We start from the raw sequence: 60,948 nt of genomic DNA on the forward strand, positions 1-60,948 counted from the left end.
AGATATCTGGAACTTTTTCTATTGAAATCAATCAAAATCAGCGAATTTAACCCATACACGAATATCAATTTTTTTCCGGTTTTATTAACGAATGGTTAGAAAAGGTTTTAAATATCCCAAAATTGGCTAAAATAGACGATTTTTAAAGATTTGGTTTTAACTTATAAAATTCGTAAAGGTTTGATATTTTATTGGAATTAACCCTAATTTTAAACAGTTATAAATTTAAAAAAATTAAAAGAAATATAACCTTTTTAATAATTTTAAATATAATAAGATGTCATCTTGTTTATAGATCGCTTATAAAATAAAATTAAAATTATAAGACTGTTTTAACATAATAGAAAATAAATTTTTAATTTATTATTAGAAAACTCGTCAATCCTTGACCGATAATTTTTTCATAGAAAAATAACATACAAAACTTTCATAAAAAAAGACGGTCACCATAATAAAACCGATAGATCTTTTAAATAATTCCATCTTAAATTTTGAAATATCTTGATCTATCTTTAATTTTTAATTCACATATAAATTGAAATTGATATGTATTTCATCGGTCAATTTTTAACCAACTAAATAAAAAGATAAAAAAACAATTAAATATTTGTTTTATTCTATTGAAAATAAAACAATATAAAAATGAAATGCTTATCGTCAACGGTAAGAATAATACATTGACGGCAATTAAAAAAAATAATTCTAAATGGCTAGGATTTTTTTATTTGAAAGGAAAAGAGATAATTATTTTATTTTTTATTTTTTGTTGACCATACTTAACAAGTATTGTTTTGTAAAGAATCAGAATCAATTTGCAAAGTAATTAGTCACTCTGAATACGAATCAAAACACTCCCCTTATCGGTAACACTTAATGCTTTGTGTTCTAACTTTCATCCGACTGTTACGATGTTAGAAAGATTTTTAAATATATTCAATCTATCACGTTATCCGTGAACTAACCTATCACATTATGACACGTCATTAAATAATACTCGCTCCGTTTTTTTAGTTGTCCATTTAACAAAATATATTTGTCTCTAATTAGTTGTCCATTTAGAATTTCAATGTGATTTTAGCTATTATCTTCCAAATTTACCCATCCCTAATAAATGACTTCATGTTTTCATTTGAAAGCATTTATTAATTAATAAGGGTATAATAGTATTTTTCTTCATAATTTAAGACAAAAGGAGCATTATCTTGATATGTGTAATATTGACTAAATGGACAACTAAAAAAGAACGGAGGGAGTAGCATTATTATAATTTTGATTATTACTTTTTTATACTTAGAATAGTCTTTACAACTATGTAATTATTAGGTGCATTTTCTTTTAAACCACACAGTTGTTTCCTTTTTCTATGGAAGAGATTCAAAAGGCCTAGCTAAATGATATTAGATTGATGATTAATTTTATCATCCACATATCCAAACCAGATTAATATTCAGATAAATGGTTGGACTATTGAATCTTGAATTGCCATGTTCTTATTTTCTTTTTTGATGCAAAGTTCTAATTTAATCTACTACTCTTATAATATAGTGCCTCCATTTTTAAATATATGATGTTTTGGATCAAAACACTCATATTAAGAATGTAATTAGTACATAAAAAATTTCTCAAACTATCCGTTCTTAATCCACATGTTCTCTATATAAAAAGTATAAAAAGGATTATCTCAATCATTCCTAATTTAGTGCTTTTTGATAATGATAATCGTTAGAACTTAGGCTATGTTTAGTTTATGGGAAAATATGATAACTATTCCGATTAAATAGCTATTCTTCACTTTGTTTTATGAAAAGGCGACTCCATGAAATTGCTATTCGATGATTTTATGGATAAATACATCTCTCAAAAAGTAAATAATAGTTGTCCCATTTCTCATGAAATAGCTATTCCATAATTCTTGCTATTTTATTTTTTGAACCAAACATCGGCTTAGAATGACAATTAGAATGACAAAGTTATTTTAGATAAGAATAAATTTTAAAGCTAGTAAGATCATATGTTGTGAAATCTTTTAGATATTACCAAAACAATTTTTGTTTAAAATTGGACGTAGTATTAATTCATAAGAAAAAACTAAAAAAAATTGTTACATAGTTATTCACTAAATCATCCATAGACAGGTCGATCGATGATAATATAACATATTAATAAATATATAATTTTGAATTAATTTAATTTCATTATAATTTTATTTTAGCAATATGCTATAACTTTGTCCACAAATATTGGCGAAGTAAATAAAGTCTATGCAACTGCAAGTAATAGCAAACTAATCTAAATTAAGAGAAATTTTTAGGTACACTCAGTCCACCACGTCATCCGTGAACTAATCCTATCACATAATGACACGTCATTAAAATGATGACAATTTTATAATATTATTATTCAAATGTGTAAATAAGTAATAAACGAATTTACAAGATTGCCATTATTTAAATGACGTGTTATTTTGTGATAGGTTTAGTCCACAGATGACGTATATGTGGAACTAACTGTAATTAATATATGTTTTCTGTTAATGATGAAATCTTAGGTATATGGATGGAAACAAATGAAGAATTGCTTTCTCCATTTAAAAGGAAAAAGGCAAAAGGAGGGAGAATGCCAAAACCAAAACTGTTCGTGGCAGTATTAATATCCAATTTCCTAATTCACAAAATGTGGACTGTATTTGCTGCTGCCAACAAAATAGCTTTATGTTTTTTTGTTGCTCATCAATCACAGACACATGTTGCTTATTATATTTTGATATATCTAGTAATTTTACGCATTCATTTAGAGCAATCAAACCGTTGGTCTAATTAAAAATCAATTTATTTCACTAGAACTAAATTAATTAATTTTTTTAATTTTTTAATCGGTTCAATCAAATAATTAAGTTTTACCAAAACCAATTTAATATTAATAATTAAAATATTAAAATTTTAAATTCAAACCGATCAAATTAATCGGTAAATTCCATCAAGCTGATAAAATATAAAAAAGTAATTTTTTTAAAATAAAATATTTGATTAATTTTGTCTTAAACATGACCAAAATGGATCTTTTATTGACCCAAGTAAATTAACTGAACTAATCAAATTAATTGAAATATTCAATTAAAGTTAACCGAAAATAATCAACTGTTAAGTTTAATCGAGTCTTTTATCGGCACTAGTTGATAATAAATATATATCAAAATATAAAACCCTATTTACATCCTCGGTATTTCCATTTTTAACATATTTTGTTTTTAATATATTTTAATGATAGGACATAATTTTAGTATCTCTTGAAGCTGAAACATGAACAATAATAAACACTAAATAATCTTTGATCGAACTAAAGTTGACTCCAATAATACAAATTAAAATCATTCTTGATTATGTTATAATTATTTTATTTATATAATTATGGGAGGAAAAGCGTTTGTGAAAAGAGTTGAATCCACAATCTTAGCAGTTTTTAGTATGGTTCGATTTAATGTAAGTTGATAAGTTATTTATTGGCTTAATGGCGTAAAAAATCATAAACTTTAGCGTGTTTTGCAAATTTAACATAAACTTTCAATTTTGACAAATTAAAGCACAAACTTTTGATTTTTTGCAATTTTAGCACCGATCAATTTTCCTTCAAAAAAATAGAGAAAAATGCTGATGTGGACGCCGGAATAGTGGTTATTCCGGTGTACACATCAGCATTTTTTTCACGAAAAACTGATCGGTGCTAAAATTGCCAAAAATCAAAAGTTTGTGTATTAATTTGCCAAAATTGAAAGTTTATGTTAAATTTGCAAAACACGCTAAAATTTGTGATTTTTTACGCAATTAAGCCTTATTTATTTTCCAATATTAATTTTTAGCAGTTTTTAGTATAATTTTTTCTTTAATGTAAGTTGATAAGTTGTTCGATTTATATTGTTTTTAGTATAATTTATAAATTTATTTTTGAAACTTCATCTGCAATTACCTTTTTATGCAATAACCTTTTGTGCAAATTGGGCATGAAAAGGAAAGGCACTTGACTTTTGCCAAATAAATTCAAGTTTATCTACTTATTCAAAAAGGTTTATAAAGGAATTTTCATATTACTTGGTATTGGTCATTTTCTCAACTTTAGCCCCTTATGGGATGGGGGCCATCACCATTATTCAGTAATTGCAAATGACTTTTCCTGCCTTTGGCATCTTATTTTGCATCATCTTCTTGTAGAAACACTACACGTTTACACATTTTGTTTGCTCCTTCTTTTTGTCAATTAAATTGGAATATAAATGCTTTATTGTTTATTAATTGTACATGGATCAGCCAGCAAAATGGAGCAAATTATTGAAAAAAGGATTAAAATTATGGATTGTTTTTTCAACCCTTGTTCAGTATTTCACATATATTTACATGAATTTAAACTTACTGCAAACCAAGTAAAATTGACTATCTTAAAATTAAATTTCGTCACACTAATCGTAACCCTAAATCCTGAAATTTTCCCCGTCTTCTAGGTTTGTCTTGGTCAGTTTACTTGCTGAGAAAGCTAACCTAAACTCGACCTTGGTCTACATGTCAGCAATTCAAGAACTCTCATGAAAGTTCATCGATCGAGACAAAGCAGCAGGATTTGCTCTCAAGAAATTAGATGTCTGATCAGGAACATGTTTCTTTTCATTAATCTTAGGTTGTAATGCCTTAATCAACCCTGATCCTCCATTGAAAGACTCATTCTTGATTCCTAACGTTGCCCATATAGAACTTTTTGCAGAGTCATTTGGATCATCAACTCTTAAGGTTTTAGGAACTAAAACACATCTTCTTTTACTCTTTGATTCGTCTTCTTCGTCCCTCGAATGCTTGCCTAGTGTAGTAGAATTAGGGTTTAATAATGGAGCTCCGATTGATTGAGGAGACAATAGAGGTATGTAGTTCCAAAAGTGAGGGTAAAACGGCGTCGGATTGACAGAATTACATGGATAATGCCAGGGAACACCAGGAAGACATTGAACTGGAGATGCAAATGCATTAACACCATTTACTCCATCTTCCATTTGATTCGAAACGGTAACAGAAGAACCACTTGAACATTCATCACGAACATTTTCTCTGCCTTGATCAGCAAGATTCAACTTAGAATTAGCCATTGAATCATATGTAGGTGCATGTGCATCCATACTAAACCTAAGTACTCGACTATTAGGAGGTTGATCGATACGAGCAGCTTGATCAAGCGCCTCGGAAATAGTTATGTGGCGATATTGAGAGGCGGAGTTTTTATTCTTACGACGGCCAGCTCCTACCGGAACATTCCTCATAGTACCACCAGAAGTCCAGTATCTTTGACAGGCTTTGCAGAAATGTCGCGGTTGATTAACATTGTAATTGTTGTAGTAACAGAATTTAGTATCCATGCTTTTGCATCGAGGACAGGGAATTATTTTGTCTGGTTTCTTGAGGGTTTCTTCTTTATCATTCTGTTCTTTCTCTGTTTTGAAATTGTTTGATTTTGCAGATTCTTCAGTAATAGATGGTGTTTTAGGGTTTTCATCAGTCTCTGCTAATGTTTCTTGATCTGCAGATTCTTCTGCATCCTTAACAGAACCATTATCATAGTCATCTTCTTGATTAATATCAGTGAATTTTCCTGATGAAGATTCCTGAAATATAACATTGTTTTTTAGTTTCTTAATCTACAATTAAATTTCTTGTAATAAAAGTCATCTCAACTGTAAATTTAAAAGAAATTAATTAAATTATAACACTTTATAGGCTAGCAAAATGAAAATTGAAATTAACTGTGGAAGGCATAGCTAATAAATAAATAAACAAATAAAAGAACAAATTTAACAGTTTCCATTTGAAATCTTGATCAAAACCTTTTTTTCCTACCTTTTCTCAGCTTCCAAACACTGAAACTATAAACATAGAAAAGTCAAGTAAAAACTTTTTGAAGTCAAAAACACTTTAAACAGAGTAAAAATCCAATCAAAACAAAATTCAACATGTTTGTTTAAACTACCAAAATGGAACAAAATCTACCACCTACAGACAGCTTACCATGTTAAGTAAACAAAAAAAACATATCAAATCAAAAAGCTAATTGCCAAAAAGAAAACTAAAATACGTTAAATTCATTTACTATTCTAACGAGTTGTTATAGATCAGTATACCTTCTCTGCTTTCACTTCTTCTTCTACTCTCTCCAAGGAAGACAACCGCTCGCCGTAGTTCACCGGCGGATTAACGTCGACGGTGAGAGGTATTTTCATGCCGAAGAGTTTGATAGCCGTATTTTCTTGCATTTTCATATTTTCTTGGTACGCAAACAGAGGAGAGAAAAAAAAACGCGCGATGGAAATGTTTGTTTGCGAACTTGGCATTGAAGGTAGTTTGGTGTCTTAGATTTTGATCGCGTTAAAACTACAAGTGGATGCCAGGTCAGCTTTTTAGTTTGTTTCTCAGCCACAAGTTTTTGTGGCTTTAGAGATTTTCTTTTTTGCTTTTCTTTTCCTTCACTTTACAAACAGTTTCTGATTTTGATTCCTATTTTCTCCCTTTAGTGATAGTTAATTTGGATAATGGATAATAGACTGATTATCAACACTTTATTATAATAAATTTATATAATTATTTAATTAAGTATATAAACTAGGTTTCTATTACAAAAAAATGACATTTTAAGTGTATATATATATATATATACTATATATAAAAGCACGGATGGGGGGGCAAATTTACTGAATAATCCTTTTCAGTTTACTACTTAATAAAGATTTTATAGTCATTAACTAATTAGTTATTTAATTAATCACTATTGTAATTAAAGTCCTAATTAGAATAGGTAGCTAAATTATCTCTATTTAATTTTTAGTATGTAAAAAATAACTAAATTGTCTCTAAATTAGTAGGAATACCTATTTTTTAGTTTGATTGAACTATAAAACTAAAATACTGTATTTGATCAATATATTATTATTGAAATTTCTATCTTATTATTTTTAAAAATATTATTAATAAAATTAAATTAATTGTTTAATTATGGTTATTATAAAACCAAAAAAAGAATAAATTCAGTATGAAAATTTAATAACCGAATATATTATATTTACTTTTACAAAAATTCTTAACTAATTTAATATTAATTATAAATAAAAAAATTGATATAATTATAATAAATTTACTAATATATTTATTGAAGAGTTACGTTACGAGCCACGTGCATAGCACGTAATGCGAAACTAGTATATATATATATATATATATATATATATATATATATATATATATATATATATATATATATATATATATATATATCATGTGAAAATATAGGTATATAATGATTTATTTTACATAAATAAATCAGCTAAACTATAAGATTTATCTGTATAAAAATAGTGTATGCCTAACATGAATGAGGAACAAAAAATATCGAGTTGTATAGAGTTTTGGTACACTTGCGTGTTTTTTCCAGTCAGCAGAGATTTGGCTTTTAGCGAGAAATTCTCTTCGTGAACTTAATTCGCCACGTAGGATTATAAACAATCCATTAAATACATGACACATGACATAATTAAATATTATAGCCAATTAATAAATACTCTTTCCGTCCCACAAAGATAGGCCACCTTTTTATTTTTGGCGTCCCAAATTATAGGTCATCTTCTATATTTGGTAAACAACTTAACAACTCAAAGTCTTATATATTCCTCATAAATATGTCTAATTATCCTCAAATGAATTAATGATTTCATGTTCTAATACAAGACTCACCAATAAACAAGTTAGTCATTAATATATTATTTACATATCTAATGATTATAGAAGGATAAAATTAGAAAGTTGAATAAAAAAAATTAATTTTAACAAACTTAATTATATTTTTCTTAAATTCTGTGTTTGTCTAAATGGCCTATCTTTGAGGGACGGAGGGAGTAGCATTTAATTCTAATTAGAGCATCTCCACTCTAGTGCTAAAATACCTCACAATGCTATAATTTAGCATTTAGTATAAAAAGCACATCTCCATTGCACTTCTATTTCATGTGCTAAATTTAGCATATGCTAAACTTTGTGCCAAATTTGTTAGAAAGTTTAGCATATGCTAAATTTTATTATATCTAAATTATTTACAGATTTGCCATCAATAATGATAATCACTTATAAAACTATAAATTTAGCATTTAGTTTAGCATTTTGCAATGGAGCAAATTTTAATAATATGTGCTATATGTAGCATTTTATCTTATTTTATGCTAAAAATAGCATAAAAAATACAACATGCAATGGAGATGCTCTTACAAATCACTAATTAATGTTATATTTATTAATTGACTATGACATTTAATTATGTCATGTGTCATACATTTAATGGATGATTTATAATATTACGTGAGGAATTAGGTTCACACAAGTATTTCTTGCTTTTAGGAGTGTTAAATTTGCTATGTGTATAACGTGGCAATGGACTATTGGCAATTAGATGGTCCAGGTATTGCATTTTCTGAAAACTTCTCTAACAGTCTTTGTAAAAGTTTTAAATTAATGTCGGCCGGCCGTTTGATAAGGCATATGGATGAAATTTTGTTTTTCTCTTATGCAAAAGATTTTTTTTTCTCTTCATTTGTTTATACGTGGAAAATTTGGAATTAGTATATTCTAATATCTGGAAGTTATTATACAATTTGTTATTATGAAATATTCTATAGCTTTTAAACTTTTAAAAATAAATGTTTAATTCCGTGACACCGATTTTAGAATCTGATATAAAATCAAGTCATGATAAAAAAAAATTCTAACTGAACTTCGGTGAATTCAATTGATATTTTTAGGATTAGGAATCTCTCTACTCTACTTTAACTTAGAGAGATTATATTATAATCAATATTATTTACAAAATGAACGATGTTAGTTAATTTAATTAAAATTGAATTTTATTAATCTATATCATTTATTTTGTATAAATGGTGTAAATTTGTTAAAAATAACTCCTAAAGTTCACTGTGAGAAAATTGTAATCCATATTCTTATTATAGGTTTAATTACTATTATCTTAATAGCTAGTTTAGATATAAATTATCAATTTCATCAATTTACAAACATATTGTTCTTCTAATCACATGTTATATTTTTCTTGAACTACTTTTTTATAAAAGGATTTTAGTTATATAAAATATAAATGTAAAAAGATAGTAATTTTAAAAAATTAAAAAAAAAACAATAATTTAATATAAATTCATAAGAGTATAACTCTATCTGTCTTGTTTTATTAGTTATTTTTCATATTTTATAATGTTTAAAAAATGTTATTTTTATATTATTAGCATATATACTTTTTGCTTTTAATATGTGAGTTTGATATATTGATGGGTTTGTTTATATCCTATTACACACTCTCCTTACCGCTGTTTTGTCATCAAAACATTGGCTGTATACATAGTTTGATCCCTGAACTTGTACCATTTTACCCATCTAACCCCTAAACATAACGTCTCCTCTATCGAACCTCTGAACTTGTCAAATAATCCGATTTGACCCATGAACTTGATAAAAACGTAAACATTGAACCCCTCCGTACACAATTTATTCTAGAATGTTTCAAGTGACAGGTGGCACAGAGGGGTTCAATATTTACGTATTTATCAAGTTTAGGGGTTAAATCGGATTATTTAACAAGTTCAGATGTTCGATAGGTGGGACGTTAAGTTTAGAGGTTAGATGGGTTAAATGGTACAAGTTCAGGGGTCAAACTATGTATTAAGCCTCAAAACATTTGTTACTATGTCATCGGCATGCTTCCCTCATGTTGATCTATATCATCCTCGTGACACAAGATAAATCGACATGCTTCCCTCATGTAAGCAGATCATAATCTGTGTGCTCTAGTTTGATTGGTCAATTTTATAGTATAAATACAACTCAAAGAGCATTTCTCATTGGCATCTGCAACAATTAGACATTAACAATGTCTTCTTACTTGAAGATCTTAATGAGGAAGTCTTTATGAATTTGCCACCTGGTTTTGATAACCCTACTGGCAAAGTTTGCAAGGTACAAGAATTTCTCGATGCCTCAAACAGGCTACTAGACAATAGAATTTTAAATTTACTTTAGCTTTACATGCTTCTAGATTTAAACAAGCTTCTTGTGATCCACAACCCTTCATCAAGCACACCAAATTCTTCTTTCTTGCTCTAGTCATCTATGTAGATGATGTCATTATTGCTGGTGACTCTCTCTCTGAAATTGCAATTATTAAGAATTATTTTCACAAAGAGTTTAGCATAAAGGATTTAGGAACTCTAAAATACTTTTTGGGGCTCGAGGTTGCACGATCCAATTTTGAAAGTCATCTCTCTCAATGAAAATATGCACTTGACTTATTGATAGATAGTGGATTTTTGGAATCCAAACACATCCCTACTCCTATGTTGGCCTCTGGCATATTAGTCAAGAATGATCAGGATTTACTACTTGATAATTCGAAGTATAAAAAACTCATTAGGAAGCTTCTTTATTTGTACGCTACAAGATCTGATATCTCTTTGCCATACAACAGTTTCCCTAATTTCTTAATTGTCCTACTCATGCTCATCTATTTGCTACACATAGAGTATTCTGATGTATAAAGGGTACTTCTGGGTTTATTCTTTTCCGCTTCTGATATATAATTCTCGTATCACAACATTTACTGATGCTGATTGGGCAACATATCTAGACACACGCATATCAGTCTCAGATTTTGTGTTTTTCTAGGTACTTCATTGATTTCCTGGCGTTCTAAGAAGCAAAATACAATCTATAGATCTAGTTCTGAAGCAAAATATCGTGCCTTTGCTGCTCTTACATGCGAAGTTCAATGGATTACATATTTACTTCAAAATCTTAATATCTCTATGGAGTCACCTGTTCAAATCTATTGTGATAGTAATTCTGCAATTTAGCTTGCCTAGAATCCTGTTTTCCATGAACTATGCAGGATTGATTCATGTCTTGCCAGTTCCTACAACCTCTCAAGTAGATGATTGTCTCACCAAAACTCTTCCTTCTGCTGCTTTTCACTCTGCTATTCCCAAGTTGAACATTTCTAATATATATATTCAGCTTGAGAGGGGGGGGGGGGGGGGGGTAATACACACTCTCCTTATTGTTGTTTTGTCATATAAATAGTTTCTGCACATGTCATCAGCATGCTTCCCTCGTGTTTAACAACATCAACATGCTTCTTTCATGTTGATCTACATCATTCTTGTAGCACAAGATAAATGGTCAAGATATAAGTAGATCATAATCTGTGTACTCTAGTTTGATTAGTCAATTCTAAATTAGTTTATACAGCTAAAGGAGCATTTCTCATTTGGAATCAAAATTTCTCATTTGATCAATAAAACTCTCTCTTCTTCTTTAACTTCTTGTTAAAATTCAACATAAGAATGAGGAATATAAAATATACATATGCTAAATTTTGTTTTTATTCACTTTTTTTTATCTATTTTGTCAAAGTTAAATAAGATTATGTTTAAAACCAAAATCAAGAACATTATTTGTAGTTTTACTACAAAATGCTTATTTATTTTTATTATCTGCCTAGTATTTATTTTAAATAGGATTGGAACCCTTTATGGTTAGCAGTATTGCTACTTCAAAAGGTAGTCTTTTCGAAATATATGTCCCAAATATAACATCCTAAAAATCACCTCATTTACCTAATTAAGATTTTTATAAGGGGCCGTTTGGTTCGCTATTAAAAGGGGAGAATGGAAATGGGAATGGGTATGGAAATTTTGAACCAAACAAAAAATGAAAACAATCATTCCCATTCTTATTCCTTCTCATTTCAATTTCCATTCCGATTCTCATTTCCAACCTTAAACCAAACGGCCCCTAAGTTAATTAAGAACTTATTTCATTGATGTATTTAAGTTGAATAATTGTTTGATGTCACCTAATCTCTCTATCTTGTCGTTGATTAAGTTCTAATTCTTCTGTCCAACTATAAAAAGGTTATCTAATAATACCTAGTACTAGTCCAAAAAATAAATTAATAAAATGGCTGATTTGATTTTCGAAATTAAAATAATATAGATGATTCATGATTTATTCGGCTCTCTCGTATACTTATAAATAAAATATTGAAAAAAAAAACAAAAATTATCCAGCTCATGCTTCAAGAAAGTCATGCTCCTATCTATCTAACGTGGTAGCCCTACATAACAATTTTGATAAATAGTTACAACTTCAAACCTCATATTTTATTGCAGGTTATATTTTAATCATTTAGACTATCTTTCTAATTTAACATTTTCAAATAATTATTCTATTAACACTTTATCATAAATAAAAAACTAATTAATAAAATTTAACTAGTATATCATTTTTTATTCAAAAAAAGAAGAATTCATATGCTATTAGCAGAATTTAAGTTATATTATATTTTAGTAATTTAAAATTATTATTGTAACAAACACATAAAAAAACTGATTTAGCTCTAAATACGCATGACATCATTATATAAAATAAAAACATATGAAATTTAAATTTATTTAAACTCATATACCTTTTTGTAAAACTTTATATTAATAAAAATTGAAAATATCGTCAATTATAAGAATTTACATTTAATTAACTAATTGAATAATATATATATTTAATTTGATTTAATTGACTCTTCATTATATATGGGCTAAATTTAATTAATTAGCTAAAATATAGCTAAATAAAATTTCATTTCTTAGAAAAAATGAAATGAAATGAAATGCAAGGTCCTCAAAAACTAACGTAAAAACAATAACGTATATCTTTGTTAAAAACTAAGGGGTAATATTGTAGAAATACATAAACTGTACATGTTTTTTCAATTTAATCACGAACTTTAAAACGTCTCAATTATATGCATGAACTTTTATTTTTTTCTCAATTCAATACACGTGGTCATAATATGATGATATGGCTGCCGAAAATGATGTCCACCTCAACAAAATTACACCAATGAATGAGTGTCACGTCATCATATGCATCAAATTAAAAAAATAATGAAAGTTCATGCATACAATTGAAACGTTTTAAAGTTCGTGGTTAAATTAAAAAAACATATATAATTTATGATTTATTTAACATTACCTTAAAAATTAAATACCAATAAATCACTTTTGAAATCAAATCATGTGCGTTTTCCTCACCTTCATATATCATTGCATGGTGGATAGGAATCTTACTATTGTATTCTTCTTCTGAATTTTATATTCATCAAGCCTAAAAATTTATTGTCCAATAACAAATAAAATTAAATAGTGGATACACGATCAGAAATATAGTATTTGGCAAGAATAATTTTGTAGCTATTTCTTTTTTGCTGTTAAAAAATATTTGGCACAATAATTTTAAAAATTACTGCCATTAATTACTTAAAGCAGTATTTTACAGCAAATTTTATTACTAATTAGTTAAGATAACGTTTTATTAGCAATAACATGCCACAATTTATTTTTTATTGCTATATATTAATAGTAACAAATTTAGCACTATCAGCATCGAAAAAAATTGATACTAATTTTAATATTTTTTATAGTGATAGCTAGCCTACTGACATATGCAACCTGAAAAAAAAGAAAAGAAATTGCAGATAAATTTGACAAATACATAAATCGTTTGATTGCTTAAGCTAACCCAAAACTCTAATCACAGACACTACCCAGGAGGAAATAAACCAAAAGAGAATATTTTTAGAAAGATAACCATGTAGAAAGATAATGTATGTCCAAAATAGTTAGCTCTAGTTAATTTAGTAATTGAATCACAAACATTATAAACCACACAATAATTCTCACATTTTTAATATGAAAAATTACATTTACTTCTCTTTAAATTTGTGACGTTCTCGACGTAACTAACCTCAAATCTCGTCTTAGTTTGTATTCGAGGATTGTAGTTCATCAACACCCCTTCTTTTCTAGATCCGGCATATTGGCTCTGATATGAATTGTAACGCTCGAGTTTAATTAATCCAAATTGATTTTATCTTTAATTAACTGGTCCAAAATAATTAATTCAAATTAATTTAATAGTTATATTTTAAATATTATTAGTCATTTAATTGTCCTCATAATTTTTATATGGAATGTTACATGGAAGACAGTAGAAAAAGAAAGATAATTTTATGTTTAAAAGCAATATTCTTTTTAATATTGGTAATGTCCGTATTCTTGTAAATCAAAAGGAATACTTTCATATTAGAAAAATTGTACTCCCTCCGCCCTATAATAATAGTCCACTTTTTCATTTTCACGCAGTTAAAAAAACACAATTAATGCTCTAAATTTTCGCAACTTTATCTTCATTTTTCCTATCATAACCTTATTAAATGGTGTGTCTAATTTACTTTTTAGGCTAATAGTAATAAATGATAAACTTTAAATAAGGACAATATGGAAATATTGACACTTTAAATTGTTTACGAGAAACATGGATGATTATTTGGGATAAAAAAAATAAAGTGGATTATTGTTTTGGGACGTAGGGAGTACAATATAACCGTTGTGTTATGTCATTCGTGCAATAAACCAATATTGCGTTAGCTGAATGATAAAAAAATAAGTAATAATTAAAAAATTTCCTATTATTGATTTCTTATAAAAATAATATAGCAACGGTTGTATGGGATAAACACTATTCATATTATTATGAAAAAGAGAAGTTAAAAATATAAAACAAAAACTTAACATAATTTTGTTTTGTAATTGTAGTTTGTGCTTCTGTTGTTTGAGGTGTAATTTGTTCTTAAAAGAGATTGTGTTTATTGGGCTGCAGAAAGCCCACAATCTTCACCAAAGAAAATCAATTTTTCGGACCTTAATGAGTGCCTTGTCTCTCTCTGTCAGTACTACAAGTTCAACTTTTTTAGGCCCTTAAATCTCTGACAAAAGGCTTTCAAGTACTATGTAAGAAGCCTTTAAAAGTTTTCTGGACCGGGCCCATCAAAATTTTGACTCTATTCGGTAAAGAACAAAATCTTGAGAAAATTAGAGAAAATTACAAAAGTGAGCTAAACACGCTCAATTATTACAATAGTGCTAACCCTTCTAATTATTTACATCAATGCTAATTTTAACTTTACAATTAATGTGTCAGTTTTCATATTTATTTCACCTAATGCTAATTCTCTCTCAAACTAACATGTGTCCTTCTCTATTCCAACTTTACAATTAACTTTACCATTTTCTTTTTTTTTTACTGTCCTTCTCTATTTCAAATCCAACGTGGCAATGCATATATAGTTTACGAGACTTCATTCTATACTCACCATTTCATTTATCTCCTTATAAATTAATCTCTTAAAATAACAAATTTTATATTAAAAAAATATTTAAAGCTACATTATATTCCCTTTTTTATAAATAAAATTTCATTAATTTAATAGACTTCAAACTAGATACAGTCGACCCTCTTATAATTAATATACATGGCGGATCAAAAATTTATTAATTATTAAAATTATTAATTTAATAATTATTAAAATTATTAATTTATTAAATTTGTATCTAAAAAATAAAAAAAATATAGTTTAAGTCATTTAATTTGCAAAAACCTAATATTTATATTATATTACAAAAACATCAACTAATAGAGTGTTTATCCCATGCAATAGTTGTTCCATGTCATATGTACAACAAGCCAATTAGTATTTGCGATAGAAATTTTTTCAATTATTATTTGAATTTTTAATCATTACAAATTTTACATGGCTTGATTTGTTGCATGAATAACATGGCACAACGGTTGTATTGGATAATTTTCCAACTAAAAACACTTCACAATTTGGCTATTGATAAGAATTAAGCTCACCTTGACCTTTTTAAAAGGCCAATAATACCTGATTAGCCAACTAGCTTGGTAATTAGGTTTGTTGATTTAATCTAAATTTTACTGCTTACTTAGCTGGAGATTCCTACTGCATACTTAGAAACCTTGCCTAAATTATGTTTTGTGTTAATTTGTTTAATTAAATAGAGTTTGTGAATGATTACATAATTTATTTGTAAGGATATCTTAGTTTTTTTCTCTTGCTGTGATAAAACTAGCCTTTGAGAGGTTTAGATTTGCAGTACCCTGCTTGAAATGCTTATGCCACCTGCTCTTATTTTTCACAAAACTTTCTTAAGAATAACCAAACATATGAAAAAGTATTTAGATATTAGGTAAAGGATACATTTTAACTTTCTTTGTAAAAAAAAGATAGAAAAGTCCAGTATCTAATTGTAAGTGTTTGTTGAATAGTATTGAGTCCAACTCTAATTTTTTAAATTTATGCTTTTTTTTATTTATGTTATACATATGTTATACATAGCAGATACATATGTTATACATATCAGATACATATTAGAAACAGTTTAAATATATTTATTTTTAAATATATATTATTTCATCAAACGTGTTTGATATGTTTCTTAAATGTATTTATTAGGTAAATTTTTAATATATAATTACATGATAAATATATCCTTGATATGCGACTTCTCGTCAATGGTGGTACCTCAATGCCTTCGAGATACATTTTTGGTACATCTCCTATACATTTCCGATACATCTTGCATACGTCATTAATACATATCAGAAACACAAAGAATATTTAAATATATATTATATAAATATATATGTCTTTCAGATGTATTTTTAGATACATCTTTCATATAGAATTAAAACATGACAAATATATCCTTAATACGTATCATTGATAAATAATTTACACAATTTACAGAGCATATGACATGTTTTTATTTTAATATATGTTATAGGTAAATTTCAACTACTCGTAAGTTATATATTCAATACGTTAAATATATAACTCAAATACAAATACTATACATATTTGACACATCATTTATACATATCAGAAATAGTTTAGACCTATAATTTTTATTTTAATATATGTATTATGTGTGTATTTTGAAATGTAGTATTATCGATAGATCTCTAATACATTGTATATAATAGTGGTTATAATTCAAGTGAGGATGTTTATATTGATCAAAGTTGAGTTAAAAAAATCACAACTTATTATTTTTATATTTCAATTTATAGTGAATACTAACATATCAATAATATATATAATTTGATGCGTGAATTTTATTAAAGCACGTGATATATATATATATATATATATATATATATATATATATATATATATATATATATATATATATATATATATATATATCTTTTAATTTAAAATATATTATACATACACCTTAGAGACACATAAATAGTACATATTAATAATATATTTATTTATTTATTTTTATTTTAGAAATATGAAAAAATAATAATCAGATACATCCTTGATACATAACATATACATAAATGATACATGTTTGAATAGTTTGACAAAATGACGCGTGACTGATGCACGCAATCTGACGCGCATGTCAGACGCATGTCAGACGCGTTTCTGACGTGTTTTTGACTTATTCTGACGCGTTTTTGACCATTTTTTATTTCTTTTTTGTGTGCCATGTGTTGCATTCTCATTGGGAAGGTAATACATGTAAAGTTTCAATTTTTTGAGGTGCTCATGTAATATTTCAGCAAATTTAGCATTGTTGTTATTTTCTTCCTCTTTTTGTATAGTTTTGTAATTTTCTCAGAAAATTAGCCCAGGTACGGTCTTTGGCCAAATTAATGTGAATACTACGGGAGCAAAAGTCCAAATTGACTTTTACTGTTTCCATTTTTATAATTTGAATTTTATATTTTTGATTTGCAAAAGGATACTTTTATATCAAAAAAATACTGTCAACCAAAATGGTAACCTCCCTCATCATTTACATGTTGCCATTTCAAATAGATTCTTCAGAGAATATCGCCGGAAATAACTCCCCAATTTTTCTTACCAAATCTTTCCCAATTTACTTTGATTTTAGGTTGACATAAAATTGAAATGGCAAAAACTAGGTCTTCCACAAATTGAAATGAAGAGTAAAGAAGAAGGGAAATCTGGACAAATTATTAAGGTTGTTTTCATTTCATTTCATTTACTTTTTCTTGAATTAGCTCTTATTCATGGTCGAATTCTTATACTATCATATTTTTCATTTTAATTTGATTTTAGGTTGAAACAAATTTCGAATGGCGAAAATTAAATCTTCTACAAATCATTCTCCTATGAAAAAATCTCCACCAAAGACAAACCCAATGGCAAAATCGAAAATGGTTGCTAGCAAACAGAAGGTTGCTTTCATTGATGCTCCTTCTTCGTTTAAATTAACTTTTTTTGATCTTTAGTTGATTTTGTTACTGAACTTTGTATCAGTTATGGGTGTTTATGTGTGTGTAATTTGTTTCCTCTGATTATTGTATGTGTTTATGTATGTGTGTTATTTGTTTTTGCTGCGATTGAATTTTTATGTTAGGGATGTATCAACACTATATGTAGTCTACTGGTTAATTGATAGTCATTGTCCTAAATTTTTTAATTGTTTTTTGTATGGATAAATTATGTGTCAAATATGTTATTTTGGTTGTTTTTATGTATGTTATTTGTTTGTTTGTGATTGAATTTTTATGTCAGGGATGTCATTTTCTTTTTTTTAACTAAACATGGAATAATATGTATAATTATATGTAATCTACTGGTTAACTGATAGTTGTTGTGGTAACTTTTTTGTGTGGATCAATCATGTATCGATTACAGATACTATATGTTGGTTGATGGTTAACTAATAGTTAACTTGGAATAATTAAAGATTATATGTTGTCTGATGGTTAACTAATGTTAACTTGGAATAATTAAGGGATACTAGATACTGTTTGATGGTTAACCAATCATTAACTTGTTTTATTGCAATATTAAATCATTTTTTAAATTAATGGTGTATTGTTAAATGTTTGTATATATTCTTGTTAGATTTATCTAAAATTACTTTATAATGTTAATAACATTTTTTATTAGATGTAGTTTATCAATAGTTAACTATGTGTAAACTGATAGTACACTAGTGTTTTTTTTACAGCGATGAAAAGGTGGAACCGAAACCAAAGCTGAAAGGGATGCAATAGGATTAGAATTGTTTACAGATTGGAAGATTTAGGTTTTGATTTTATTTTTAAACGAAAACAGTTGTAACTGCCTTGTTTATGAAAACATTTGTTATTGTCGAACATATAATACATTTTGGTTACCAGTTAGGCAATTTTCTCATGTTATATTTTCATTTGATTTAAATAAATGTGTTTGTGTGTAAATTGTATTTACTATAGGTGTGCTAACAATAAACAATTAGTTAATTAAAAATATCCTACTAGTTAACGGCATGTTATGTTAACTGCATAATGTTATTTTACATGGTTTGGTTGTTTTTATTTTTCCAACAAAATATCAAGTTATAAAAAGACAAATTGATGTTTATAAGGAGTAATATTAAACTATTAGTTAATTGAAAGTTAACTGTTAGTCCATATAAAAAACCCGTTAAATTAGCAAATTTATATATAACATGGAAAGGGATTACGTACGTTAATAAAAAATAATAACAAAATTTAGCATTAAAAAATTAATTAAAACCATTTTAAAAAAATTATTATTCATAAATTAATAAGATAACAAAATTATATATGAGAATTTAATTTAAACAAATAGTTGCTATAGTTGATGATTGTTAAAAAAATTTAATTTTGGTTTCTATATATGTTAGTTTGAGATTTTGTAGGAGATTTTTATTTCTATAACTGCCGTTATACATGGAAATTAAATATTAAATACAATATTATTATAATCAATGATGCTTAAAGATTCTTTTAAATATTTTCGGTTATGGTAGTTTGAGATTTTGTAGGAGACTTTGATTTTAGTAACAACTTCTTTCCTTATTTTATTATTACCGTATTTTTTAACATTGAAATGTTATTTGCGCACAATCAAAATTAAAAATTGTATTTGTCAATTTTCTTTTTTACTCTAGTAAAATTTACAATATTTTAATTCATATTGGGTATTTGTTAATTTTTCTCATCTTCTGCAACCCAAATTGAAGGAAAGTCCAACTACTATACACGTGGAAGCTGTTTATTGAAATAGACAAAACTTGATAAAGTATAACTTTACTCTTTATATTTTAGACTATTTTTTTATTTGCTCCTTTTAAATGATACTTTATTAGTAATATTTTTCATAAATTAAAAATTAAATTAATAAAATTTTAATAATTGTACATATTAATAAATAATAGTATATATATATTTCCACAAATACTTCATCAACTAAATAGTTTTTCAATCCAAATAAAATTATAGATTAAATTCTTTTAAAACTCATGGAAATTGAAAAGCACGGCCTGATTATTTCTACCAATTTAAATCTCCAATTAATATACTTTTCTATTTTGCATATATTCAACATAGATAATTTTAAAAAAATTCCATTATTAGTCCTTTGCGTATCTTTATGTTCCTAATCATTCACTCATTTTTTCTCTGTTAGCATTATAGTAATACATATAAATAAATGATAGTGAAGACTCTGATCTTCCTCCAAATAAAACTATAAATATAATGTTCACTGTAATTGTTATTACCACTTAAAATAGGACTATCAATACAGATTTGAGTATGAAGATAACTATCAATATAAGTATTGATGTAATTTTTCCAATCATTATATAACAAAAATTTATAAATGAAAACTTATACTTTTGATATCTTTATGTATTGCAGCAGAAAGAAAATTTTTGGAAGAAAAGCAAGCGGAGGACCCCCTTACCCTTCTACTGGAATTTATGCAACACTAGTTATTTAGGAAGTCATTACGACCTTCTTAAATTCCCTAGAATAAGAAAATTCATATTCGATAAATCTATGTTATTTATTTAAAATAAAAAGGATAACTAGAAGAGTTAGATTAATTTATGCTATTATAAATGAAAGGTGTGAATTACATGAACTTAATCTATTATGTCTAAATAAGCTTGGTAGGATTTTAAATCATAATGTAAGTTGCTGCTCATCTTCCCAAGACGACCCAGTAGCGGCGTGTGACGGCGGTTAGAAAATTGAGTGGGTGGTTTGGTTGACTTGAGTTGAGATTTTTATTTTTATATTTCAATTAAATTTTAAGGCTTTTAGTGGTGTTTTGGGTGTTTTGAAAATTTTAAGATATTTTAGTAAGGTGTCAGGTGATTTGGAAGTTTGTTTATTTTTATTTTTTAAAAAATGACAGCTCGTCAAAATTGACGGTGTTAGAGGATTTTTGGATATAAGGAGTTTAGAGAGCGCGGCCATAAAATTTAGAGGGTTTAGTGACCATTTTTAAAATTTAAAAAATTTAATATAAAGAAGCACTTAGATCAAAGTTCATGAGTGATTATTAACCAGTAATTATAGAAGTTACGGTTGCAAAAATGATTTTAGATAATTATTACTAACCTGGTATGATACCAGATGCTTGAACAGAAAACATATGCAATGTTTCACATCGTCTAACAAATTTAGAAATCAAATTACATAACTACTTAACTAGAGTAATGTTATCAAACTCACAAAAAGGAAGACAAATCCACTTTCATACATGAAGATGAACTTTTTTTTTTCAAAGCTAAAATCCATTTATGAAAATTAAAGTATAAATAATGAAAATTATTTCACAAAAAGTAAATATATGATATTTTAAATTTTGAACTATTAAATGGTAGGCAACAATTCAAGATACAAGTAATCTAAATATAAATTCTGTAAAATTAACATAATGATTAACAAATTTTCTTGGACGGGGTATTTCGATATATCCTTCTTCTGATTTGACATGCGATATGGTCGATAGGTTGAAGTATAATAATTTTTCATCTTCATCTTCATGAGATTTTAAAAAGTTAGATCAACAAACTTTCTAATTTCTTAGATCTACAAGATCTTTAATATAAAATCCGAAGAAACCCTAAATATTTTTAAAAGATCTAAAAATCGAATCAAAAGAGGAAAATAAGACCATAGGAGTTTTATTCAATCATGATAAAAATCCAAACCGAAGGATTAATATTCTAACAAAGAGACTTATTGAATCAAAAGGTATAAAGATCATAAAATAAGTAGTAATGTATATGTGTAGAGAGAAGATGATTTTTCGACCAACACTACTAGAAAACAGCCATTTAGCGACAGATTTTTCCATCGCTAAATGGCTAATTTCTGTCGCTAAACAAGTTTATTGACGGACAAGGTCCATCGCAACATTTCTGGTCGCAAAACTTTATAGCGACGGATAAAAAAATTTGCGACGGATTTTTAAAAAATTTGCGACGAATTTAAATCCGTCACTAATTTTTAAAAATAATAAAATTAGTTTTAAAAACTCTAAATCCGTCGCTCCGTCACTAATTTTGCAAATTTTCCAACTTCCCAGCAGGTCACCCATCCTTCATATTACTCCCACCCAATCCTCTTAAACTCTATAGTTCCCCCGCGCGAAATTCCATATTAACCAACTTAAATTCTTATTATATATCTATGTATATTATATTCAAATATAACTCAAAATAACAAAAAGTTACTCTCGTAATTTACTCCCGTATTATAAAATAATTATTTATCCATACTAATTATTTTTAAATAATTAATAAATAAGTTTTTAATAAATAAATAAAAAAATTATTACTTTTACACTTTACTCTCGCATTCTAATACAATAATTTTTTTATAAATAATTATTTTTTAAAAAATAATTATTTTAATTTATATTATTTTAATTAAGAGTTATTTTAAAAAAAATTATTTTTAATTAATAATTATTTTAATAAAAAATCTTTTAGCGAGGGATTCGCAATCCGTCGCTAAAAGTAAGCATTTAGCGACATATGTAATATTTTGTCGCTAAATGTCTTACTTTTAGCGACGGATTATAAAATTTGTCACTAATAGTGAAATTTTTTTGGGGAAATTCAGGATTTAGCGACGGATTTGAAATCCTTCTTTAAATCTGTCGCTAAATTAGATCTGATCCGTCGCTAAAATTTGTCGCTAATCTGTTTTCTAATATGTAACACTGAAAAATTCACCTTGTCCAGCCCTCAAAAAGATAAAAAAAAAGCAAAAAGAATTTTTAAGAAGACGAACGTATGGCCATAGAAGAAGATACATAAACTTACATTAAGAAAGATAAAATAAAAACTCTCACAACTTAATTAAATTATTAATAAAAAGTAAAATAAAAGTTCAAATATATTTCTAAGTATATAACTCCATTTTTATTGTTCAAACGTCGCGCTATATTTTTAATATTGAAATTATATTAATACTTAAAAGTATATACAAGCCAATTTTTTTTATCATGATTAAAGAAAGGCTTAATCACCAAAAAATGCCAAACCTATACGTTTTGTGTCAATTATAGCCAAACCTTTAAAAATCACCAGATTTAGCCAAACCTTATATGCTCTGTTTCTTTTTTAGCCATTTTTGAATCGAACCGATTTTTATGACACCGTATCATCCACGTCACCGCCAACTAAGCAATTGGCTGGCATGACAGCTGAAATATTTAAATAAGGTTTGGCTATAACTGACACAAAAGAAATAGGTTTGGTATTTTTAGGCGAATAAACCTAATTTTAAATTCAAACCAATTTTTAAATTTAATAATTAGTAAATTAATTATATCGTTTATAAAACTTATTTATATTTAAAAATAATTAATATTTCCTATTTAATACTAATTAAAATTAATTTTAATTTTTTATTAAACCAAATTAAATCTAATAAATTTATATTATGTTATATTTTAATGAATATGTAACTAAAAAAATGAATTAATGTATTACTTAGTAATTAATATTGAATTAAATTTGGTGAAAGTGTTTAATGTTCATGATGATTTTGAACTTGGTTTATTATTTTTAATGTTTTGTTATGACTGGGTTTAGGTAATAAATAAAATAGTTATGTGTAAATTAAGGTAAGTTTTTGGCTATCCCGAGTAAAATAACATATGCGTTTATGCTTATAAACATCATGATATATATTGATTACACCACAATGAGCTTCACTTTTTAAAGAAAATAAAATGAGAAAAAAAATTACACTCGTCCTTTAAATAAAAAGTCTATTCAGTGATTATTTTTATGTTTATGTGTATATAGTTGAATTATGAACACTGTCGTATGTTTGTTGTGTATATTACTCTCAGATTGTTCGTCGGAAGACGAACAATTGGGTCTCAAACGGCGGCGGTATCAAAGAACCGACGACTGAAATTCAAAAAAAAATTAAGATGAATATGACATTTTTTGTTTTTAATAGAATTTAAATTAATTATATATCCATTAAATATGTAAAAATATTTATTAGAATTAATTAAATTTAGTAAAAAAAATAGATTAATTTTAATTAGCGTTAAATAAAAATATTATTTTTAAATATATATAAATTTTATTATAATATAATTAATCATTTAATTATTTAATTTAAAATTAGTTTTATTCACCAAAAAATACCAAAACTATGCATTTTGTGTCAGTTATAGCCAAACTTTATTTAAATATTTCAGCTGCCATGTCAGCCAATTGCTTAGTTGGCGGTGACGTGGACGACACGGTGTCAGAAAAACCGGTTCGATTCAAAAATGGCTAAAAAAGAAACAGAACATATAAGGTTTGGCTAAATCTGGTGATTTTTAAAGTTTTGGCTATAATTGACATAAGAAGTATAGGTTTGGCATTTTTTGGTGATTAAGTCTTAAAGAAAAATATATATAATAAATAAATATATGAAACTGGCTCATCAATGGTAAGGATGATTTTGTTTACCATTGATGATAGCTAAACATATAAATATAAAAAGCAAATTGTAGACTTGGATTTGTTGAGAAAACACAATTATTAATCTTTAGATTTGTATATTTAATTACAAGAAAATATCAATTATTTTTATTCAAACTAAGTTATTCAAGGAAATATATTAATTGTCTCCAAATTTTGTAATTAAATTAGAGAAATCACTTATGATCAATTATGAAACCAATAAGAAAAGAAAGAGACAAGGCATTCTTGATACCTAAATACGACACACTTTAATAGTGAAGAATTTGTAGCACTATGAGTAGCTAAGCAATGCTCTGCTCCCACATTTCAAAATTGACAATTTTATTACAAATATTAGTCATAAGAAATATAAGTGCCTCACCTTTAATTTATGAGTTCTCACTTTTCATGGATGTGAGCCTTCCATGAAAAAATCAATTTTAATTCATTACCTTGATATTGTTCACTAATGATAATTCCCACTATAGGCCTTGACTTAATTTAGTGCCACACCATCAATCTGTTCTGTTGTCATTCTCCACTTGTATAGTGTGCTCCATCTTTCTTCACCCATATCAACTTTTAGCTTAATTTTGTTATGATTTTCAAGCATGTCTCCCCACTTACACAAGCCCTAATTAAATTAACTTCTCCTAATCTCTATGCATAAACTTTTCGGGTTATTTTCAGCTATAGTCCCCTCACATTTTACAGAATTCCCACTAAAATCCGTTTATTTCATATAGTGACTAGCAATTCCTTGACATTTAAAAGAGTGCAATGAAAAAAAAAATAGGTCAATTTTGCGCAAAAACATTGATATAGACGACATTTGTCTTGTCCAAAATATGTGTTTAATGTACGGATTAATTTATTTATTTTTAGTTACATCACTATACACTTTTAACATAACGATTACCGATGTTTCATTTGTACTATTCTGATAATCCAACTAATATTTTTAACAATATGTAGATTATCCTCTCATTTTATATGAATTTTTGGTTACGTGGTTGTTGACATTTTCTTCTCTTATTAGCTTCTCATGTCATCTTATACATCAAATTTAAACGACAAACATTTAATAACTAAACCACGAATTCTATATAGAGATTTTGATTTGAAATGAGCATATAGCCTTTTGTTTAAAAAAAAATATTAATTAGTTTATTAAATTTTTATAAATGAAACATTGGTAACTATGTTGTTAAAAGTACATAGTGGGATAATCGTAGTTTTTTTTATAATCTACAAACGCGTTCTGTAGAGACGTATTTGTGTAAAATAGTGTAGTCGACATACGGAGTTGAAGTTAAAAAATTTAGATGAAAATATGCAAAATTGACGACTACGACTTTTTCAATACACCCATTAAATATTATTAGTTTTTTTTTTAATTTTAAAATAAAATAAAATAATTTTAGAGGAAAACATGTAACATGTTGCAAACTGTGGGTGAAAATAACCCTAAATTATGCATAATCTTTATGGTTTAAACACTTTAAAACACGGTAATTGAAGTATACCTAAACAAAAATGTTTATATATGTTCCTATCAACTTTTTGACTTTTGGGAAACATGCATGATCACTACTATTCAATTTCTCCAACATTAATATAAGTCCAGAAATATCTATAGTGGCATGTCTAAATGTATAAATTGAGAGTTCTTGCTTTCATGTCACCCACACCAAGAAAGTTTGTGTATCAAGAAACCCTAATTTGTCCTTGAAATGGCCGGCGCTGCTCTACGATTACTAGTAATTTTTGTTGGGATTTCTCATCTTCTTTGCTTAAATGCTATCCCAATCACAAGTAAGTTATTTGATTAATCAAGAAGATTTACCTTTTTTTTTCTTTTCTACATATATTCTTGCATTTCAAGAAAACTCAAAATTCTTGAATTTCAAGAAATCTCAATTCTTTAATTTCAAGAAATCTCAGTTCTTGAATTTCTCTTTTCTTGTGCTAATTTCTTGAACTTATTTTAATTTTGTAGGGCTTGGGAGAATAATGCATGAACCTCAAGTTGTTCCAGTTTTAGAGACAACCAACATAGAAGAACATAGGAACAATCTCGAAGGAAGTATGAAGATGGAGCTAAACGATTATCCTGGATCGGGAGCGAATCATCGTCATACTCCGTGGCCATCGCAGCTGAAATCATGTGCTGATTGCTAATTCTTCAACATATAAATCTTGTTGATGTAGTAAGTAAATGCAGCAGTAGACAGTGATTTTTGCTTACTGGTTAAGATAATTAATTAATTAGGAAGCTTTAGTTTATTTAATTGTAGTATTAACTTGAAAGTGAGAGACTTGAATTTACTAGTTATGATATGTGTAACAACCTAAGAACTTATGAATATTTTAGTAATTTGATGTGCACGTGGAAATTATACTACTTATAGAAAAAAGTTGCACACTCAATTCGTTAATGCTAGATTGATTTAAAGATTTCTATGGCTATTTAAAACAGAATTCTAATTAATTCTCTAGCTATTTGGAAAATATAATAGATGATTTTTAATTTCTACTGCTAATTTAGCTGAAAATAAGAAAAAAACGATTACTATAATTCTAGCCCACGGAGTGATTGCATCGAAATTAGTATAATTCTATAGTTGATCTTTAATTTAGAATGCATAAGGTGCAAATAAGACCTTCGACTATTGAAGAAAGACAGAGTTCAAATAGAAAAAAAATTTCTTACTTAGTATGTTTTTTGAATTCATCGGATCTCATCAAATTGAATATGAAACAGTTACATTTATAAGAAATTCGGGATAATTTGAAAACTAAACCCGATGACTTGACATGTAACAGACAACATGCTGCCTGATTCGCAGATCTTACTTAAGAAAATAAAAAAATTACTAACTGTTTCGCGAATTAAGTGCAATCTCCAATTACTTTTCGTTCAAACTTCTCCAATCACCCACAAACTCACAGCATCCGATTCAATCAACACTTGATAACTCCTTCTAAAAAAGAGACATCAAACATTTCACGGAGAAAGGACAACAAACCTTTTATAAAGAAAGGACAAAATAAAATATTAATAAAAAACACAAACTATAAAAAATAAATAAAACTAGTATAACTCATAGACGAATCCATTTTATTGATGAAAGATCTTCAATCTATCTTCACTTCTTGATAATTGAATTGCGTTTCGTGATAAATTTTCATCCATTAAAAAAATGAAAAAAATGGGCTATTTATTATATTCTATGAAATTAAACTAACATAAATAAAGGGGTGGCTACTGTCAACAAAAAAAATTAAGCCATTGACGGCTGCCGAAGAAGAAATAAGAAAAGCTCTAGGCGGCTAGGGGTTGTTAGAAAGAAAAGAGAGAAAACTAAATTCCTACTTAGCATATGAATCTAAATAAAAACATGATTTCTATTTGGCATGTGAGTCTATTTAGAATTATAAATTTTCTAAATAGTATTATATTTTTCAAATAGAAATATGATTCTGGTTTTTATTGATTTTAGAAAATCTGGTTCTTCTAGAATTTTCTTGATTATCGATATTGTATTTATTATATCCGGACTCTAAATCTTAGAGTATCAGCATCAAATTTGATTATCAAACCCTGCGGAATTCGGTCATTACTCTTTAGGCAAACATGTTTTTAATGTGTTATTTTGATTCCACATAAATAAGTATATTATTTTTACACAGTATTATAATTTTTTATTCCATATATTTAAGCAAGTGTGAGACATTTTTTTTATCATTTTAGCATAGTAACACTAGTATCATAATCTTTACTTTATTTTGTCGACATGCCTAAAAATGCTATTGAAATTGGATCACAACCGTCATTCTTGAATCTTTATTAAAAAAAGAAAAAATCGTTCTTGAACCCTAACCGTCAAGATTAGTTCTCTTTAGCCTTTTGAGGAGGCAAAGGAAATGAGTGGAAGAATTAAAAATACTACTTTCCAAAAGCAAAGTTCTACAAAATTTATCCTCGCAATCATGTTTAAATTTAGTAATTTTACAATTAAGTATTGAAAACTTTAAATACATATTCATCAAAAAAAAATTAAATACAAAATACAAAATATTTAATTGCTCACTTGATAAATTTTAATTTTGTATTAATATTATTAATATAAATTTCAATTTTAAATCGCAACTATTAATGTTATTAATGTATAAAATCAAGAAATATTGGCAAAAAAACTTCCAACTTTTCAACTTTATAGCGATTTAATCTCATTATTCAAAATCTTACAAACGAATTTTAATTTTTTTATTTTTGTATTTTGTAGCCAAAATTCATTTTCCGCTATTTTTGTGCGTATGTGGCTGACTTAAGTGCTAGATTATATACATGTATATTAAATCCTAATATTTTAAAACCTTTACAAATAAAATTCTAACCTTTCGCGCTTTTGCACTGTATAACTTCTAAATATGGGACCAAATTGCCGGAAAACGGATTGAGGTCACAAGATGCAAAAACTGTAAAGGTTAAATTTATTTTATTACGTTTTAAACAATAAAATTAAATGCTACAAGTTGAAATGTTAGAATTTATTTTTTCAATACCCCCAAAAATAAATAATGTAATTTAATATATTTTACAATTTTTGTATTGTAGATAAAAAAATATTTTTTTGGATAAATGACGATTTAAATTAAACTCAACCATGAGGGGTGGAAGACAAAAGACCCAAAAATTATACCAATCAAGGGAGATAACAAAAATATCCAAACATTTAAATACATTATTTTCCGAATAAAGAAAATGTGAGTGGAAAGAAGAATGCGAATTTTTCAAAACTCCCAAATACACCAAATAAGACGGCATAACTTCTTATTAGAAGAATGCGAAAGAAAGTTCAAATATAATTGAACAAGAAGGAATTAAAATAAAAATATTTAAAATATTATTTTATATTGTTATCCATCTTAAAAAAAAATTGAATCTATTATGGCATTTCATTAATTGAAATAATATTATATATAATCAATTATGTATAAACCATTAATTATTATAGCATTTACATAAATTAATTAATTTATCACAAATATCGATTTATATTAATTTATTGGTCATACGTTTATTTTACTGAATTTTACAAATTTTCTTTGTAAATATCTCGAAGCACATAGAGTTTTACATTTGCATTATATAACGATGTTAAAGTGGAGACAAGGGTGGTGGATTGTTGAGTTGGTAGGCATATATTCACTTCCTTTCCACTATCTTTTTTTTTTTCAATTGAACAATTTGTTTCCTTTAGTTTTATGTATGTGTCCCTTTATTATTTGGTCAAGTTTTGAACAAATGGACAACTGAGATTAAGGAATTAGATTGGAAAATCTTTGTGTTATAAATAATTGAGCGTATCCAAAGCTATAAAATATGGCATTGTAGTATTATGGACTTTCATTTTAGTTAAACTATATAGATTAAATGTATGGATGCAATACGAAAACGTGGACCAACGACAAAAAAAGAGGCCAAACTCCTAAAAAAATACTAAAACTTTATAATTTTTATTAAATATGACCAAATCTATTAATATTACCTTTTCTATAACTTATTTTTTAACTCGTTCGGTTTTTTGCCAGCACGTCGGTCACGTCAGATCTTACTCAACAAAACGACGTCAGATCGAATTAAAAAGTATGGTCATAACTGATACAACATGCAAAAATTTAGCTATAACTGAAACAACACGCAAAGATTTACTATTTTATTATGATTAAACTTTTTTATGTTGTTTTTTATTTGTTGTTTCTATATTAAGCTATTATATTTATATAATTTTACATATTTCACAAGTATTGTTACTATAAGCACGTTTTATTATGAGTAATTATAGGTCAATCTAGCCGGTTCTTTATTTGATCATTAAACTTGCTCAATAAATAGAAATTTTTGTTTGCCACACTTTTGTTATATGCTAAGTTTTTCAAAGTGTAGATATTGTTCATTATATGGCATTTGATGCTAACTGAATTTTCTAATTTATTATTTCATGTTTATTTCATCTATATTTATAGTGAAATTCGGATATAGAGAGGTATAATCTATTTCTCCTATTATAAGATGTTTATGGAGTAATCTCTTCTAAAAAAATTCATTTTTTATGAAGTATAGACATCAAAACAAATACGGTAGGCACATACATTTATTAAATGCTATCTTTAATCTTTTTCTTGCCATCAACTGTTATTTTTCTGTGGTTTGAGGTGTATGCCTACTCAATTTTTTTAAATGTGCCTACATATAGAATTTACTGCAGTCATTTAGATAATTTGCTTTATGGTTTCCAGTGGTAAGATCTTACAACATCCAGCACATGAAAACTATTGAACCTACAGATTTGTGTATATTTTAAGTTGGAATTCTTCCTTATTTGAGGTATATTGTAGTAACACATAAACATATATTGTATATTAATCATGTGCTTCAATTCAGCTTGCAAGTTATATAAACATCTTACATGATGGAAACCAGACTCCATAATAAATATAATGAACCGAGTCGTGCAGGATTCGCTCGCCTACAAAGTGAATCCCAGGACTTACCCAAGATTAACGGTGTCTGAGTCTTAAAAGACTCGTCGTATCAAAGACTACTTAAGAGGATTCTCCGAATCCCCATCAAGGGCGGATACCTTAAGATTCGGTAAAACTCTGAAAGCCTATATTTTTAAAGCGCGTCGCCAGAGAATCTGATTACACGGAAATAATATTTTAGAAGACGAGATCTTGCAGAATCACCTTCCTACTTGGAAACATATTCTTATTTGGGAAGATAATCCTATTTAGAAAGACTCTCCTAAATATGACTTCTGTTGAATAAGGAATTTGTTTCATGTTCAGATTCATACAACCAAGTAGGAACCCCTTTCCTATTACAATTCTAGAAGGTATTCACCATGACCACTGTATAAAAGAACATGAGGTATGCCTGCAACAATTACGTTCGATATGCAAATACTCTCTTAAACTCAATACTCACTTAATCATCGGAGCACCACCGTCTGATTGACCATCTACCTCTTTTTGCAGGTTTAACACCGTCGAAAAGGCAGACTCCATTATTACCCATAAACATATTTTAATTAAATATGAAATATATAAATAATTAAAATTATAAAAATATATATATAAAAAACAAATAATAAAAAACACTAAAATCGCAAAAAAAATATCGAACCTTTGTGTGTTGTGTCAGTTATAGTCAAACCTTTTAATTCGATCTGACGTCATCTTGCTAAGTCAGATCTGACATGGCCGACATAGCTGGTAGAGAATCGAATATTCGACGGAGAAGGCGAACGGATCATCCCGTTTGTCTTCTCCGATTACAAAAAAAAATTAAAAAAATTATTTTGAAAAGTAAATAATTATTTAAAATGCAAAAAAAAAATATTTTAATTTTTGGATAGATTTTTTTCGGCGATGGATGTGGCTGGAAAAAGGTGGCAGCAGTGGGTGACAATTTCCAATTGAGTAGTTTGATTTAGTTGGCTGGATTAGTGATTTAGATTTGATTTGGTTGATTAGGTGATTTATATTTAATTTGGTTGGATGGGTGAATTTAGGTTTACTTAAATTGAGTTGGTTTGATTTTTATTTTTGGGGTTGAGGCGGTTGTTTGGGGTGTTTTTGAGGTAAAATGAGTTTATCGGCCCATTAGATAAAATTTAGTAAGTTTACTGACTATTTTTAAAATTAATAGGTTTGGATAGGGGGATTAAATTTAGATGTCATTAGCCTGAAAATTTCAACTTAAATAAATGAATGGAAAACCCACATTAAGCAAATTAAATAAGAGCAAAGACTTTCTTCTCAAATTTAATTAATAAGTTATTAGATGCAACAAAATGTATTGCAAAAATTACTAAAGATAACAAAGAAAAACTGGACAAATAAACATTTTCTACTCTAGAAATAACAATTGAGATATACATAAAGATGTTCAATCTGAGGATGGGGCATCAGCTGGTGGTGAAGGAGATGGTGCATTTGTATCATTTACTCTTAAAAATCCAAATTTCTTGATGAGCTCATTTGCAATCAAAGCATTTGCACCGTCTGTTGGGTGATATTCATCCCAAAACACATATTTGCTTCTGTCTTTGCACAATGTTGATGCTGGAATACATGTGAGGGCTGGTCGTATGCTTCCAAATGAGCAACATGGCGAATCCGCGTTTTTGAACCCTATAATTTACACGACAAATTTTGTCAGATTATTTTCGATTTACCAGATTTTAAATTCGAGTTTCATAGGACTACGTCTACTTATTTAATTGAAAGCATCCATTTTATGACGAGAAACTTTTGTGCGGATTTAAGTGAATTCAAACCGAGTTTAATTGGACTTAGTCTTTAATATATAAGTCCAATTTTGGTTTGAAGATGTTCCCGACCTAATATATGTTATCTAGGTTGGACTCATAAATAAATTTATACGAGTTTGGGTTGAAATTTTACAGTCCTATAAAAACTCGCACCTAAATAAACATGCTTAACACGGGGTCACACTCGATGAAAAATTACGTGTCTAGCTAATTAATTAATTCCACAAGTAGAATTGCTCACCATATTTGTTAGGATTGGTGATCACATTATTGACAACATCATAAGCATCTCCAAATTTGAAGCTTGCATTAGCAAGCTTCGTGGTTAGATTTTCCATTAGCTTGGCTGAAGCTTGATTAAAGCTAAGTGCTAGTTTATTTGTTCGATCTTGACAGCCCCCAGATGTACTTAGGACCCTTTGGAGAGGAATACAGCCCATTGGGCCTAGCCCAAATACCATCAGCTCCCTTGCCCCTAAGCTATGCAATGTCTGCAAAAAAAAACAAGAAATCTTCAGTTAGAAGAATTAAATTAATCATTGTACTTAGTCCTTAATTACATAATTAATTAGACTTACTGTAAGTTGTCCTTCAAGTGTTTGCGCTAAGTACTCAATGAAAGTTTTATCATTGTAATTCCATGAATCACTGTAAAGCGGCATTAAATAATTGTTAATGAAGTCGTTACTTCCTAATGCGACCACGTATCTGCCTTCTTCAAAGAATTTCTGTGCTTTTTCTTGCCCGATTCTGCTGATAATAAGTTGTTGTGTGCCTTTAAATAACTCTATTTGCTTATTTAATGAAAACCTTTGAATCTGCAGAAATTAAATTATTTTGTAATGTTAGTACATAGCACTAGATTTAGCTTGAAAACTAAAATAAAAAAAACATATTAATATAGATTATAAATATCAATGTTTTTCAAATTTAAACTTGGACTAGAAATTAAACCGACTTTAAAAGTAGTTTATGGTTCAACCAATTCAACCGAATTTAACTCGATTATTAAACTAAAAAAATTCTATTAAAAAGTTGCATAAACAAAAAATATAATAACATATTCAAAGAAAAAAATAATAATTAAATTTCATTACGTGACAGATAATAATATTTAAAATAACCTCCTCTTAAGAGAGATTGATATCTTTAGTTTAGAGTGAGGACAAACATACATTTTTTGGATAAAATTAATTCTGTAAAATCTATTTTGATCAATATTTTTAAAATTGAATTTTATCGATTTAATATATTATTTTACTTTTTTATTTATATATTTAATTGGATTGAGCAACGAGCTGATTCCCGATTAACCTGATCTGATTAGTAGGTCTACTCCGATTTTAAAAATATTGATAAATATTGAATTTTGGAGCTTGAAATATATTTTGGAATATGAAAATAAAATGTGAAATATAAAATTCGATAAATTTACACGAAAATTAGAGTTCTACTATTAGGGTAATACTAGTAAGTTGGAGCATATATAAGTTTTAGATGAAAATGTGATGGAAACACATACAAAGAAGCCGCCAGTTTCATTCAAGATACCACCTCCCCCAGAAGCAAAATTTACACCACTCTCCAATATCACATCTTCTGTTAGAGACGGATCAAGAAAAGCCGGCGGTCTCGGTAAGCCCATATTATCACCTACATAATCAAGAAACACAAACAATAAATTACCTTTTAAACAAACTATAATATCACCAAAATTAACATTAAAAATGCATTTACCTATAATATCAGCAACCGTACGACCATTAGTAAACCTTCCGTTAGGCAGTCCATTGCCAAAATCAATACCATACCAAGGCAGACTGGCCTGAGCAAGACTCTTAGACAAGTACTTGTTGTTACCGACGTCCGATAACGAATCCCCGAAAATAAATTGCACAATCTTGCCGTCAACTGTAACTCCTAATAATAACAATAGTATACCGAGAATGTACTTCATGTTTTATGTTTTGGGGTTTGACGGGAATTTGAAGTTAATTATAGTGTTTTGGCATTTTAAAGACGTGAGGAAGAAGTTATATTTGCATGAGAGATCATAGAGGTCAGGATTGTTGGATGAACCAATTACTGATTAATCATTTTAATTTCAAACCTACTGCAACTACCTTGGTTTATTTGGTTACAACGGTATTATAAATTTGCAAGTGATTAGAGATTTAAGTTTACCTACCCTTTTCATATTATTTCTTGTGCTAAATCTAGAATGAGCAAATTTATTTTTTTGAATCCATTTGTGGGAGTATTAATGCATTTCAATTTTGTTTGGGCTGGGCTTTAACTTTAAGTTCTCTAACAAAAGCTTAGAATTTGTCTTCACTAACTTGAAATAAATTGAAAGAACTAAAAATCTCTCGAATTCCCTCCAATTTCACACATCAAATTAATCCAACAAACCTATATCCTTTTTATAAATAAATAATACAAATTAATTTAACTAGTATTAGACTTTTATAATCTATATCATTCGTATGCAATGGTTTTGAATTTATTGAATTTGATCTGTTAAACTAAAATAAATTTAAGAATATGAACTTGAAAGAGTCAAGTTCACGATCTACACCGTTCATTATAAATAAATGGTATGGATGAATTGAATTAAAATTGTATTTTGTTTATCTATACCATTTATTTAGTAATGAATAGTGTGAATTTAAGGAATCGCAATACTTTAATCTATTATATTAAATTTCATTGATAGGTATAATCGCACACTTAACTAAATCAAATTAAAAATGATCACTTAGTTTTTTTTTATTATAAATTATTAAAACTTGAAGTCATCTACTATAGTTTCTTTTTTTTCAATTTTTTAAAAAAAAATCAATCTACATATATTATATAATGTTCTTAAAATTATATTTTTATTCAAATAGTAAAATACATTTTTTGAAAAGAAAATTAAGTAATTTTAATTTTTTAACTGCCAAACTGATAAATGAACCTTCCACTGTCAGCTATTGCATGTCAGGCCCAGCCCACTTAAGAAAAATCTAAACGTAACATTGCCAGGCATGGAAGCATACACAATGTCAGTAAGCAAATACACGACGTGGCAAAATACAAGCCACTCACAGCCAAAACATTATTGCAAATAAATCCTCCAAAATCTACCTCATTATCCATATCCAATCCCAACCCTTCATTTCTCAAATCAAGCGGTCCACAACTCCTACAAATCCCAAACCATATCCGCCATGAAATTTCCGCCAGACATTTTAAACAAAACCTCCCACACTTCACTTCTCACACTCAACACTCTCACTGACCAATGACTTCCTCAATTGTCTTCAAGTCCTTCACTGGACTCCGCCACTCCACCACCACAACCACCGCCGTCGAGTCTTCCAAAACACCCACCACCACCATTTCCCCTCTCCACCACCGTACCCGCCGCTCTCTCCAAATATCAGCCAGCAAAACCAGCCCCAAGCTCCAAAACCGCAATCTTCGCGTAGCCGTTATCGGTGGCGGCCCTGCTGGTGGCGCCGCCGCAGAAACACTCGCTAAAGGCGGCATAGAAACGTACCTCTTCGAGCGTAAGCTCGATAACTGCAAACCATGCGGTGGCGCCATTCCTCTCTGCATGGTGGGTGAATTTGACCTACCGTTAGATATCATCGACCGGAAAGTAACCAAAATGAAGATGATTTCGCCGTCAAATATAGCCGTTGATATAGGGCAAACTTTGAAACCTCATGAGTATATTGGGATGGTGAGAAGAGAGGTTCTTGATGCTTATTTAAGGGAGAGAGCTGAGAGCAATGGTGCTAAGGTTATTAATGGGCTGTTCTTGAAAATGGATAAGCCTAAAGGTAGTGCTACTGCGCCTTATGTTTTGCATTATAATGATTACGATGGCAAAGTTGGCGGCGCCGGAGAGAAGAAAAGTATTGAAGTTGATGCTGTTATTGGTGCTGATGGTGCTAATTCTCGTGTTGCTAAGTCTATTGATGCTGGTGATTATGATTATGCTATTGCCTTTCAGGTATATTATTCATAGTTGAGTTGATTTAGAACTGAAATTAAGCTATACTAAATTACTAATTGCATTATGGTAGTGTAACAATTAGGTGCCACTCGATTCAGAATTATAGCCGATTTCCCTATGAGGTTTCGAGTATGAACCTCGTAGCCAATTATCCCCGAAACTTATAGTTTCAAAGGACCAATATCAATCTATGTTGTGCGGAAATGGAAACGCTAGAAAGATAAAGTTTTTACAATATTTGGGTTATAAATTTAAAAGATTTGAGCTTTAGAAGTGTTTCCGAAAACATGAATGAAATGGCAATGACTCGATAAGTTTCCGTTGCACATTGTATGCAATTGCACAAATTGTGCTTTTGTAGTTTAATATTAACTGGCTATATTGGTTTTGTTGTTGGTACTTAAGTCTTTGGTTAATTATGTTTGAAATTGGTTGTTCTGTATTTAACAGGAGAGAATCAAAATCCCAGATGATAAAATGGTGTACTATGAGAATTTAGCAGAAATGTATGTTGGTGCTGATGTTTCACCTGATTTTTACGGGTGGGTTTTCCCTAAAAGTGACCATGTTGCTGTCGGGACTGGGACAGTGACACACAAAGGGGACATCAAGAAATTCCAATTGGCTACAAGAAACAGAGCCAAGGACAAGATTCTCGGTGGTAAGATTATTCGAGTTGAAGCACATCCGATTCCAGAACACCCTAGGCCTCGCAGGTTAAAAGATAGAGTAGCATTAGTAGGCGACGCAGCTGGATATGTAACAAAATGTTCAGGCGAAGGCATCTATTTTGCGGCCAAGAGCGGAAGAATGTGCGCCGAGGCAATAGTTGAAGGGTCGGAGTACGGGAAAAGAATGATAGATGAGAGTGATTTGAGGAAGTATTTGGAGAAATGGGACAAGACGTATTGGCCGACATACAAGGTGTTGGATGTGTTGCAGAAGGTGTTTTACAGATCGGATCCTGCGAGAGAAGCGTTTGTGGAGATGTGCGCCGACGAGTACGTGCAGAAGATGACATTTGATAGCTATTTGTACAAGAGAGTTGTGCCTGGAAATCCTCTGGATGATTTGAAGTTGGCCTTTAATACTATTGGAAGCTTGGTGAGGGCTAATGCTCTTACAAAGGAAATGAAGAAGATGAGTGTATGAGCATACATGTAAACATCTAACCATTCATTTGGATGAGAAAACTAGGCTAGTTTCAAGCCTTTTGTTTCTTTAGATGTCTGCTAGGTGAATCTGTAAGTTTATATATTTGATATGCATATGTTGTACAAGTACAAAACGTTATGCCTGCAAGGCTTCTTTTGAACCTCAATTTGTTCATTTTGCTTATAAATGAATATTTTGAAGCTTTGATCAAATGTTTACTATATTTGATTTTTTTTTTTTTTTGCTTTTGATTTGGTAGTGTTGGAATCGGAAAATAAAAGGAGGTTCGAAAGATGAGACGATCAATTTAAATTGGTTTGATTTGATATAATAAATAACTTTTTAGTTTTTTTTGGTTTGATTAGTTTTGGATATAAAAAAAATTAAGTTAAGTTTATAAATTAAACCGAACTGAAAATATCAACCGGGCCGAATTGATTTCAGGTTAGGAAATTTTTTTATATCTTTAAATAATCATTTGAGTTATGCTAATGGTTTTGACACAAAGTGTATGTGGGGAATACGGTTTCTTTGGCTTGTCATTAGTTAGAAAATTGTCTCATACTATGATTTCAACTTTCTGATTAAGACGTAGATATAATTTATAATGAAAGAAAGAGTGGTTAAGCAATCTAATTTCTTAATCAATTATGGAAAAGTTCAAGATTAACTCCAACTCTTGGCTTAGCGATAAAGGCAACCCATTGCTGATAATAATTCTATTTTAATTCAGAAGATTGTTTTACATGTAATTTAACATAATGGAATTTGCTCTTTAATAAAAGAGTATATTATAAATGAAAGTTGCTAATAATGACAAATAAAAATTACGGAATAATCAAAAGGACAAACAATAAAATAGGCTAAATGTATATTTATATACTTGATTTTAGTTATTTGGTCATTTTAACATTTAAGTTTTTTAATTTAATCTAATAAGTAAAGTAAACTTTGATTTTTTTTTACTACTGTATCTTGTAAGAGTGATGATTCGGCATGTCAAAGATTAAAATTATTCCATGAAATGTGGAATATATTAGTTCGATCAAATTCTTTTATGTGAATTTTGAAATATTTATTTTATTTAAGTCGAACCTTATTTTAAGATACTTAAAATTTGAATTGAATTTTATCAATATGAACCACACTTAAAAAAATGGGGATTATTTTCCAAATATTTGTTTTGGCAATTTACACCATTTTATCCCATCTTTTCCTATTTTCTAAAGCTACCTAATTCGCTAATTTATTTACCAAAAATACCCACTATATAAAGAAGTCTTATCTCATTTTAGATTAAACTTTTACATAGCCACTTTTTTTCTCTCTCTTCTCTCTCATCTCTCAAAGTTCTCTCTTCTTTTCTTCTTCTTTTTCATTTGATTTTTAGTTTATCTCCTCCGGTTATTTTTCCATTCGTCTTTCCAATTCGTCTACTTCCGATGGATTTCTCGTCGTTTCCGGTCGTTTTTCCGTTCGCGCTAGTCCGTTCGTGCTATGGATTTTTCGACTCGTTTTTAGATTTGTGTAATTTTTTTAAGTTTTTGCAATGATTTAAATATTTTGTAAATAAATTATTGTAAATCTATAACTTTTTGTTTATAAAATTGTTCCATTATTCATATAATTATTTATTTTGTCTTTCTCTTATTCATAGATTTGTTTATTGCTACTGATTTGGTAAAGAACAAATTGATTTATGGTGCATTTGTAGTAATTTTATAATATATTTACGTTTTAGTGTATTTTTGGTGTATTTCTGCCATTTTTTAGTATATCTATGGTGCATTTACAGTGTTTATGGTGTATTTGCAATGTTTCATGGTATAGACCACAAAAAAACACTACAAAATGCCATAAATCACTATATATACACTATATATACACTAATCTTACACTATAAAAACACTATATATACACTATAAAAAAATAAAAAAAATTCCAGAAAAAAAAATCTATAAAAAAGTAAATTATTAAAAACTGAAAAATAGGGTTGTGCAATCGGTCTGTTCGGTCGGTTTGGTCGACCGAACTGAAAAAACCGAAAACCAAAATTGAAAACCGAAAAAGATATTTATGAAATTTATAAAAAAAAGATATTTTTGTAAATAAAAAAATCAGAAAAAATCAAAATTTGACAAGTAAAAAGTAAATAAGTTATCAAAATATGTATTTCAGGAAATTACCACAAAAAAATGGTGATGATATTCGTAAAAGGTTAAATTAACATGAAATTTTATAGCAGTATTTTATTTAAGATAAGATTAAAATTTTCCATAAACACAAAAATCTCCACTTTTCCAATGATAAAAATTTCGTTTCAAAAAAAAGTCTAATAATCTATGATTTTGGGTTTTACTATTCGCCGCCCCTTTTTATTTAATACCGCCCCTACAAAAGATATTTTCGCCCTTCTAGCAAAATCAAAACCAAAAAATTCTCTCAACTCATTCGAACAAATACGTAAAAAGTCGATTAAAATGACGGACAACGATTACAATTCATCGGGTAACGATTATCGATGTTCGGAAGTCCCTCCGGGACGTCCCCCCTTTTGCCGGCTATATTTTAAAAAAAATTTATAAATTGTTAAACGTAATTATTTATGTTAAATGTAAATTTATAAATTGTTAAACATAATTTTATAAATTGTTAAACGTAATTGATTACAGCGATCAGTTTTTTTTTTTTCAGAACATGGGTTTGATACTGATGTTATAGCAATTAGTTGGGCTAAGAATATTGTTATAGGGATTGGGTTTGAGTTAGTCATTTCGTCTCATAAGAACGAAAGAAAACGAAAGCTTTTGAGATGTGCTCGGGGTGAGTGTTACAAAGGTTCGGTCACAGATTCTGATTCAGCCGTACGAAAAAATATTAAGTTATACTACTAATATTCAGTAAATATTAATTCGATTAAGTTTTTAAAATAACTAAAATTACAAAAAAATTAATTATATATATTTTTTTAAAAAAAACACGGTTGCGACGTTTCCGGTCGCAGCCGGAAACAGCCACGTAGAATATGGTTTTAGTTTGAATGTATTGAGAAGTTTTAGTTTGGAAAAGGGTGAAGTGTAGGGGCGATGGATGGTAAAAAGAGGCGATATTTAGTAATCCAGATGATTTTTGGACTCTTGGTGTATAAATCTTCCGAGTTTTAATCTTGTTCGGTATACTTTTTGAGTATTAATTTCGGGGCGAATAAACCTCGTAACGTCCATTTTAAACTAACAATATTAAATATTGCTGACGTGACATTTAAAAATAAAAAAAATACACACACAGTCAACTCCACATCATTTGGCACATCAATAAAAACACCCTAAAATTTTGAAATATTTAAAATACCCTACATAAAAAAAAAATAAAAACTCTAAAATTCTTTCACGCCTCCCCCTGACCCACTCAGGGCCGCCCCCATTTTATACCACCACCCTCTTCGACTGCCTCCAGACTTCAAACGAGTTGGTTCGTCTTTTTAGTGGATTCGTCGTCTTAGGAGGACAAACCAGACACAATTCGTCCTGCTCAAAGGATGGCGAAGGCGATGATGTAGCGGAGGGCAGCGGGGGTAGCGGAGTGGGATTTTTATTTAATTAAATTTTAGGATATTTTTTATTTTTAATTGATTTTTTTTTTGTTAAATTTTAAGATTTTTCGATTTAGGTATTTAAAGGTAATTTTGGTATTTTGAATTTTTAGCATTTTTTTAATGATATGTTATGAGATGTTGAACTAATTGTGTGTGTATTATTTTAAAAAACAATAATAACCTCAAAATTAAAAATCGAAAAATTTACCGAATACAGTTAAAATTTAAAGAGTGAACTGTGCATTAATTGTCGGTGATTATTAGCCCATAAAAAAAACATGATTTCCGTTTTTGAGAAAAATATCAACTATTTAAAGTGAAAATGGCCATGAAAAGTAGAGGGCAAAAGAGAAATGGTGGGACAAAAAAGGTACTCCGTGGAAGCCACTAAAAGTCAAGAAACAAATGAAAAGAAAAGGAAGGGTCGAGATTATTTCAGAAAGAACTTTATGAAGGGATATCCTTTCTTACTATTATATTTATTTGAATTTTTTCAACGGTATATAAATTTTAAAAAATATTTCAAATTAAATTAAACTATTAGTCTAGTAGTCAAATTAAATTAAAACTTATCAATATAGCTTATTAAGTTAATTTTTTTTTTAATAATTTATATTTATATAAGTTAAATTTGTATATATTTATTATTATTATTATTATTTTGATAATTAGAAAGAAAGGCGCTTGTGGGAGGAATTTGTATATATTTATTATTATTATTATTAAACATGTTTTTAAGAAACTCACAACATTTATAAAAAAATCTAAATTTTTAGTACTTGTGATAATCCAATTTATTATATAGAATTGGAAATTTTACATAGGGTTATTAAACAAAAAAACTGCAATAATTATTGGATTGGAATTCCCTCTGAACTTGAGGGGTTATGTTCATAATCTACACCGTTCATTGTAAAATGAATGGTGTAGATTAATTTAATTAATATTATATCTTTTTGATCTACACAGTTCATTTTATAATGAACGGTGTAGATCGTGAACATGACCCTCTCAAATTTAAAATAAACTTGAGAGAATTCTAATCCATAATTATCTATTACAACTGATGCGACATATTATTGGTACAACAAATCATTGATGTAAATTTACTTTAAAAAAATCTCATATAGTAGAAGACACATATAGTTTAAAAAATAAGAAAAATATTAAATGTGTTTTTTTTTATACGTGATACGTTTGCTATCAAAGTAGCAAATTTGAGTTTGTATTGGATGAACCAAACCAAAGACGGGAGAAAAAGAGGTGTCGATATCTTATGAAAACCAGACCAAAACTCGGCTTATTTCAGCTCCATGCGCATATAAATGAGACAGAGTAGGTGTTGAAAAAGTAGATTGGTTCAAGGCCCATCGGCGGAGATTTCAAGTCTGACCCATCTCTTATATTCACCAAACCCCCGTCTTGCCCATAAACAGATTCCCTTCGTTTTCATTCACCTGAATTCAAAGTCCTATTCTTTTCCAGATTTTTTTCAGGGTTTGTTTTCTTCCCTATTTCTACTACATTTCCAATCTTTTTAGTGCGTGAGATCTGATGGCTTTTGTGTTTTTTCTTAATCGTTTTGTTTAATTGCGTGAAATGAAATTCATATCGTGAATCTTGTTTCCTTTTTGGTTTAGATCTGATGTGGATATGTAATAACTGCTAAGTTCAATTTCATGTATTATGCTGTTATCATTCTCTGCAATAATTTTGTTGAGCTTATTATGCCTGCATTAGATGTATAATTGAATCTCTGACCGTGCAGCTCCAAGTGGTTTCCATGGTTTTTTATGCATAATTTATGTTCTGCTGTATGACTTTTCTGGTTGCTTTGTCTACATGGAGTGTGTGTTCTTTTTCCATTTCATGCACAAAAATTTAACTTCTATTAGTTGCTCTTGCTTGCTAGTTGACTATGCTACTACATCTCAATTGCACTCTCTATTAGTTTTTGGCTGATTTTGTATTGGTTCAGTGTATTTTCAGGCTCTAATTAGAATATTTATTGGTAATTCTCTACCATTACTAAGGGTGTAAACGAGTTGGGCTACCACGAGTAACTCGAGATCGGCTTGAAAAATTCAAGTCGAGCTCGAGTTGATCGAGCTTCATCTCGACCCAAGTTCGAATATCAGTGCGAGTCTAAACATTCCTCTTTTAAATAAAAAATAATAATTTTTTATTATGATATTAACTTTTTATACCTCTAAATTTAAATGCGCAGCAGATAAATTGGTTAAATTATATACTTTATAGTAAAAAAAAGAAGTTACAATACATTAAATGTGTTTAATAATTAATTTTATTTTTATTAAACTTAAGTCGAGCTCGAGTAGCTCGAACTTCGAACTCGGCTCTGCCACCCCTAACCATTTTATAACATACCTGTTAAAATCAAGTGTTTGACCTTTCACAGTTTGTCTATCCTCTGAATCAAATGCAATGTTTTGTTGTTTTGCTATTTATTATCTTGATGTGTTGGTTGTGAGTGTCTTGCTAACTATGTTCACACTTTTTTCCTTTCAAAATAAATTTATGAATGCAATGAAGTTGCTTGTTTAGTCTTGCCTTAAACTAGATCATTTTGTGTGTAATAAAAGTGTTTTTCTGTTAAGTTTGAGATATTGCCGTCTATTGATGATTTCGAGTTTGGTTTTTGCGTCTTTCCTGTTCAATCATTTGAGTTTGTCTATCTTCAATAACATAATGTTTTTATTTTGTTTTATAGTTTTAGAAAATGGCAGCAACATCAGCAGCAACCTTTTCGATCGGATCAGCTGTTTCCTTTACTCCTAAAGCAAGCCAAATTTCACAGACAAAGCCTTATGCTGTGAGGTTCAACTCACAGAACTCAATTGCCAGTTATAGTGGTCTGAAGGCATCAACCTCTGTCTTCTATGAATCAGAGTCATCTTTCTTCGGGAAAGAAAGTGCTTTGGCGCTTGGACAATCTTTTGCCACAAAAGCCCATAAATCAAGAGATGCGTCACGGAATCATCTAAATGTCCAGGCATCTTACAAAGTGGCAATCCTTGGAGCTGCCGGAGGAATAGGCCAGCCCCTTGCACTTTTAGTCAAGATGTCACCGTTGGTTTCAACACTTCACCTGTATGATATAGCAAATGTCAAGGGAGTCGCAGCTGACCTTAGCCATTGCAATACACCCTCGCAAGTTCGGGATTTTACGGGGGCTTCTGAGTTGGCCGATTGTTTGAAAGGTGTGGACGTTGTAGTGATACCAGCAGGAGTTCCAAGAAAGCCTGGAATGACTCGTGATGACCTCTTCAACATCAATGCCAACATTGTGAAAAACTTGGTCGAGGCTGTTGCTGATAACTGCCCTAATGCTTTTATCCACGTCATAAGCAATCCCGTCAATTCTACAGTGCCAATAGCTGCTGAAGTTTTGAAGCAGAAAGGTGTCTACGATCCAAAGAAGCTCTTTGGTGTTTCCACACTTGATGTTGTTAGGGCAAACACATTTGTTGCGCAGAAGAAGAATCTCAAGCTCATTGATGTTGATGTTCCAGTTGTGGGAGGGCACGCAGGGATTACCATACTTCCCCTTCTGTCTAAGACGAAACCTTCTGTCTCTTTCACTGATGAGGAAGTGAAGGAGCTAACCGTAAGGATCCAGAATGCTGGTACAGAAGTCGTGGAAGCAAAAGCAGGTGCTGGGTCTGCTACACTGTCGATGGCATATGCAGCAGCCAGATTTGTGGAGTCTTCTCTTCGTGCACTTGATGGGGATGCGGATGTGTATGAGTGCACATTCGTGCAGTCAGATTCCACCGAGCTTCCTTTCTTTGCATCGAGGGTAAAACTCGGAAAGAAGGGAGTTGAAGCTGTCATTTCATCTGATCTCCAAGGGTTGACTGAGTATGAGCAGAAAGCACTAGAAGATCTGAAGCCAGAACTGAAGGCCAGCATCGAAAAGGGTATTGCTTTTGTTCAAAAGCAACCAGTGGCTGCATAGAATGAGTTGTATGATTCCCTAACTAGAGTAAAATGCAGGTCTTAACAAGCATAAGCAAAATTTATAGTTGGTTATCATTCAGCGTCGCATCAACAATTCAGTTTTGTAGGTTTTTTTCCTTTTGAAATTTTCATGAAGTACTATTTACAAGGAGCCATTTGGAGGCTGGAGCAATTATGTTAGTGCTGTAGATTTGAAATTATGCAATCAATATCATGAAGAGCTGTGTTTTTTTCTTGAATAACATTGTCGTTGCTGAGGAATTTACAATATATTTCTCTCTGTAATGGTAGTTAAATATAATCCGTTTCTCTAATTTCTTTTCATCAACCTCAGTAATGATCTCAGTGGTACAGAAACTGATGTTTTTCTATTCTCGAGAGCTTCTTTTATGCAAGAAAACGATTAACAGTGATTCAGTGAATGTTGAAACTACTGGCCTGTCCTTTCTTTTAAGATCAATGAAAGCTTATATTTGCACTCAATGTATTCGAAACCAGTTCACATTTCTCGGGGTTGTGTTATCCAAACCCTAAATGTCACCACCAATTAGTGTTTCCAATGTCACCACCAAGTAGTGTTTCCAAGTCTCATTACCAATAGTCATTGCATGAACAGCGTCCTTCGCGGAAATGATGAAAGCGAGTTCGATCTCTGATAATTACGTCTCTATTATAAACCCCTGAAAAAAACTTGGCAAAGTTGTGGCAATCCACACAGGTGCGTATATTCTTGGCTATTCTGATCTTGGTTCCAGGTGGTGTAGAAAGAACTGCAAATGCAAGAGCTAATTTCTCACTGTGATAAGAAAGTACATATCGTTTTTCTTCCGCATCCAAATTATGCAGTTCAGATGTTATTTCAACGACATAACCAGCAATTTTGAGCTGCTTATTAATCTCATCCAACATTTCGTAGATTTCATCTTTTCGAGGATGTGAGACATCATCCGCAACAAACTCATGAACCTCGCCTTTCAATTCAACTGAACTACAGCCAGGTGTAGTTTGTATTCCTTTCTCCTGCATAAATTTCCTCAGTTCTGTAACTTTCTCCCAATTCCCAACCGACGAATATATGTTCAACAGCAAAACATAATCCCCAGCCTCTTGAGCCTTAAGTTCAATCAAATGTTCAACCACACGTTCCCCAAGTGTAACATGGCGATGGATTCTACAAGCCCCTAACAAGGTCCTCCATACTGCTGAATCTGGCTTGACTTTCATCGACATTATAAACTCATATGCCTGATCAAGCTTCCCAGCACGACCTAAAAGATCAACCATACACCCACAATGATGAATATTCGGAGCTATACCAAACTCCCGGGTCATTCTATCAAAAAACAACATTCCCTCATCAACCATTCCGCAATGACTACAAGCAGATAAAACTCCAGTAAAGGTTTGATCGTCAGGAGAAACACCTAATCTTTGCATCTCTTTAAACGCTTCGACAGCTTCCCTCCCGTACCCATTCATTGCAAACCCCGAAATCACAGCACTCCATGTAACCACATTTTTATTAGGCATACTCTTAAACACGCCATAAGCCTTGTCCAAACATCCACACCGCGAGTACATTGCAATAAGAGAATTACACAGATTCATTCTATCACCATATCTACACTCTTCAATATGAACATGAACCTTTTCGCCAAATTCAAGCGCGCCCAGGTTCGCGCAAGCCTGAAGCAGAAGCAAGCAAGTAACATCATCCGGTTTACACCCAAACTCACCACTTACCATACCATCAAACATACCCAAAACATCCTTAGTCCTATGATTTCTTATAAAACACGAAATCAAAACATTCCAAGCAACAATATCTCTTTGAAGCATTTCATCAAACACTTTACACGCTTCATTACGCTTCTCCGAAATTGAGTACAGCTCCATCAAGTTAGTAAGTAACAAACTATCTGATTGAAACCCATCTCTTAAAATCCTAGCATGAACTTGTATACCGCCCATTAAAGAGGCCATGCTAACAAAACACTTAATAACGAAGGATAAAGATACTGGGTCTACACGTAGGCCTTTTTGCCTCATTTCTTGGTATAATTTAAACCCTTCAACTGGTGAATTGCTCATAGAGTAAGCTCTTATCATGGTGTTATATTGGTAAACGGATGGGTTTTGTGTTTGAGAGAAGATTTGGCTGGAATAGGTGATATCCTGGACGGGAGAGAGTGCCGCACGAGACAAGAAAGGGAAAGAAATTGCGGGTTCTTGAATAAGAGAGGTGCGGATTAGCTGAGCGTGAATTTGATGTAATTGGGACTTTTGGGTGCATGATTTTATCAGTGAAATTAAACTTGAGATTGGCTGTGATGTTTGATTCATTTGGTTTCTCTTTGGCAAAACTAGTTTTGTTTTGAATGGTGGCTGGCTGTTTTAAGAATAGGCCAAACCCATCTTAGGTCCCTCTACTTTCAAAAAAATTTAATAAAATTGTTTTTTAAATATATGTCCCTTTTCATTACACTTACCGTAAAGAACGCGCATTCTATCGAATTTAAATGTCCGTCTAACCGGACAATGTACCGCACATTATTCAGATAAATAAAGAATAATAAGTACTAAGAGTCCATTGACTAAAAAAACTTTAAAAAGAAATTAAATAAATAAAAATTTAAAAATACATTTTCTTTTGTCATTTTTGATGTAAATATTATGAATCATTTAACAATTACTTTAAAGAGAGATTGGATAAATTAAACAATTAAAAGTATGTAAATTTTTTGATAGGTTAAGCCTTAAGAATAATATGTTTGTACTTTTACTTTTGCCAATTAAATGACATACTAATCGATCATGTCAATTTACAAAGTAATAATTTCTTAAATCAAATAAAAATTGTCAGGCACTAAAAGTTAGTACTTAATTTTGTTCTAAGATAACTGAAGTGAAACAGTTAGATATTTTGAAGTGCATTAGATATAACATTTGATTGACATGATTACATAGGAATGTAGTTTATACGGAATTAATTATTTGATATATTTCTCCAATAGATATGAATTGAAGTTATTAAAAATAAGCTAATCTTTATAGTCAGAATGGTGTCTTTTTAAACTTGATTCTCTAACTTATGCATGACTAAACAGATGGTAATTAACTAAGTTGATCCAAAGAAAAAAAGAACAGAAATGATCATTATGTAAATGATAATTCAAATATATATACAATGTAGACCAAAAAGAGTTTGAAAACAAACTAAAACCAAACATAAAATTAATAACAAACTAAAACAAATTTAAAACTCAAAACATCAACTTATTAGCATGAGAAAAAGGCTCATTCAAAAGGAATTTAATCTCTTCATCATCCTCATCAAAACATCCATTGCTGCCACTAGAAGAAGAAGAAGAAGAAGCACTATCCATTACACTCATAAGCTTCCTCTTCTTATAATTTGCCTTAAAACAAGCCTGTCGTAACCTCTTCGTCGTATGTTCCAGTTCCATGTCTGGCATTTCCTCCAATAATTTCTTCTCCCTCTCCAATATTTCAATTGCTTCTCTCACTCTCTCCTCATTATCGTCCCCTTGCACCTTCTTCATTTCCTACACACATAAATCAAACAAACTTACGCGCTTCGTAAAATACTTTTAAAACTCCGAAACTCTATATTTATAACATATTTTTAAGTACCTGAACGTTTTTTATGAGCGTTTGGACGCTCATCAGCTTCCGATGAGGCCATCGTCTGATACCTAATTCTCTGCATCGTTTCTTCAAAAGGGTTAACCCGACGTTGAGTTCTTTGGCGGCTTGAGTAATCGGCGTGTAAAAATATTTTGAGATTACTTGTCGCGTTAAATCTTTGGTAATACTTTTATTTTCCTTTTCTTTACATTTTCTGTTCTTCAACTCTCGAGCACTATCGGTTGTAGTACTGTCGCATAAAAGAAGCATTTGACGATTCTGCGGCTGAAATAAAGATCCTAACTCGTTCCAACCACAAACTTCACTCGTATCATCTGAAATTAACCACAGTAATGAATTAAATACTATTATAAGATTGATGCGTATACTGAAATTATACAATAGATAAACAATTAAGAATTAAGAGCATGCATGATACGGAAACGACACGACACGGATTCGGAAAAACGTTATTTTTTCAAAATAAAAGACATAAAACGTGGGAGAAACATGTTAATAATAATTAAAAAAAATATAGGAATATATTTATAAAAATAACTTATATATATTAAATTTATATTATACATTTATGATAATTAATAAAATAAATCATTTTAATATACTCAAAATGTACATTCGTCTACGAAAATAATACTATAATCCAGCAAAGAATAAGAAGATGTGATGCATTATACTACCATTTTGAATGAGTTTCCGGTTTTTGAAACATTTTAAAACAGGAAATGTAACTTTGTCGAAGTTTCCGTCTTTTTTAGTTTATTTACGTACCTTCAATATCCAATGATGCATACAAAGGATCATCAGGGAATCCAGGGATAATATTGTAGCTCTCCATTAATGGACATACGTCGAGATAACTTTCTTGAATAGACAAATCCGTTTGCCAATTCATATAAAAACTCCCACTGTAAGAAAATTAATAATTACTTAAACCTACTTAAATACATTACAAACAGCAAGAAATATAAGGAAAACAACTAAAAAAATAATAAACAAATATAATACCAAAAATCAGAATAATGGAATTGATTTGAAAACTCAAACTCAAACGGGTCGTCTATGGGCACTATTTCATATCCGGAACAGCTCTGAAGAAGTGAAGCAGCGGCCATTTTTTGCAGAGAATGGTTATAAATGGATTTAAGTTTGAGGAAGAAGATGAGTCACAAAGAGGAGTGTATACTTATATATATATGGTGGATATTGGGAAATGTAAATTGGGAATCTTTAATGAATCTAATTAAATAATTTAGAGGGAGATTGTGCGCCGTCTTATGATATAACTGGCTATGCATGATGATTCATGAATAATCGCAATTATTTTCATTAATTGTTTGAGAGTTACAATACTAAACTCTCTATTCAGATAGTAGAATTTACATTAATGAATCCATTAATTAACCACGTCCGGTGTGAATATATTTTTACTGCTCCTAATCACGTTTTACTGTAAAATTAAAACTCAAATGGTGAATACAAAATCATAAAAAAACAAGTTTTTAAATTTTCTTGGAAAGGAAAAATTTAAGATAGTTTTGGATAATTATTTGCATGCATGGAAGCCACATGTAATTATGTAATTTCTTGCAAGGTATAGCTGCTGCTGCTGCCATTTTTAGAGTAATCAATTTGTTGTTAGTAATGATTATGAAGAAAACAATCCAAATTAAGCGTGCAGAGATGGTAATTTATCTTCTTCACTTTGTTAAGTCACTACAAATTTGGCTAACAAAGACTAGTACTAGAGTAGTAGTAGCATAATTTCAATCTTTTAAGTTCATCAAAAAACATTAGCAATGATGCAATTTCCTTTACTCAGTACAAAATTTGGTTCAGCTTCTTTAATTCAGAATAATCGTAAAAACTAAAGATTATTAAACCGATTAAATTGTAAAATTATTTAGTTTTTTTATTAGTGAAAAAATTAGTTAAAGTTAATTTTTTTAATAAAGACTTTTTATTAGCTAAAGTATATTTTTTTAACTAATAAAAATTGAAAAAGCAACATTTTGAAAAAGTTAGTTAAATAATATTCTAACTTATTTTTTAAAATTTTCTAAACACGTAAATACACTACAAAGAATTCAATATTTGGCAACAAATTCTTTTGTAACTAATTTTTTTTGCTGCTAAAAAACATTTTGCAGCATTAATTTCGAAAGTTGCTGCCATTAGTTAAGTTATAGCCGCATTTTACAGTAAATTTTGTTACCAATTATTTAAGGCAACGTTTTACTAGCAGCAACATGCCACAATTTTTTTTTGTTGCTATATGTTAATAGTAACAATTTTAGCATTTTTGCTGCGAAGTATTTCTTGTAGTGATACTAGTATATTTGTTGGTACAATACAATCTTTTCTTACACCTTGTTTATATATCTAGTCAAAATGGTAGCAATCCTTTATACCTTATTTCAAAATATTACCATTGTGTTAATTTGTATCATTTTGATGTTTTTTTTTTCATTTTAGTGTTTCCGATCATTTTAAATATTTTGAAGTTGACTTGACAATCTGTAAATGAAAGACCTTATTCATTAAACACTAAATTTAGTTGTTACGTCAGGTTCAAATGACCTAACATTGTTTGAATAAGTTTATCTAAAACAAAAATTAAAGTAATGGTACTAAAATAATATAAATTAATAATAGTATCATTTTAAAAAATTATAAACTATTGGTGCCATTTTGGCCAATAGCCCTGCATTTTAAATTAAAATATTAAGCAATTATTTTATTTAAGAATAATTATATATATATATATATATATATATATATATATATATATATATATATATATATATTTATTTATAGGGGTAAATAAGCCTTTTAATTGTTGAATTTTTTATTAAATATAAAATGTGGCATATAGTTTGAAACATAAAAATAATAAAATGACATGTCAATTCAGTATATTAGGAATATTGTTTTATAATGCTACACGTTTAGATTTTATAAAAGTAAACATACATATGTTCAGGGACGGGACGTATATATATATTTTAATTACAATTAAAATTATATTTATAATTGAAAGGCCACTGCATACGTTGTATAAATATTAAATAAAGTTATATATGTTGTGTAGATATTTTTCTTTATTGGTTAAATTGATTAAACAGTGAATCAGTAGGCTTACGATTTAACCACTAGTTCGATTTTTTCATAATCATTATCTCCCCTTCTCTTTAAAACAAAATACTACATTATCTCAGCCACCGTTCCATAACACCTAAATTCCCAAATGACTGAACTGAAAGAAAAAGAGTTACCACTACACATTTTTTATTTTTATTTTTATTTACTGGAAATAAATTAGTGAAGCAGTTACAGTTAAATTGGTGGCGTAGTTTATCCTTATTATATGCAAAATTTATATCCTCCTTTATTATTAATAATGGCTTCTTAATTTTAAGAGTACGGTGAAGGTTACACCACTAATTAGTAGTAGTAATTCCACTTCTTTAATCGTGTTTTATTAAGAGAAATTGGCAACATTTCATCAATAATGTTCTAAAAGGACGCAATGATATATTTTTATCATACGATTATGAAAATGTACGCTTTGTTTGGTTCAATTAATTCATTTCTTTTATTTAGTAAATAATTAACTTTTTTTCCTTTTATTTGCAAATAAATTTATTTAGCAGTAATTCATAATGATATATGGTGTTTTGTTAAATCATAGTGTGGAGATTTATTTCTAGATGAATTATAATTCGAATTTGTTTTCCAAGAGATATACAAGATAGAATATATTGCATTTTTAATATTTTTTTCTTTTCGCTTACAAAGAGACGTCAAGGCCAAAAAAATTAAAAAACTCTATACATACGAGGGAGCGAGACACCAATAATACTTTCTATAATGAGATTAGAAACCCTCGCATGCATACCTTAACCCTCAAATTACATTTTCGTATAAAACAAATCCGCAGTTTGCGTTTTCGTATCAATAAGACCCCTATGACACAAAAAAGAAATTTTAATTCTAATTTAATACTAATTAAATATAATTAAAATTCTAATTAACTAAAATTCACTCAAATTAAAAACCTAATTAAACTTAAAATTGTTGCCAGCCACCCTAATCCATCGCCTGACACCCTATCCACCACCGGACACTCGGCCATCCACCGCCGACAACGTTCTCAGACGAGAACAGTCCCTCTGTTCTCAAATTTGAGAACAAACATTTGTTCATCAGTAGATGATCTGTTCTCATATGAGAACAGATTGTGTTCACGTTTGAGAACGAGAGGATGTTGGACAAAGAAAATATTAGGCGGAGGAAAGCCAGACTGGCGGTAAAAGAGGACGTTAGACGGCGGTGGAAGAAGAAAAAAGACAGTGGTGGGTTTCATGGCGGAAGATATTTTGGAAGCATCGAAGAAGAAGAAACGAGAGAAGCAAAAAGAGTAAAAAGGTCTCAAAACTTTAATAAAATGATTATTGGACTTTTAAAATTATAAATATAATTACAAATTATAAATTAATTAGAATTAATTAAAAAATAAAATGAAATATGAAATATTAATGGTCTTTTTAAACTTTTTTCTATTTTGAATTGGAGAATGTTATACACGCATGGGGGTAAGAATGGGGGGTATGAGTGGGGGAGGGTTTTTTGTTACAAAAACGTAAGATGCGGTTAGTTTGATCTAGTTTCTTTGAAATTGAATAATTTGATATTTCGTGTCAAATTGAGGGGGTGAATTGACCCTTTGTTTAAAAAAAAATCAAATGTCTCATAATCTTACTATTACCTAGAAAATATTCAATAATGTGAAAATAATAAGATTTTAAAAGTTTGCTTTTATTTTTCATTTATGTTTTGTCCAGCGAGTCTCTTCAATAAACATATAAATTTTTTATCTTTAAAATATAAATTCTCTCTCTTTAAAATTTAAAAATTTATCTCTCTTAAAATTTATAAATTTCCACTAATTTTTTATTTATTAATTTTTTCTTTAAATATTATATCTAAAAATTTATGACTTTTCTAATTATTATATTTTAAAAATTTATAAAAAAATGTTAAATTTTATATCTTTAAAATTTATAAATTTTTTTTAAGGCTTTCTTTAAAAATTTAGAAATTTTCTACCTCTTAAATATATGTTTTCCTTTTCTTTGTAGAATTTATGGTTTTTTTTAGGGTTAATTGCAAATTCATACACGAACTTTACCCTAATTTGCAATTACAACATGGCAATGTTAGTAACCAACTTTACATTTTTGACAAATCGATACACCAAACACGAGAAACACTAACGTGGACATCGTAATATACCGCCATGTGTCGTTGCATGATTGGTCGGTGTACCAATTTGCCAAAAAATAAAAGTTGGTCACTGACATTGTCAAGTTTCAAAGTTTATGTTGTAATTGCAAATTGGGGTAAAGTTCATGTATGCATTTGCAATTAACCCTTTTTTTTATCTAAATCTTTCTCGCTTTAAAGTATATAAATTTTCTTTTTCAAGTATTCTCGCTTTAAATTTATAAACGTGTCTCCCTGTAACATTTTATCTTTAAAAATGTATGGATTTTCTGTTTTTCGAATCTATGAATTTTCTATGTCAAATTTATTAATTCTAGGGTTAATGTCAAAAAAATCACAAACTTTACACGTTTTCTCATTTTAATCACGAGGTTTGAATTTTCTCATTTTCATGCACGAACTACCACTTTTTCTCAAATTCATGCACGGTGTTGAGGTGGCACTCATTCATTGGTGTAAAATGACCTCCACCTCAGCGAATTACACCAATGGAGCCGTGACACCTCAGCACCATGCATGAATTTGAGAAAAAGTGATAGTTCGTGCATGAAAATGAGAAAATTAAAACTTCATGATTAAAATGGGAAAACGTGTAAAGTTCGTGATTTTTTATGACATTAACCCGTAATTCTATTCACAAATTATGAGTTTTTAATTTTCTAAAATGAGATTGTAGATGAGGCAAATTTAAATTATGCTTGAATTTTAAAACTATTTTCACAGTTACAAGAATAATTTAATCATTGCAATAAAATATATTTCATCTCTTGAAATTTACTTACAATTTTTTTTTTAATTTTATGGAGATAAATTTACTAAAGAAATATAATTTTTCGAGAAAAAAAAGCACTTTTTTTTGCTTAGTTCATTTTTGCCATTACTATTTTTCGAAAATTTGAGGGATTGACTTTTCTTTAATTAGGGAAATAACTTCTCTAATAAAATCTACATAAATTCTAATTCACAATTACATCCTCCAAATCAGCTGACACCTTACTAAAAATTTAAAATACCTCTAAAAACCTTAAAGTTTAATTAAATAATTTATTTTAAAAAAAAATAATCAAACTAAACCCGATTTAACCGAACCTAAAACTGCCCACCCAATTTCTAAATGTCGTCAACCACCACCACCCATCGCCGCCACCAACCGCCAGTTTTCCGACCACTGAACGCCTTCTCAGGTGAGAACTCGAACCGGTCGTCTTCTCACCTGAGAAGTCGAATAGCAATTCGTCTTCCTAGACTCAGATAAACTGAGAAGACGAAACACGTCTTCTTAGGGGAAAACCCAGATGGGTTTAGATGGGTTTTCCCATGAGTTTAACTAACAGGTTTGTTTGTCAAGAATAAATTTGTCTATTCGTCAAGAACAGGTCTGGTTTTTGATGAACAAATTCTCTATGTATCTATTGTATCTATGAGATCGAGTATGGAATTTTGTTTACTCACTTTAAATTGAGTATCTGTTTCCCTCCCTTTCCTGCTAAGATTGGAAATCCTGTATTTTACATATCCATACGATTGAGTCTGTGGATTTCCGAAATAGTGTAAAATGAAATGCTTCAAATCGTTGCTATTTGACCCGGATCTGTTCTAAAAAAGTCGAGACATTTCGAATTGTTTGTTAACACGGACAAAGTCAAGGAAAACCTCTGAAATTATTCCAATATTGGACCTTGGACATATAATAGTTCAGAATCCTCTTTAGAAAGAAGATCTTTTGTCTCACAGTAGTATGCTCCAGTCCCCTTATGAAACTTTCGTTATTTGGTTAGCCATATACTTTACATGTTAAATTCTAGCGATTCACATGGCATCATCAAATGATACATGTCTTGGATAAGAATGGTGGATGGGTGGCGGCAGGTGGGTGGGTGCCGACAGTGGATGGTCGGTGGCAGGGATTGGCGACGGTTAGAAATTTAGTATTGTAGATTGTTTAAGTTTGATTGCATTGAGTTGGTTTGATTAAAATTTTAAATTATTATTTAATTAGGTCTTAAGGGTATTTTAGGTATTTTAAAATTTTAGGATTCTTTTAGTGAGGTGGCGGCTCATATACTTTTTTTAAATGACAAGTCATCATTTTTTTATGGTGTTAGGTGTTAAGAGAATTTTAGACGAAACGAGTTTACAGGCCCGTCAACCATAATTTAGGGGTTTCGTACCATTTTTGGAACTTAGGGAGTTTAGTGTAAGCGGATCCTAAAGTGAGATGTCATCGGTGATTATTACAATTTAATGGAATTACAATATAGAATTCAAAATGAATTCCTAAAAAAATGGAATTCATTATAACCAAACATTGGATAAGTTATTAATCCGCCTATTCCAAATATTTGAAATGATAAAGTTGAGATACTTTCTTTTGTGTATTCTATTTAATACTATCAAAATTCAAACACCTATGTGATTTAAGCAAGAAGAAATACTTGCAAGAAACTTGTATGGAAATTGCATAAACTCAAACAAGCATAGATGGGGATAACCAACACTATTCAGAATCACAACAAAAATTTCACCTTAACTATGTAAGGTAAACTAGGAAGAAAAACAATTGTGTATTCTATTTAATACTATCAAAATTCAAACACCTATGTGATTTAAGCAAGAAGAAATACTTGCAAGAAACTTGTATGGAAATTGCATAAACTCAAACAAGCATAGATGGGGATAACCAACACTATTCAGAATCACAACAAAAATTTCACCTTAACTATGTAAGGTAAACTAGGAAGAAAAACAAGTGATACTTCATTTTCCTTCTACATGCCTTTTATCAAGTGAATCGACAAACAGTTCAGTTCCTTGGTTTACCGCCTCTTCCATAGCCACGCCCTCGCCCTCGGCCCCTACCACCCCTGCCACCTCTACCGCCACCACCACCGCCTTGTCCTCCATGATGACCCTTGCCATTTCCATCATACTTTATTTTCATATCTTCAGGCAGGGGAAGTATTTGATCCACACACTTCCTAAAGCTAAAATCATCTGTAGTGTCGTCATTCCTGACAAGGAAGAAGCATCGACTCTTCCACGTTGGATGGAAACGGACTTGGAAAGCTTGGATTCCAAGGCCAATCTTTTTCTCAGGATCAGAATGGCCCTTCTTTAGCAAGTCCAGCAGCACCAAGTGCTCATACTGCAATATTTACCAACAACCGAAGACACGTTAACATGATCTCTAATGTTTCCAATCAACCGTAAACAGGTGAATCGTTATGTGCAGCCACGAAGAATTCATGTATGAGTGTGGCAACAATTAATCAGAACTCACCTAATGCTATTTCTGATTAATCAATTAGAACAGGGCCCATGTGCAATAACAATCTAAATCACATCACTACATGGAAAATCTTCTTAATCAGTTCAGCAAAACAACAGTCTAGCTTCATATAATTTTAAATTACTAAGCTTGTTCATAATATACAGACTAACCAAATTTAATTAATCCAAAAATTGCAACTTTTTGTGATAAAAAAAATATAATGATAAAAAGGTTACCTTGTTGAGATTGAGATTGGCAGGCCAAGTGTGAATTAAACTAAAGAAATAATCAAACATTTCCACTGCAGACCCGAATGTCTTCGGACCCAAACTAACCGGACCCGATTCCTTCTCTTGTTCATTTTCTTCTCCTTCAAGCGTCTCCAATCTTTCTTCTTCTACAGACTTATCAACCTTCTGCTTCTTTGATAAGTCTTCGTTTTCTTCCTTATTTTCTTCCCTCTCTCGTTTGGAGCCGTTAACGGCTGAATCTTCGACAGAGACATCCATGTCGGCGGCGGATTCTTCAGCAGCGACATCCATGTCGGCGGCTGTTGCAGTGCCGACTCGCTCCTCGGTGGGCTGAGTGGGTTCTGTTGCTTTCTCTTCTGCCATTGTATGAAAGGAAATAGAGAAAGCTAAAACCCTAATTGAAACCTCTCTGTCACTTTATATTCGCAGAGTTTTAAGGCTCGGGGCCCGGGCTATTTGTTTTTCGACCCGAATCTGCAATTTGATTCTTCCGACCCGGATCAGCACTTCACAAATTTTTATTACTTAAAGGCCTCTTTAGATAAATACCTGATGGAGTCTGCCTTCTGAACCGATGAGTGAACCTGCAAAACAGGGTAGAAGCTAACCGGACGGGGGTTGTCCGATTAACTCTCCGATGCTAAAGTCAGTCTAGAGCTTTGAGCAGCGTTTTGAGTATATGAATGTAATTGTGATTCTAGGCATACCTCGTGCTCCTTTTATAGTAGTCGAATATACCTAGTAGAGTTGTATTAGGCAGGTGAATCCTACTTTGTAGGGATTCGGCAGTATCGTAGAGATTCTCCTGATTTGTCGGGATCTACCTTAATCTGATAAGAATCCTATTTAGGAACGTCTTCCTAAATAGTCTTATCTTCCTAAAGTAGAGCTTATCCTTCCATATGTAGTGTTTGTGTCCGAATAGGACAATATTTCCATACTTAGTCGTTTACCCGAATCCCGGACCTGACGCGCTCTCGGCGGATCATGTGGGATTCGGTCTTTATTAGCGTGTTACCGAATCTTAGAGATTCGGCATCTCCTTCATATCTTTCGGTCTTCAGGGGGAGTCCGGTGTCGCCTGAGAGTGGATCTCCTGCAACTCGGCTCCATTATACTTACAGTAGGATTCGGTATCCATCATTAGCCCCCCCCGCAAGTGAGCTGAAGTAGTTTGGCATTTATGCCTTAGTGGATTTTAGCTCTTTTGGAGCTGAGTTCTTTTATACGGGCGAGTCGTTTTGTATTCCGGGCGAGTCGTTTCATATGTTTGTGGGCGACGTTTCATCTTTAGTAAGATTCTGCGTTGCCACGTGTTGTCCATCAGTAGAGGGTTATGACTGGATGAATGACAAGTGTCTTCGTGCACTATTAGTTGGTCCTTATTTGTAATTATGGGATCTCGTCTTTTCAGTTTCTTTGGTTCAGGCTATATAATTGCTCATTTTCTTTCATTTTCTTTCTTCTTCAACCTTTGCTTTCTCTGCAACTGCTAACCTTCGATTTCTTCAAGCTTTCTGTGGGTTTCCTTCTTCTGCAGTCAAGATTCCTCGTTTTCAAGTTGCTCCTTACCTTTCTTTTGATCCTGCGTATTTGCTTGCGAGGTATTTTACCTTTTCTCTAATTTAATTTCTTGGTAGTTTTCCAGTTTTGATTTTATTCCTTCTGTTCTTCTTGTTCTTCGTCTTGTTCTTCGTCTTTTCCTTTCTTTTGATCTTTTAGAGTTTTAATTTCATCATCATTCCGTGTTCCCCCCCCCCATTTTAAAAATTTTAAAATGTCAGAAGTAACTGAGGGGGCGAAGGGTGCTCGTGACGAGCTAGAATATACCCGGAGCTCCTTGTCAAGAGAGCAGATACTTGGTTATGCCGAGGAATTTAACTTTCCTGAGTCGTATGTTATTCTGAGACCGGCAAAATCGTATCGGGCGAATCATAGCACCGATTCGCCTTCCAAGATAGTAATTTTTCATGAACAGCTTTTAGCGGGTCTTAGGTTTCCCTTAGAGTCTTTAATCGTAGAGGTCTGTCATAATTTAGGTGTTCCTTTGGGTCAACTGCATCCGAACGCGATTCGCCTTCTTTGTTCTTTTATGGAATCGTGTAGGGTTCGGATGCAGGAGCCTTCGCTTGCTCTTTTTAATTATTTTTATGTTTTCTCCCGCCGAAAGGGTGAGGAATTTATTTTTGCTGGTGGTCGACCGAATCGATCTCTTTTTAGTCTTCCTTCTTCTTTGAAGGGTTGGACCCCTAAGTTTTTCTTGGTTCAGCACTCTTCTTTCTCCTCTTTTTCGCGGAGTTTTACTTCTAGTAAGGTTTCGCTTACTAATGTACCTGATCTGGCTGATGGGGAGAAGGACTTCGCCCTGTCTTTGCTGTCGGATTGTCGTTTTGATAAGCCCAAGTACAGCGTTCTTTTAGAACAATATTTGAGTCGCCGTGAAATACTTTTGGCGGGTCTTCCTTTAGAAGGTATTTTTCTAATCTTTTGTTGTTATGTTTTTGTTTTGTAGGATGTCGACTTCTCTTGAACATTTGCTTGACAATTTTCATGTCGATATGACTGTAGATATGGGCGAGGTCACCAGTGGCGTTCCTAATCCGTCTACGATCGCCGTACCGGATCCAACGCCTGA

General features: G+C 30.0%; 8 protein-coding genes across 9 annotated transcripts; 3 read left to right on the top strand and 5 right to left on the bottom strand.

The window, feature by feature from the left end:
* Nucleotides 1-4,319: 4,319 nt before the first annotated feature.
* Nucleotides 4,320-6,359, bottom strand: LOC126671262 (cyclic dof factor 1). The gene is made up of 2 exons (XM_050365019.2): nt 6,152-6,359; nt 4,320-5,638 (listed from the first exon to the last, which is right to left on the bottom strand). Exons 1-2 carry the CDS (start codon nt 6,287-6,289, stop codon nt 4,562-4,564), a joined length of 1,215 nt encoding a protein of 404 aa, XP_050220976.2. The 5' UTR covers nt 6,290-6,359; the 3' UTR covers nt 4,320-4,561.
* Nucleotides 6,360-26,395: 20,036 nt separating this feature from the next.
* LOC126673910 (uncharacterized) lies at nt 26,396-27,145 on the top strand. Its single transcript, XM_050368227.2, has 2 exons — nt 26,396-26,572; nt 26,757-27,145. The coding sequence occupies exons 1-2, from the start codon at nt 26,491-26,493 to the stop codon at nt 26,936-26,938; spliced, it is 264 nt and encodes an 87-aa protein (XP_050224184.1). The 5' UTR covers nt 26,396-26,490; the 3' UTR covers nt 26,939-27,145.
* A 5,422-nt stretch (nt 27,146-32,567) lies between these two features.
* LOC126671380 (GDSL esterase/lipase At1g74460) lies at nt 32,568-35,108 on the bottom strand. Its single transcript, XM_050365148.1, has 5 exons — nt 34,840-35,108; nt 34,625-34,755; nt 33,681-33,920; nt 33,344-33,593; nt 32,568-32,962 (listed from the first exon to the last, which is right to left on the bottom strand). The coding sequence occupies exons 1-5, from the start codon at nt 35,057-35,059 to the stop codon at nt 32,718-32,720; spliced, it is 1,086 nt and encodes a 361-aa protein (XP_050221105.1). The 5' UTR covers nt 35,060-35,108; the 3' UTR covers nt 32,568-32,717.
* Nucleotides 35,109-36,323: 1,215 nt separating this feature from the next.
* Nucleotides 36,324-38,475, top strand: LOC126673288 (geranylgeranyl diphosphate reductase, chloroplastic). The gene is made up of 2 exons (XM_050367372.1): nt 36,324-37,105; nt 37,559-38,475. The coding sequence occupies exons 1-2, from the start codon at nt 36,389-36,391 to the stop codon at nt 38,258-38,260; spliced, it is 1,419 nt and encodes a 472-aa protein (XP_050223329.1). The 5' UTR covers nt 36,324-36,388; the 3' UTR covers nt 38,261-38,475.
* A 4,630-nt stretch (nt 38,476-43,105) lies between these two features.
* Nucleotides 43,106-46,081, top strand: LOC126673100 (malate dehydrogenase, chloroplastic). 2 transcript variants are annotated; one of them, XM_050367084.2, is made up of 2 exons: nt 43,106-43,355; nt 44,590-46,081. In XM_050367084.2, exon 2 carries the CDS (start codon nt 44,599-44,601, stop codon nt 45,835-45,837), a length of 1,239 nt encoding a protein of 412 aa, XP_050223041.1. In that variant the 5' UTR covers nt 43,106-43,355; nt 44,590-44,598; the 3' UTR covers nt 45,838-46,081. The 2 variants fall into 2 exon arrangements, with proteins under 2 accessions (XP_050223041.1, XP_050223042.1); XM_050367085.2 differs by lacking the exon at nt 43,106-43,355 and adding an exon at nt 43,671-43,995.
* LOC126673099 (pentatricopeptide repeat-containing protein At3g47530) lies at nt 46,051-48,259 on the bottom strand. Its single transcript, XM_050367083.2, has one exon. It carries the CDS (start codon nt 48,180-48,182, stop codon nt 46,431-46,433), a length of 1,752 nt encoding a protein of 583 aa, XP_050223040.1. The 5' UTR covers nt 48,183-48,259; the 3' UTR covers nt 46,051-46,430.
* Nucleotides 48,260-49,102: 843 nt separating this feature from the next.
* Nucleotides 49,103-50,620, bottom strand: LOC126675362 (protein RKD1). The gene is made up of 4 exons (XM_050369995.1): nt 50,514-50,620; nt 50,277-50,413; nt 49,494-49,852; nt 49,103-49,405 (listed from the first exon to the last, which is right to left on the bottom strand). The coding sequence occupies exons 1-4, from the start codon at nt 50,618-50,620 to the stop codon at nt 49,103-49,105; spliced, it is 906 nt and encodes a 301-aa protein (XP_050225952.1).
* A 6,795-nt stretch (nt 50,621-57,415) lies between these two features.
* On the bottom strand, nt 57,416-58,720 carry LOC126675363 (protein EMBRYO DEFECTIVE 514). The gene is made up of 2 exons (XM_050369996.2): nt 58,299-58,720; nt 57,416-57,936 (listed from the first exon to the last, which is right to left on the bottom strand). The coding sequence occupies exons 1-2, from the start codon at nt 58,674-58,676 to the stop codon at nt 57,595-57,597; spliced, it is 720 nt and encodes a 239-aa protein (XP_050225953.1). The 5' UTR covers nt 58,677-58,720; the 3' UTR covers nt 57,416-57,594.
* Nucleotides 58,721-60,948: the final 2,228 nt, after the last annotated feature.

Source organism: Mercurialis annua, linkage group LG3, assembly GCF_937616625.2.
Source record: "Mercurialis annua linkage group LG3, ddMerAnnu1.2, whole genome shotgun sequence".
NCBI lineage: Eukaryota > Viridiplantae > Streptophyta > Magnoliopsida > Malpighiales > Euphorbiaceae > Mercurialis > Mercurialis annua.

Coding starts and splice junctions, on each gene's coding strand:
- LOC126673288 (XM_050367372.1), top strand. CDS start 36,389: ATGACTTCCTCAATTGTCTTCAAGTCCTTCACTGGACTCCGCCACTCC. Junction 37,106..37,558: donor ATTATGCTATTGCCTTTCAG/GTATATTATTCA, acceptor TGTATTTAACAG/GAGAGAATCAAAATCCCAGA.
- LOC126673910 (XM_050368227.2), top strand. CDS start 26,491: ATGGCCGGCGCTGCTCTACGATTACTAGTAATTTTTGTTGGGATTTCT. Junction 26,573..26,756: donor AAATGCTATCCCAATCACAA/GTAAGTTATTTG, acceptor TTAATTTTGTAG/GGCTTGGGAGAATAATGCAT.
- LOC126673099 (XM_050367083.2), bottom strand. CDS start 48,182: ATGAATCAAACATCACAGCCAATCTCAAGTTTAATTTCACTGATAAAA.
- LOC126673100 (XM_050367084.2), top strand. CDS start 44,599: ATGGCAGCAACATCAGCAGCAACCTTTTCGATCGGATCAGCTGTTTCC.
- LOC126671262 (XM_050365019.2), bottom strand. CDS start 6,289: ATGAAAATGCAAGAAAATACGGCTATCAAACTCTTCGGCATGAAAATA. Junction 5,639..6,151: donor AAGAAGTGAAAGCAGAGAAG/GTATACTGATCT, acceptor GTTATATTTCAG/GAATCTTCATCAGGAAAATT.
- LOC126675363 (XM_050369996.2), bottom strand. CDS start 58,676: ATGGCAGAAGAGAAAGCAACAGAACCCACTCAGCCCACCGAGGAGCGA. Junction 57,937..58,298: donor CCAATCTCAATCTCAACAAG/GTAACCTTTTTA, acceptor TAAATATTGCAG/TATGAGCACTTGGTGCTGCT.
- LOC126675362 (XM_050369995.1), bottom strand. CDS start 50,620: ATGGCCGCTGCTTCACTTCTTCAGAGCTGTTCCGGATATGAAATAGTG. Junction 50,414..50,513: donor TTCCATTATTCTGATTTTTG/GTATTATATTTG, acceptor ATTTTCTTACAG/TGGGAGTTTTTATATGAATT. Junction 49,406..49,493: donor CGCTCATAAAAAACGTTCAG/GTACTTAAAAAT, acceptor TTATGTGTGTAG/GAAATGAAGAAGGTGCAAGG.
- LOC126671380 (XM_050365148.1), bottom strand. CDS start 35,059: ATGAAGTACATTCTCGGTATACTATTGTTATTATTAGGAGTTACAGTT. Junction 34,756..34,839: donor TACGGTTGCTGATATTATAG/GTAAATGCATTT, acceptor TTGATTATGTAG/GTGATAATATGGGCTTACCG. Junction 32,963..33,343: donor CACCAATCCTAACAAATATG/GTGAGCAATTCT, acceptor TGTAAATTATAG/GGTTCAAAAACGCGGATTCG.